The sequence below is a fragment of the Spermophilus citellus genome, assembly GCF_964194105.1.
Source record: "Spermophilus citellus genome assembly, chromosome: 9".
NCBI classification, from domain to species: Eukaryota; Metazoa; Chordata; class Mammalia; order Rodentia; family Sciuridae; genus Spermophilus; species Spermophilus citellus.
In genome coordinates, this window is record NC_138191.1 from 130,525,715 (window position 1) to 130,586,662 (window position 60,948).

A 60,948-nucleotide genomic window follows, 5' to 3' on the forward strand; every position below is an offset into this window, starting at 1 on the left:
TCTGCTTTTCTTAAAGCAATGGAGGTTTTCTAGGTTTTTTTCTGTTTATTTGGTTTACAGTGCTGGGGATCCAATCCAGGCGTGCTCCACCATTGAGCTCTCTATGTCCAGGCTTTAAAAACAAAATTGTTGTTGTGAGACAAGGTCTCCCTAAATAGCCCAGGCTGTCCTCAAACTTGATATCCCCCAGTTGCAGTCCTCTCCCTGGACACCAATCTAATAACAAAGATAAGGTCTTGAGAAAAATGAAAAAGAAGGTTTATGGCTGTGATTTTACCTATTCACAGGAAAGGGGTAGGGGATAGAGGTGATTCAGAGAAAAGGAGATTAAGGAGAGATCAGGAAGAAGAAGGTCAGGGAAAAGTTTAGGGGAAAAAAAAAACATGTAGGTTTCAAAGCCCCAAGGGCTATATAGTCAAAGCATCAAGTGAACCCCTGTTACGCTCCTATATAATTTAATGTGGCTACTTGGTGTCCTTCCCATATTTTCAAATAAATACTGATGCAGTGGTGCACATCTCTAATCCCAGCAAACTGGGAGACCAAGGCAGGAGAATTGCAAATTCAAAGTCAGCAATTTAGGAAAACTCTGTTCAAAAGAAAACAAAAAACAAACAAGAAAAGGGCTGGGGATGTATCTCAGTGGTACAGCACCTGTGGATTATATGCTCAGTATGAAAAATAAAAACAAAAAACAAAAAAGAATGAAAGGAAGGAAGGAAGGGAGGGAGGGAGGGAGGAAGGAAGAAAGGAAGGAAGGGAGGGAGGCAGGGAGAGAGGGAGGGAAGAAGGGAGAAAAGGAGGGAGGGAGGGAGGAAGAGAGGAAGGAAGGAAGGGAGGGAGGGAGGCAGGGAGAGAGGGAGGGAAGAAGGGAGAAAAGGAGGGAGGGAGGGAGGGAGGGAGAAAGGGATGAAGGGGTATAACATTAAGCTGAAGTCAGGCATGGTAGCCCAGTCCTATAATTCGCTCCCCCGAGGCTCAGCAGAAGGATTCCAAGAACACTGCCAGCCTGAGCAACATTGTGAGGCCCTATCTCAAAACAAATTAAACTTAATAATAATTGAATTATTTAAATGTGTCCGTACACATGTGCACCATTTTTAATGATTCTAGACAGATGATTTTTCAGAAATTCTTTTTAATTTTAAATTATCTTTACATCTAGAATCAAGTGAAACACAACTTAAATACCGGACTTAGTTTTATTCCATCTGATAGGGCTTCATGAAACAAGTTGATATAGTTAAAATAAACCTTAAATATTTCTGAGTGAGGAAGACATGGTAAAAAGAGTAGTTTGTTGGTCAGGCACAGTGGCACATACCTATTATCCTAGTGACTTGGGAGGCTGGGGCAGGAGGATGGCAGGTTTGAGGCCAGTCTGGACAAGTTAGACTGTCTCAAAATAAAAAATAAAAAAGGCTATGAATGTAGCTTAGTGGTAGAGCACCCCTAGATTAAACTCTAATAAAACACACCCACACAAACTCACACACACACACACACACACACACACACAGAGAATGATTTCTTTATCCATGTTCTTCAGTTATTCCCCTGCAATAGGTAATCTGTACATAAATGGGGTAGGAGACTAAATGTTCCCAGGAAACTGTATTCCAAAATGAGTGTGGAGGACCAGAGGGCTGCTGCTCTCTGAGTCTGGGCAACACAAGAGTGGTCATCAGTTTTTAAGAGTAGCCCTCACAATCCACAGAATTATATCACAGAATATATCATAAAGTTATGTGGCTTTGGGGGAGGTACGGGAGATCAAAACCAGGACAGCACACAAGCTAAGCACGTGCTCTACCACTGAGCTATACCCACAGCTCAAAATACTCATGATGTTGGTCAAAACTAATGAGACAAAGCCAGTCATGATATCACACACCTATAATCCCAGCTTCTTAGAAGACTGAGGCAGGAGGATCATAGGTTCAAGGCCAGCCCCAGCAATTTAGCAAGACCCTAAGCAACTTTCTGAGACCCTGTCTCAAAATAAAAAATAAAAATAACTGGCAACATGGCTCATTGGTAAAGCACCCCTGGATTCAATCCCCAGGATACATTAAAAAAAAAAAAAAAGATAGTAATTTTGGTAGCATGTTTTTTTGTTTTTGTTTTTGTTTTGTTTTGTTTTTGTTGTTGTTGTTGTTGTTTTGTTTTGTTTTGTTTTTGGTACCAGGATTGAACCCAGGGTTTTACACACGCTGGGCTAGCACTGTTCCACTGAGCTTCTTCCCTATCCCTGTTATTGATTTTTTAAATTTATTTTTTGGTACTGGGGATTGAACTCAGGGGCACTTGACCACTGAGCCACATCCCCAGCACTATTTTGGTATATTATTTAGAGGTATGGTCCCACTGATTGCTAAGAGTGCCTCACTATTGCTGAGGCTGGCTTTGAACTCAAGATCCTCCTGTCTCAGCCTCCTGATCCACTGAGATCATAGGCATGCGCCACTGTGCCTGGCTTCCCCAGTCCTTTTCATTTTTAAACACGAACTTGATATGCTGCCGATGGTCTTACTAAATTCAAGTGCTGAGGCAGGCTCAAACTTGCAATCCTCCTGCCTCAGCTTCCCCACTTTCTCAGACTACAGGCCTGTACCACCATGCCTCTCTATTATCAAACACTCTTTAAAATGTCATTGTTCCTTAGACTTTGCTTTTCTAGGATAAAGGACCCTGACACTGTGTGGGGCTCAGCATTGCCTGGGAAATGCCCCTGTAGGAAGAACCCTGACACTGAAAGGCTCCAGGTGGTGGCTGCCAAGATGAGAGGGACCCACACTTTGACCTCCTTTTCTTGCTCCGCAACATCCTGAGAGGTACCCACAGCTTCCACCCTCAGTGGCTTCAGACATGGAAAAGTGGCTTCCCAGGGCTGGTAGTCGAAGCTGCTCTCTGGTCTCAGGTCCCAGCTCATATTTGGTGACAATATTCTCAAGCCAGTTTGCTGAGCTGATCCCCCTGAAACACCCTTTACCTTGTAAGGGAACAAAAGACTGCTTCTCCCTCCCTGTCCTCGAGGGTAGCGAGAGGTTTAGGAGTCTCTGTTGTGTCTCTAGCAACTCCTTTCCAATTTCTTTTCTGAGCCACTTTTTGTATTTTATTTTGAGACAGGGTCTTGTTGAGTTGCTCAGGGCCTCGCTAAATTGCTGAGGCCAGCCTTGAACTTGCAATCCTCCTGCCTCAGCCTCCAGAGCTACTGGGATTAGAGGTGTGTGCTGCCACGCCTGGCTTCGTAAAGCATTTTTGTTTTTGTTTTTGAGATGGGTTCTCACCCTGCTGACCAGGCTAGCCTGGAGCTCCTTGCTTTAGGGATTGCCCTCCTTCAGCCTCTGGGGCTGCTGGCATAGATGGGATTAAAGAAGTGAGCCATCACACCTAAGAGGTTTTAACTCTAGAACATGTTCTCAATATCAGTGTGGCCACGGACCCCTGAACAATGAGCTTTCAGGGGTTTCTCTGTGTCCAATATCAGATTAAGTCCTTTGGTGTCTCATGCTCAGAACTGAGAGTGACCCTGTGAATGAAGCTTCTTCCTTCAGGTGGGAATTCAGGGGGCAGGGTAGGCAACAGTCTCTCTAGCCTCAGTTGAGGAAGAGCCTCCACTCCCAATATCAGCAGGCTGAACTTGTGGCCCTCATCAGAGCCTTCACTTTGGCAAAGGGAGCTTCCCTCAATGTCTACTGCCCCTTGAATTACATTTAGACTGAACTAAACTCCTTCCTTGGCTCTTCCTCTGTCACAGGCCCTCCCAAAGAAGCCACTAGACACCTCCCCTTTGAGCTTGTATAGGGAGAGCTCACCTCCCTTCTCAGCCCACCACCCTCTGATTGTCCTTGCTCCTCATCTTTTCTGGCCCCTTCTTGCATACACTAGGAACCTTCTTTGGCAACACAGGGATGTTGTTCTGGCAATGCCAATTCTGCCTCTTCTCTTTCTCCCACTCTGTTTCCTGGTGACCTGGTACTTTTACCACCCCCAATAAGCTCCCCTCCTCCTCTCAATTCTCTGAAAAATGGACTGGACCCTATCAGGTCATTCTTACCACTTGTTTGGTGGCCCACCTTGAGGGCATCCCATATCGAGTTCCTAACCCCGATTTAAAACAGTGAGACCCACAGGCCCTCTCAAACTGCATCTCTCCAAGGTTGAAACCCCAATCTTCCTTTGGTCTCTGAGGACCATGGGGGCACTGCAGATCCATGAGTGCCATCCTTCCCTTTTTCTTTTTTGTTCTCCTCCCTCACTCTGCACTCACCTCCCAGGGGTGCCACCACCAGGGATTACCATTCCAGTGTCCAGGAGACTTACACCAACTTGCTCAAACCATACTAGCCATACAATGGCAGCTTGATTCTTTAGCTGCTGTGGCTCTGCAGAATCCAAGGGGCCTTGACCTTTTTAGGGCCAAGAAAAGTGGATTTGTCTGAACCTACAGGAGAAATGCTACTAACATGGCAATCAATCTGGTAAGTAAAGGACAAGATAAAACAACTCCAACAAGACCTTGAACATAGGAAAACACAGCCCTCCTCTGCTGAAGGAATACCAATCCCTCACCAAACCTGGGCCACCTGGACAGCATTCCACCACCACTCAACCTCCATCATTGTCCCAATGATTCAAACCCTGCCCCTTCCCAGCAGGAAGCAGTTAGAGAAGATTGACCTACATCCCTGTTCCCTATGGGGCCCAACAAAAAACAAAAAAGAGGGAATATAAGGTCCTTCCTTAGCACCTCCATGGCCATCTTAACTGCCAGCTGCCATTTCAGGAAAAAGCTTCACTTTCCCACCCAAGGGTGTTTCTGAGAAAGGCTCACCACCCCCTCACACCAACCCAACCCTTAACCACCAGCATTGGGACCTGCTCAGCTCTGATTTCCTGAGCCTCCCCCATAAAGGACCCAGAACTCAAGGCTGTTTTGCCCTCTCTCCATAGAGAGATGGCCTTTCCTTGTCACGTCTGAAAAGTAAACTCCCTTATGTATCTCTGCCTGGTCTCCGTGTTTCACTTCAATCGCTTCCATTAGGTTGTATTTCCTGAATTGAAAAAGACTAGAAATATGGTTCAGTGGATAACTGTCCCTGGGGTCACCCCTGGTACCAAAAAAAAAAAAAAAAGAAAAAAAAGAAAGAAAATAGTGACTTGTGGGCTAGGGATGTGGCTCAAGTGGTAGCACACTTACCTGGCATACATAGGGCACTGGGTTCGATCCTCAGCACCACATAAAAATAAAATAGATGTTGTCACCGAAAACTAAAAAATAAATATTCAAAAATTCCCTCTCTCTCTCTCTCTCTCTCTCTCTCTCTCTCTCTCTCTCTCTCTCTCTTTAAAAAACAGTGACTTGTGTCATATTCTTTTACTGAATAAAATTGGGGGGTGGGTGTTTAAAAACAAGTGGTTGTAGTGGACACAGTGGCACACACCTGTAATTCCACCAACTCAGGAGTTGGGGCAGGAGGATTGCGATTTAAGGACAGCTTGGGCAAGTTAGTGAGACTTTGTCTCATAATAAAAAACATAAAGAACTGGGGATGTGCTCAGAGATCAAACAACCCTGCATTCAATCCCCAGTTCCTCCAAAAAAGAAGGGGTTGGGAATGTGTAACAGAGGTTCCCTTGATGCTCTTTTACTATTGATATGCTCAAGTTTGGGACCCCCAAAAGACCACCAGAGACTGAGATCGATGTAAGCAGCATAAAAGTGTTTATTGTGAGCTAGCTCGGTCCTCCATCACACAGCAATCCGTGACTCTGAGAGGCCCCAATCCAAGGGTTTACAGCAGTTTTATATACTCTTTGGGGAAGGCAGGAACTTCACATATATCATAGCATCTCTTAGCAAATCATCACACACCAAAGAAAATCATAAAACAACTCTAAAATATGATTAGCACATTCACTGGTGGGCACAAGTTGAGTAGGCGTGATTGGTGAGTATAAGAGGGGGATTCCTTTGAAACAATTGGTTTAAGCCACCAGGAGAGTAAGTGCTGAACTACATGGTTTCCCAACATGTTACCAACCACCATAAACTACTGGGGGGTCATCTGGCATCCCAAGTATTTTTTCTGTCTCATGCTGATTGGTGGTTGCTAGGGGGTTGCTAGGGGTCCTCACCTAGCCTAACTGAGTCAGGGACACCTGGTGCCTCAGATCTCTCCTGTTATTTGTAGATAAGCAACACAGCAGGTGGGTATGTGCCTAGGAGTGCTCTGTGGGTGTTTCCAATGACATGGGTCATGCCCCCTTCCTTGGACAGGCTTTGCTCTGAGGTAGAGGCTGGTTTCTCAAAATTGGAGTCACATCAGTTTCTCACTATATCCTTGTGGCTTTGAATCTTACAATTTTCCCCAAAAAATTTCTCCCTAACCTTCTCCTCCCTCAACTTCCTTTCCCTGGTCTTCTCCTTCTCTAATCTCATTTTCTCTGAAGCACCTCTTTAAAAACAACCTGTTCCTGCTGATGGGCAGAATCACAGCCTTTGGGACAGGAGTCCCCTGGATTCCTCCTTTGCTAGCAAAGTAATAAACATTCTTCTTCCTTTTTCTGAAAACTGTGTCCTGGTTATTGGATTGACATCAGGGAGACCAACCTTTTACTTACCCTTGTATAGTGCCCCTGGGTTCAATCTTCAATACAAAAAATAAATAAATAATCAGGCAAGCAAGCAGGATGAGCATACCTATCTCTCCGTCATTGGCGATTATTCCTTTTATAGTCCCCATGCTTGCCTTCCTGGCTTTAAAGGGTTTTAAACACTTTCCTACAACCACAAGCACTCCAAACTGTTGCCATCAATTTCAGACAACTCAAGGAAACTGGTTGTGTCCTTGCTGAGGATGTCTATCAGCCGTGAACTCCTGTGCACTTACAGGTGGAGCTAATGGTGAAAGTTTTCCATCAAAATGACACCATTCCATGTCAAACTGACAAAACAGGGCTGAGGGAGGTGCTAGGGAGAGGGCATGTTGAACTACCCAAGTAGCTGGGATTACAGGGGCAGGTCACCAAACCTGGTACTACACAATATTTTTAATAGGCTGGACTCTTCTGATTTATTTCTTTCCCTGGATTTCACTCCACAGTGGCACACTGCCATGTGTACAAGACACACAATACAATCGAGCCTCATGTCAGAATTAGCATTTTCCATCTCTTATTTCCAAATGCTCTCAAATACTATCTGTGGCTTTTAGCATTGTTTACATTTAAACTGAGCATGGTGGTACCTGTCTATAATCCAGCTATTCAAGAGGCTGAGCAGGAGGATCATGAGGTTGAGGCTAGTCTGGAAAACTTAGCAAGATCCTGGCTCAAAATAAAATATGGCTGGGAGCCAAATATGGTGGCAAGTGTCTGTAATCCCAGTGGCTTGAGAGGCTATGGCAGAAGGATAGTGAGTTCAAAGCCAGGCTCAGCAACTTACCATGGTCCTAAGCAGCTTAGTGAGAACCTGCCTCAATAAAAAATAAAAAGAGCTGGGGATGAAGCATCCCTGAGTTCAATGCCCAGTATGAAGAAAGAAGGAGATGAAGAAGGGAGAGGAGAAAGGGTGGCAAAAAGATGATAAGGAGGAGGAGGAAGAGAAGAAGGGAAAGAACAATAAAGCTAAGGGCAAATGGACAACCCAGACCCGAGGCAGAGTCACCCTCCAGCTGACCATTCCCTCTACTGGGCACAATGAAATCTGGCTCTAGAACCCAGCAGTAGAAAATTGCTTGGGGGAGATGGGACACACTGGAACAAGCCTGCCCCCTAGTGGCTGATTTACAGGTGGCTCTGGCTTCAGATCTCATTTTTCTGTGTTTGGTGCTCACTCTGGAGAGCAGACTTGAAAATTAATTCAAAGAAGGAGGAGACTCAACATGGCAGCGGGCGGGGAGGCAGCGCTTTCAGTACCTCCTCAACCATGGGGACAGAGAGACACATTACAACGTTCAGATTCTACCTGCTGAGAAACTCCTAGCAAAATTCCACTGAAGTGAGACCTGCTGGGGAATTTGGGGATTATTGGAGGTGACAGTTTGCCCCAGATGGGTGAATCTCTGCCACATGGCCCAGAGGTCCAGGCCTGCCCGCCGCTGCCTGGTGACCAGCACAGTAGGAGGCAGTTCGGCAAGGCGGGCATAGAGACCCTATGAAGAGGTTGCTAACCAACCCTTCATGAAACAGCGAACCAGAACTGAAATCAACTGAGACTGGGTCAGACCAGAGACAGGCCAGACCCACCCCTCCCATTGGACACTCTGGCAAGGAGCCTGGGGCCCACCATAGCAGAGAGCTGACATCAGATTTCCGCGGACGGGATCCCTTCCCAGCAGAATCGGCTTTAGCAGGTGTGTGATTCCCACCTCCACCAGATACATACAGCTGGGAAACCTCAAAAATCTCACCCCAGAGCTCCGTGGGCGTGACTGTAGGGGCCAAGGGAAGCAGAGGGGGACACCCGACCCCAACTCCCTCTACCGCCAGCGGCGTGGGCGTGACCGTAGGGGCCAAGGGAAGCAGAGGGGATTCCCGATCCCCAACTCCCCCTACCACCAGCAGCGACACCCAAGGTCTTAGCCACCAGTTCCTGGGGGCGTGCCCACCAAAGGGGTCCGGACAAATTAAACTGTCAGTTCCCAGATCTCGGCCCTGGGGTTTGGATGAATGACAGAGAGTGCTCAGTCGTTCAGGAAATAGGTCATGCAGTGGGGCTGCAAGTGTAACCAGATCCTTGGAGATCAAGAGCTATGTAATGTTTTGAACAACTAATAAAAAAAGAAAGAAAATTAATTCAAAACTAGATCTCCCCCACCCCAGAAAGTGATTTTCTGTTTGTTTCTTTTTGTTATTAGACACAGTGGTGGGGGAAGAAGCACTGTTGGTGCACCTGGGTAGTGTCCTGATGCTTGGAGAGATTGAACTTGAATGCAATTTAATGTTGGCCTTCGAGTCTTTTAGGGCTCACTTGAGGTCTCTGTGAGCTAGATATGAAGGTGCTGGCCCCAAGGCCTTGGTTTCTGCACCTGAGATATGGGGCATCTTGGAGGTTGCTGGGTAGATGAAGCTAGAAAACTGGATCCTAGTTGCTGGTGAATCTAGCTTTCCTGCTGGGTTTTGCTTTTCCTGGACAAGAGATCCTGTGACTCCTGCTGTAGTCAGAGCCTGGCCTCATGTCATCTCTGAGAATCAAGGGCCTCAACTCCCCATCTGCCTGCATGGCCAGTCTTGCTACCCTTGTCACTACAGAAATATCCCTGACCCAAGAGAAGCTTTACTCCTCTGTGGAGTGCAAATCATCAGCCTCCAGTCAAGTTGCCCAGGGTGCCAAGCTTCCCAAGGTCACTCAAGGGCAAGCCAGTCTTTCCCACCTGGTGCCACTGAGTCCTCTGATAGTGTCCCTATTTCTTGTTAATTCACTCTGGGGAACTTGGTCCTCTCAACAGCCTTCTGGAAATGAAAATGACCTCAGGCCATGTTGCAACATTATGCAAGCCTGCCAACTGGCTCTTGGCAAGCCCTGCCCTGGGGGCACCTCTCCAGGCCCACCTCCCTGCTCTTCCCCGATTCAAGGTGATGAGTTGCCATTACCCCAGCTAAAACTAGTCTTTTCAGAGGACCTTAGCAGGCAGAGTCCAGTCTCTATAATCCACTGAGGGTGGAAGCTGTAAACTCTTATAGAGAAGTTGGGGAGAAGTGGACATGGGTCAAAGGCGTGTGTCCCAGTCATGGTTTGGATATGAGGGAGGTGTCCTTCAAAAGCTGCTGTATTAAGAAGGGTTACTCTCCCTTTTACGTGGGAAGGATGAGGTCACTGAGAAAGCCCAGAGGCCCTGTTAAGTCACCAACCCCCGGGGCAACTTCAGTGTTTAGTAGGGGAGGATTCCTCTCCCTGCCTGGGCGGAGGATTTAGGAGCTTGTAGGTGCTTTCTAAGACTCATCCCTTGGCGAGAAGCCTTGGTCCCCTAAACTTTAGCATGCCTGAAAAGCCACCAAGGAAATTGTTCAACAAAGATTCCTGGGTCCCATTCTCACAGACTCCGGGTCAGAGACGAGAATTCGTGTCTCCAGCAGGTCCTAGGTGCTGGGATCTGTCAGCATTGATGGCTCCCCCTATGGCACTGCCCTGTCTGCTCCTGGGGCCCCACTTCCTTCGAGGTGGACAATGCAGGAGCCGCCTCATCACAAGCTCTTTTTGTGCGTTGTGATTTCTGGAACAAGACCTTAGAAGGGCCCTGGATCCCTGGGACTAGGGCAGCTGGAAAAAGTTGGAGAAGCTGGTGGGGAGGGGGGGGGTCGGAGCAAACCAGGTGGAGAGCCAGGAAGTGCCCTTCTGTCCAGATGGGGAAGCTGTCTGTCCTTGCAGGAGGCACAGACTTCCTCAGCTGCCCCAGAAAGCCACCTCTGACTTCCAAATGCCCAGGTCTGCAGGGAGAGCTGGTGGGGAACCCAAGGGCACACCACAGAGAGCGCCCCTGGGAGGAAAGCTACCTGCAAGGACTGGCATCTGCTCCCACTGTGCTTTGGGTGTTCCCCTCAAGTCCTTGCTCACTTTGCTCCATTGGAAAAAATTTACATGAAATTTACTTACAATTTTAGGGGCCATTAGCAAAAAGCCTGATTCCATCTTAAGATTGAGAACCATCTCATCACAAAGCCATGAAAAGTTCATTTCTGTTTTACTATAAATTACTGTAATTTCTAAACTTGTTTGCAATTCATGCCTATGACTTGAACCCACCCATGCCTGGCTTTCCCTAACCAGACAACAACCTTCTCTGAAACCTCAGTGACACCTCATAAATTCTAATATTGGGGTTTAAATTTACACCCTACTTTGAAATATCACACCCTGTAGAACATTAACCTAATATCCGCCTTTGTATTATACTTGTCAAAATCCTGTTAGCTGTAAGTTCTCAAGACATCCCCTTTGCAACTTTCTGTGCTATAAGACTTTGTTCCTGGATGCTGATGGGCTGGTCTTAAGCCTGTGTTGGGAGAGACAGCCGCTGATCAGTCTCATCATATACACAAACACAAGCTTGCTTTAATTTAATTTAAAATTGGAGTTGGTGGTCTTTTTTTGTGTCAGTGTTCAATAATAGATGCTCAGGGTATATTTGTAGAGGAACTCAATTATGCTTAGTTGGAGATAATATATGGAGTTTACTTCATCAAATTCATAGAAATGCTTTTGTTTGTATCTAACTTAAACTGCACACTCCTCCTGTCAATGTGCAGAGGCAGATGTGGTAAAGGACTGTGACATCATACCACCACCAAGGGTTGGATAATGGGATTCACTTTGACCCTTTCTCTCATGAAAGCTAGATGATTCACCTTGTGTGTAACAACAACAACAAAAATTAAAAATAAAATAAAAGTTTCCACCTACTTGGGTCCAGCCCAGTAGTTCAGCCTGTCTCCTACCTGAAAAGGCCAGAGATGCTGAAAGGGTGAGGTTTCTAAGCTGCAAAGCCTGAGTTAAAATGTAAAGGACCAGGCATTGTAAACCTGCTTCTAAACTGCAAAGCCTGGGTTAAATTCCTGAGGCAGTTAAGACAATGCCCTACTGGCCATTTAGTTGATTTATAGCCTAAGATCCTGTGCAGCTTGTCACTTAGACATTCAGGGCCTAAACCAATCAGTTTAAATGTAACCCCCTCCTTAGGAATGACCTATCACTCCAGCCTGCCCTTTTCCCGCCATTGAATGCACTAATCAAGTCTAAGAGTTATTGTTTGATTTTCCCGTGGTGTATGGTGATTTGTTAAAGGAGACTGTGATGTATGTAAAGTCCCCGCCCTCCCCAAAAAGTGTACTTAAGCATTGTTCAACCCCTGCTCTGGGCTCTGGGCTGCTCCCCTTTCTTGAGTGGGCACGGAGCCCCAGCATGCTGGAATCTCAATAAATCCCCTTCTGCCAATTGCATGAGTGGTCACTTGGTGGTCTCTTCCTCCGACGTTTCGCCGGTCCCTTACAATGCCTCTTAAAAAGCTGGTGACATCCCTAACTGAAGGTCCTACATAAATTGACCTCTGATTAATTAGTCTGTCATGTGTTCCCAAGCCCAACTGTTTTGTGCTTCAGAGAAATGTGGCCCTGTACTACACTCCAGGATGCTTGTGGCCCTTGATAATTGTCTCAAAGCAATTTATGTAACCTTCCCAAGGAAGGTGGGTCAATGAGACAATGCTAAGGACAGATAGACCCAGGATTGCATCTGGTGCTATTTATTGGAGTCTAAAGGACAGAAGCATGTCTCAGGCAGCAGCAAGACGCTGGACTTCCACTGGGATGATACCTGGACATTCTCAAAAGCAATAATGCGTCTGACACATCAGTGGATATTAAGAAACAGGTCAGGCCAGGCCTGGTGGGGGCACACCTGTAATCCCAGCAGCAAGGGAGGCTGAGGCAGGAGGATGGCAAGTTCAAGGCCATCCGGGGAACTCGGAAAGATCTTCAGCAACTTAGAGAGATCCTGTCTTAAAATAAAAAATATAAAGTAATGGTGAGTAAAACATCCTTGGGTTACATCCCCAGTACAAAAGAAATGGTGAAAGAAAAGTAAAGGTCTGGGAATCAGAGACTGGGACAACATATTTGTGTGATTGTTAACAACTTTGTTGGCCTCTAGGGCTTGGGATGTGTGTCAGGATCAACTGGTGGGTAAAATGGTGGTTATGACTGAGATGGCTCTGGTCACATCAAGCTGTATCCCTATGCTATGGTTTGGTGCAATTTCATGTATTAGAAAGCTTCATGTATAGGAAAGATAAACCTCATTGTGGTGATTTTAGGAGGCAGAATCTCCTGGGAGGTCGTTGGGTGTGTATTCTTAGAAAGGAATGGCTCTCCTGGGATGCTGCGCCAGTCCTTTTGAGAGCTGTTTAGAAGCCTGAGCCTGAGCCTCTGGGTCTCTTGCCTGTCATCCACCTAGGTAGTCTGTCCTCAGTTAAACTAGTGGTGCCCATTGAAGGTATCCAAATTACCTTTCAGCAAAATAGTAGAATCATTTGGGTGGATAACACTTGCAAATATTTCAAAATGAAACTGAATAAATTACAAGATCTGGTGGCGGGGCTTGCACATAACTGACAGACCTTCCCCTAACACTTCCCTCAGCTGAGGACTGGGCTGATGGGGTTGTGCAGTGACCTTAGCCTTACCTTCCCAACCAAGGATGAGAACGAGGTCCATCCAGTCTTCATTTGAGGTGTTCTAAAGCTACCTGTGAACGCGTTTTAATTATGGCTTGAATAACTCTCCACACATAGTGAACTGGAACCCACTTGGATGTGTAAGCAGACTGCAGCTCACTCTTGGAACTGGTAGCAGAGTCTGGGCCATGCACACCAGCTCATCTGTCCCCCAAACAGTGAACTATGTGCCTCACCCCCTCTTCATGGAAGTTCCTTTTCTGTGGCTCTAAGTCTAACTTGCACACGTGGCGGGAGGAAGGTTCTGAGCGGCATTTGTTCTGCACTGCTGCTGGACTCTAGGTTCAAATAAAGCCAAAGATCTGCAAAATGAGATCTGTCATCATTTGTCCTTTTAAGAATTATCATGACTAAAAAGGGACTTGAAGATATCCTGGTGCCTCCAGACCCCTTGAACACTGGAAGGGCTGTGAGGGCTCTTAGTCTTCCCAGAGCCCTGGGGATAAAGCACTCACCTCTCTTTGAGCTGCTCATTTTTGACTCTAGGTTTATTTGTGCTGTGAGACAGCACACAAATGTAGGATGTCATGACGAACAGGACCGGGTGTGTAAGGGTGGCTGGGTCAGGCAGATGGGACTGGGTTCCACTCCTTGTGTGATAGTGCAGCCAAAGTGACTCCATATTGTTTTGTGACTCCATCTTGTAAAACAACCATGCCAAGTAGAAGGCTCATGACAAGGGCAAGATGTTCTTTTCCTTTTGCTATAGAAACCGTTAAGAACACAGAACTACCCAATGGGGCATTGTTTCTGTAACTAGGGGAATGGGGCTCTGTTTCTGTAACTGGGGTGACTGGGCTAACTGTGATTGGTTGAGCGTCCCTCCACCTGACTGCATTCTCCTGCTTCTGTAACTTGGCTTGCTTGCATTGGCTGGACCCCCAAACACCCCTTTTGTGGTTTTCAGGCTTATAAGGAGCACCCTTGCAATTGTTCAGGGCTGATCAGGGGAACAGCTTTATGTTGTGATCAGTTGCCAACTGTGTGCTTCCATAAAGGCTTGATTCAATCACATGTCAGTGGTCTAGAAGTCAATCTGTGAAACCCCGGGAAGATGCTTTAACTATAACACTTGGAGCAGCTACTGAAAGATGCAGAGTCCTTTGTGCACCTGCATCAAAACAGTGTAGAACCCCTTCTGGAACACTGACCAATTTCACCTATACAGTCTAGGAACCCAGAACCCATGCTTTTCTGAGAAATGAGTGAACTTCATCAAAACTAACTCAGGGAGCTGGGGAGTCACTCAGTGGTAGAGCACTTGCTAGCATGTGGAAGGGCCTGGGTTCCATCCAAGGCATCACAGAAATAAGTAAAGAAATAAATAAATCCAAAAATGAAGTGACCACATTGGGAAGGTTTAATTGGAATAGAGATGTCCATCTGTTAGCAATATTTGAAAAGAAAGAACCAGAACCCACATGAAAACAATGGAATGCATTCTTTAATTGGTCTGGACAGGTGGGACAAATTGATGTACTGAAAGATTCTCTTCCAAAAACGACTGCAAAAGATGGCTTGGTGGTGTTCAGCTGTAGTCCCCGCAGCCCAGGAGGCTGAGGCAGGAGGATGGTGAGTTCAAAGCCAGCCTCATCAATTTAGGGAGGCTGTAAGCAAGGTTACAAGACCCTGTCTCAAAATCCCCCCTGAGGGTGTGGCTCAGTGGCGAAGCACCCTTGGGTGCAATGCCTGGTCCCCAAGACAATAACAAGTAGGAAAAGCTGGTTGGAGTGGCACATGTCTGGAATCCAGCTACTTGTAAAGTTAATTAACTCATATCTTCTCCCAATTTTACTATTTGGGGGCATAGTCTGTGCTTATATTTTCCAGTCCCTTGTCATGCAGTACTGGGCCATTTATTTGAGATTTTTTCCTAATGTAGGTATTTCTTGCTGGGAACTTCCCACTTAGAATTACTTTTGTTGTGTCCACAGGTTTGAATATCTTGTGTGGCCCTGTTCATTGGTCTGCAGGCATTTTACACTGTCATTTTGATTTCCTCAATGACCCATTGTTTGTTGGGGAGCACGCTGAAGAATCCCCATGCTTTGTAACTGCCCGGGGGTTCCTCCTGCTATGGACCTCTCATGGTATTCTGTTATGATCAGGGGAGAGACTAGGAATGATTCCATTCCTCTGAAATTCATTGAGATTTATTTTGAGAATAAATGGAGAATGTGTCGTGTGCTGTTGAGAAGGCTGTTTGCTCTGCAGTGTTGGGTGGGATGGTCTGTAAATGTCTACTGTGTGCAGAGATGGTCTGTCCAGTGGTAAAAAGGGGTGTTGAAGCCCCACTGTTCTTACTGTGTTGTCGTCGACTTCTTCTTTTACATTCCAGTAATATCTGTTTTGCACATGTGGGTGCTCGGGTGTCGGGTACATGTATGTGTACAATTGCTGTCTCATGTTGCTGAATTGACCCTTGATCATCGTGTGATTTAATCTCTAGTCTATTGTGTTTTAATCTCTAGTCTATTTTATCTGACAGGAGTCTAGCCATTCCTGCTCCAGGTTGGTTCCTTCGTGTGGAATATCTTTTCCATCCCTTCACTGTCACTCTGTGTGTGTCCTGAGGTGAAGTGACTTTCTTGTAGACAGCAGGTGACTGAGTCCATTGAAACAGAAAATCTATTCAGTCACTTTATGTCTTGTGATTGGGGAGTTTTATCCATTTACATTCAACATTTATGTTGAGAGATGCAGGATTATTTCTGACTGGTCTTATTTGGTTTGTTTTTCTGATTGCTCTTTAGGTCTCTTTCTCTCTTTTCCTCTCTCACTCTCTCTTCTGTCTCTGTGGGTTGGTGTTTTCTTCTGGGATCAGCTTTGATTTCCTTCTTTGTCATTTGGGAACATGCTGTCATTTTTTTTCTTGGTGGTTACTCTGAGCTTTAGAAATATTTTATAGTTTTAAAGACTCTTTTGAGCTGAACACAGCCTAATTCTGTGCACACACAAGTGCTCTGGATATGGGCCTTTTCCCTGCAATCTGTGCTCTGGTTTCCTTGATTTCCTTCTTCTGTTTTTGTGCATTCGTCATCTTCTTACTGTGGCTCTGCTTAACACTCACCGTTTTGCCTTTAATTATCCTATTAGTGATTTGAAAGTCTAAATAACATTGTTATGTAAGCCAGGCACAGTGCTGTATGCATGAAACCCCTCAGGAAGCTGAGGCAGGAGGACCCTGAGTTCAAAGCCAGCCTCAGCAATGGTGGGGTGCTAAGCAACTCAGTGAGACCCTGTCTGTAAATAAAATACAAAATAGGGTGGGGATGTGGCTCTGTGGTTGGGTGCCCCTGAGTTCAATCCCTGGTACCCCTCTAAAAATAACCATGGTTGCTGGGTGGAAACATGGAGGGCTTCAGCTCCCCAGAGGTGAAACCCATAAGTGGAAAGTATAATCCATAGCCCTAACACGCCCCAAGGCCAGTCTTGAGACCCTTGCCGATGCAGCAATTTTCTCCTCCCAGGAGAAGCTTTACTCCTCTGTGTGGTGCAAAACACCTGAGAAACTGCTGTGACTCCATTTCTGAAAACAGCTTCTACTCAAAGCCTGTCCAGAGGAAGTGGCCATGACCCTTGTCCTTGGAAAACCCACAGAGCACTCCTAAGCACATACCCACTCTGCTGAGTTGTTTGTCTGCAAATAACAAGAGAGATCTTTGTTGCCAGGTGGCCCTGACTCAGTTAGGCTAGGTGGGGACCCATAGCAACCCCCGAGCAACCACCAATCAGCATGAGACAGGGAAAATACCTGGGATGCCAGGTGACCCTCCAGTAGTGTATGGTTGTTGATAGCATGTTGGGAAACCATGTAGTTCAGCACGTACTCCTCTCGTGGCCTAAACCAATCAGTTCAAAAGAATCCCTCTTTTGTATTAACCAATCATCCCTACCCAACTTATTCCTGCCAGTGAATGTGCTAATCAATGTTAAGAGTTGTTGTTTGATTTTTTGAGGTATGGAATGATTTGCTGTGTGATGTTGTGATGCATAGAGTAATCCCCCCAAAACCTATAAATCCTCACTGAACTAAGGGCCGGGACTCACTCCCTGGGACTGCTGCACTGGGAATGGTTGTGAGTCCAGGCTCCAGCTTGCAATGAAGATTCTTGTGTGGTTGCATTAGATTCAGCTCCTGGAGGTCTATTGGGGTCCCAGGAATCTGGCATTACACACCAGCCTCGGGTAACATTGCCTAGGCCTACCTCCTGGGTGTGTCAAGCTACCCAGGGTCATTCAAGTGCAAGCCAGCCTTTTCCACCTCAGTGGCAGAGTCCTCTGATGGTGTTCTTGTTAATTTCTTATAGTGAACATGGTCCTCTCCACAGCCTTCTGGAAATGGAAACAGGTCTCAGGCTGTGTTCCAACACTACCCAAGCCTGCCAGTGTTTTCTTAGCAAGCCCTGCCAGGGGGCACCTCTACAGCCCCACCTCCCTGCTCTCTCTCCTCTAGATCAAGGGGATGAGTTGTCTCCCACCTCCCTTCTGTGGAAACCTCCCAGCAGAAAATTCTGAACATCTCCCCACACCCCTTCCCACTCTAGTGGCTTACTCATAAGATTATTCCGAGAGACCTGACCAAAATGTCAGACTGAAAGACTGTAGGACAGAAAGGACAGGACTCTTTGAATTTGGAAAAGCCCTTGAAAAAGGAAGACCCTTGAGGAGGAAAGTTGAACTGCATCCTGGTTGGGATGGCACCTCCCTGGGTTATGGAAACCCAGCTAAAACCAGTCATTGTCAGAAGACCTTTACAGCCAGAGAGGGCTTCTGAAACTGCATTTTGTCAATGGTTATCTAGGATTGAGGAAATGCTAATTATCAGAATATACTTGGGAAATACTTGAGTATGGGGAAAAGGGCTAATTAATCCATTGGATGGATTAATCCACTGATGAGATTACAGCTCTCATGATCTGATCATTTCACATCTTGCATTAATACAGGAGCTTTTGGGGGACACCTCATATCCAAACTATGACATGCCTTGGACCCATGTCTACTTCCCCCAACTTCCCCAAGAGCCCATAGCTCCCACCCTCAGTGGATTATGGAGACTAGACTCTGGCTACTAAGGTCCTCTGACAAGACTGGTTTTAGCTGGATGGGAGGCAACTCATCACCTTGAACTAGGGGAGAGCAGGGAGCTGGGCTGGAGAGGTGCCCCCTGGCAGGGCTTGCTAGAGAATTGATGGGCTTGGGAAGTATTGGAACATGGCCTGAGCTCTGTTTCCATTTCCAGAAGGCTGTTGAGAGGACCATGTTCCCCAGAGGGAATCAACAAGAAGCTGGGATGCCACCAGAGGACTTGTTGCCACTGAGGTGGGAAAGACTGGCTTGCACTTGAGTGACCTTGGGCAGCTTGGCAGACCCTGGAGGTGGCCCTGGGCAACTTGACCCGAGGTTGCTCTCTTGCACCACACAGAGGAGTAAAGCTTCTCCGGGGCAGGGAAGAAACCTGCAGTGGCAAGGGTAGGAAGACTGGCCTTGGGGGAGTTGGGGAGTTGAGGCCCTGGGTTCCCAGGAGCCACAGGCAGCCAGGCTCTGCCTGCACCAGGGGTCACAGGAGCTCTAGTCCAGGAAGAAACAACACCCAGCAGGAAAGCTAGATTCACACACAGCCGGGGTCCAGTTTTCTAGTTTCTTCTCCCCAGGGCCCTCCAAGATGCCTCATTTCTCAGATGGAGAAACCGAGGTCCAGAGGCATGGTGAAGTGTGCCAGCACCTTCATATCTGGCTGAGACAGACCTCAAAGTGAGCCCCACAAGAGTCAAGGCTAACAATGGTTTGCCTTCAAGTTCAAGCTCTCCAAGCATCAGGACACTGCCCAAGTGCACCACCGGCACCTACATGCTGTCCAACAACAAAAACAAACAAAATCACTTTCGGGGGGGGGGGGGGGTTGGCGAGGTCTGGTTTTGAATTAACTTTCATGTCTGCTTTCCAGAGTCAGGGCCAGTCACAGAAACCAAATCTGAAGTCAGAGCCACCTGTAAATCAGTGTCAAATGAGCCACTAGGGGGCAGGCTTGTCTCAGGGTGTCCCCTCTCCCCCAAGCAATTTTCTACTGCTGGGTTCCAGTCTAGAGCCAGGTGTCATTGTGCCCCTAGAGGGAATGGTCAGCTCGTGAGTGGACTCTGCCTCAGGTCTGGGTTGTCCACTTGCCCTTAGCTGTTTTCTTTTTCTTTCTCTTCTTCTTCTCCTCCTCATTCTCGTTCTGCCCCCGCTTTCTCCACCCCACCCCCTTTTTTTTGGTACTGGGGAATGAACTCAGGGGTGCTTAACCACTGAGCCACATCCCCAGTCCTTTTTATTTTTTATTTTGGACAGGGTCTCCCTAAATTGCTTGGGACCTTGCTAAGTTATTAACACTGGCCTTGAAATTGCAATCCTCGTGCCTCGGCCTCCCAAGCCCTTGACTGCTCTCATGCCCACTCTGTTGTCTTTGAATGCCAAACAATAGCAGTCACCACGCACGGAGGATATATTATGCATAAAGTTTGGGCTCATTATTTTTATCTGAATTTGACATTACCACATTACCATTGTACCCATTTGATAAGAGGAAGAGACAGATTCAGAGATGGGCAGTGACTCCTTCAAGGCCACACAGCCTAGGAGGAGTGGGACTGAAATTCCCACGTCTGTCAACACTCTTGGCTGTTACATTATACTGTCCCCATCCTCAGCGAGGTCCAGCAGCAGCATCTCCTCTGGGAACTTGTTAGAGAAACCGTTTCTCTGCCCACCTCAGACCTGCTGATCCACTCGGGTGGGCCAGTGACCCTGGGTTAACAGGCCCCCCGGGGGAATCTGGTGCTGACGGAGGCTGAGTGAGGCGGGGCGTAGGAAAAGCCGCCTCCTGGGGGAGATGGAAAACCCTCTCCTCACTCAAATGGAGCTGCTGCTGCTACTAGTTGTGCACCCAGATTTGTTGATAGATGGCCATGTCGACTTTTGGACATTTGCTACTCCAGCTCAAGTACTTCTGCTGCCTTGGTGTTCAGGGTCCCTTGTAGCATGTGGGTTGAGTGTAAGACCCAGGAGAGCTGACCACGTACAGAAAGACACAGTCCTTGGGCTCCACTCATGGCCTTCCCACTGCCCATGACCATCCCAGCTGCCCAGAATGGACAGAGTGTAATGGAGGCTAGCAGACCCACAATGTCAAGTGCAGAGAACCCCCACCTTGTCCCTTCTATGATGTCCACATCCTCATCCCTAGAACCTGTGAATATGAGCTTATGTTCAAAAGGGATGTGCAGGTGTGAATCACTGAGGGATTGTGGGTGCACGGGAGGATTTTCCTGGACTGTCCAGTGGGCCCAGGGGGGTCCTTTTGAGGGGAGGCAGAGGGAGAGGAGAGACGCCCCTGCTGACCTCAGAGGTGGATCAGCCATGAGCCATGGGAGGTAGGTGTCCCCTAGGGGCTGGGAAGGCAAAGGAAGAGTCAGCCAAGACCCTCCAGAAGGCAGGCAGTCCACAGACCCCTTGCAGACTTTTGGCCCTCCGGACCATACAAGAACAGACCAGTGCTGCTTTAAGGTGCCGGGACTGTGGCATTTTGTCACAGCAGCCATAGCAAACTAATACACACTCTTGCTGGGCTTCTAGCATCTGCCACGTGACTCAGAGCCCCACATGTGCTATTCCAGGGACCTGAGCCATCCTCTCGCCTTCTGCCTGTCCCTTCAGTTTTCTGGCCTTGGCCAGAAGTCTTTTCCCAGGTAGGCCCCCCAGCCCCTCCTGGCTGGACCAGGCCTCCCCGCCTCCACTGTGGCTCTTTAAACTGAAGAACCACCCGACCTGATCTCCCTCATTCCCTCCTTGACTGGCCCTAAGGTCTCTAGTCCCCTATGCCTGTCCCCAACGCCTCTGTCCTATATTTATTGACTGTTTCTCTGTATCATTCCAATTTTAGTATATGTGCTGCCGAAGCGAGCACATATTGACCGTTTCTCTCCTCCTGCTGGGCTGAGGCTCCATGAAATCAGGCCCAGCCTAATCAGCACCACAGCTGTGTGGAGCCACTGGATGGGGTTGGCCAGGTGAGGAAGGCCAGGGCCACTCTATGCTCAGCTGTTTCCTGGAGCTCTTCTGGCACAACCTTCCCGCACACCCCACTTCTTCCTGCCATTCAGTCAGTCAACAGACATTTATTGAACACCTAGTATGTACCCACCTCTTTCTTCCAGTCCCAGGGGACAACAGTGTCCTAAACAGATGAGGACACTCAAAGGAATAAGGAAGGAAGTGGAGTAGGTGCTGAACTAACCTTAGAGCCTGAGGCCAGCAGGTGGCCTGTGAGCAGATGACACAAACCCAGGCTTCCCAGCTCTGAGTCATATTATTGTCTATAGCGCAAAATCATGGCTGAGACACGCTCATGCCCACGAGCCAAGCACACAGGGGGCCAAGGGCTTCTGCCGGCTTGTCTGCCGTGAGGCACGAGGTACAAGGGTGAAGTACGCACACCAGTGACCACAGCTCCTGGACCCAAATCCCGGCCCTGGGCCTCAGTAGCTGCGCAACCTCAAGCCACTCAATCTTTATGAGCCCATTTCCGCATCTGGAGACAGAGGTGACCCAGTAACCTTGGTTCTACCTTAGATAATGGGATCTGATGAAGGATCAGCCCCTGCGGGCCCAGACCCTGGCTCCAGTGCGTGCTCAACCTGCAATAAATGCCAATCTTGGCTTTTTTTTCTTTTTTTCTGCTTATGTTCCTTCTTCTTTTGGTCATTTGCTAGAACGCAGTAGCAGGTGCCAAGAAGGTAGGAAAGACATTCACGGAAGAATAGTTCTCTCCATGATCTATTTGTTGTTTTGTTTGGGCGGCAGAACACATCAGCTGAGCTCCTCGTCAGGTCTGCTTCTCCCATTAGACCAGAGGCTCCCTGAGGGTCTGGGACCTGACTTACACGGACACAGGACCCAAGTTACACGGACGCGCTGGGGTGGGGGGGTGGGTGCTAAGGACGGGAAGGCGGACAGCTGACTTCCTCTCTGACTCCCACAGGAGGAGTCCACGGGAGGCACTTTGCTCTGAGTCTGGAGGGCGAGACCCTGAGTCCTGGGAAGAACAAGGATCTTCCGGAACCAGACTGGCTGGGCCTGGACATGAAGGTCCAGTGGAGTGGAGGCTTATGGGGCACAGTGAGACAGAGACTCAAGGGCGTGGAGTGAGGGTCCAGAGAGGAGCCCTTGGAGAGACCGTAGGCCTTTCACACACGCAGCCGATGATCCACGTGGGGTGGACTCCTGGCCTGGGAGAGGGCAGCGCCTGAGTTCTTCTGCAGTAGATCCCCCTAATGCCCTGACCTCCTACCAGAAGGCTCCCCCTTCCCCAAATCCCTAAAAAGACTGGAGAGCACAGAGGCACAGGGGGAATGGTCCGTGTCTTCCCTTGCTGGGAGCCAGCGAGGCCCTGCACAGCCTGGGCAGCGGTGGAAGGCCGAGCTGGACTCCAGCCTCACTGCCAGCTCTCAGGGTGGGCTGCCTTCCTCTTGGCCACATCAGCTGCTCCCGGGGTCTTCGTGGTGGGCTCATCATCAGTTCTGCTTCTCCCCCTGGACCAGACGCTCCCTGAGGGTGGGAGCAAGCTGTGAGAGCCTCGGGGAATCCCTCCCTCTCTGGACCTCAGGTTGCCCCTGTCCTTGTGAAACGAGGAGTAGAGCTTAAGGGCCCCCCTGGCCTTCTCTGACAGCGGAAGCCTGTTTCCTGCATGAACCCAGCCCTGCAACCACATCAAAGAGCTTTAATTGTGGGATGGAGAAGACAGAACCATGGGTTGGGGGACATGCCTGATTCTAGGAGCTGCTCCATGGGCGAGCTCCAACACTCCACGCTGGCCCGTCCAGGGCTGCCCGGGCTCTCCAGGTGGCTCATGCGAGCTGCTGGTGGGGCGGCAGTTCTCAGAAGTATGGCTTCAGGTGAGGGGGAGGCACAGGGATGGCATGCTCCCGCCTGGACATAGCGCTCAAGGGCGGTCTGGGGTAGGAGGAAGTGTAGACGCTCTCCCTCCAGCCAGTCTTGGGGAGCATCCACTGCTGCTTCAGCCGCTCATAGAGTCCGTAGTTTGTGGGCGGAGCTGCCAGAGAAAGCGAGTCTGGGTGACACGGTTTGGAGCAGTCTGGTACAGACTGACCATGGAGACACTGGAGGCTTACTCAGGCTGTTGTACCAGGGGCAGAAGCTGGCAGGGCAACCAGAGGGTAGGGCTTCCTACCCGTGGCCCATTTTCTTTTACCCTCTCTGAAATTATCTTATTTACCTGATCATCAGCTGTTTGGGTCATTAATGGTGTATCATCTTTCTCCCCACTGGAACGTCACCTCCCCAGGGGCAGAAATCCTCTGTGCTTGTCACCACTGTGTCCCCAGGTGCCACTACAAGATAATGCCAGTGGGGAAATAGTCCCTGCTTGCTGAGAGAATGACTGTGGGAAGGCTCCCTGCCACCTGGCTCCAGGTAAATGCCTCCTGGGCTGCCCAGGTGAGTGTCATTAGGAGCATGTCCCCAGGTTCAAGAACAGTGAGCAGGTGGAGGCCCTGAGCGGATGATAGGACTCCTCCTGCTGCTTGCTTTGAGCCAGAGGCCTCAGGTAATCCTCCTACACCAGCCCTGTGCATCTGTGACCCTTTCTAGGCCAACACAGGGGCAGGGGGGCGGGATTCTGAATTTTGAAAGTACCAAGAAGGGGGAAGTCGACCTTCTCTGGGAGCCACAGCAACTTCTGTCTACTCCAGGTGTGGACAGCGGGCAAGGCCGGATTGTAATTATGCCTGTTGTAATGGTCGTCATAAGAGCTGATCAGGTAGCGGTGGGAGGGCTCCTGGTGGTGGGTGATCAGGTGTTTGTACGGGATCCCCTGGAAGGACAGACAGAGCAGAAACATTAGCCATCAGAGCAAGGTGTCCACCTGACCACGGACGGAGGTAGGAGCAGCCCTTCATGAAGCTGTGGCCTTGATGGAGAGGAGCCCCCCACCCCGGTTGGCAGTAAGTCGCAGAGGCCCCCAAAATGGGAAATACAAGTGTGTGTCCTCCTCTGATGCGGCCTTCCTTCCAACACATGTCCCAGCTAGCCACAGGCAGCCTATGCCAAGCCCCTTCATCCCTGGAATGAGCGATGGTGGCAGATTAAAGTCAGGACCCTGGGTGAGCGGGAAGACTCAGCCGCTCACTGTGCTCCCTCGTGATCCAAAATTACACCCTTTGATTTGTCTCAAGTTCACCCACCGCAGTGCCTATTTCCAAGGCCAGTGGCAGATGCTGGGTGCCAGCCTGGCGGCCGCGCCTCACATTTCAATCAATTATACCGTGGGAAGAACCCGAGGGGATCCGTAAATCGCCTTCTCTCGAGAAGGATTTACGGCTCCCTCGGCTAGGAAGCAGGGGCTCCGACTCTTTGATGGGGAGTTATTTACGGGGAGAAAAAGTCCAAATTCGTACAGAGATGGAAAGTTTGACTGAGTCAGTGGATTTCTTGAAAGAGTCCCCTCGGTCCGGAAGGGAACCCTGGGGAACTGGGATGATTTACGGGGGGGTGATAATGTGGATTTCCATGTCTGTCCTCTTGTTTGGAGCAGACAGGGAGGTCTGAGTCGCCCACAGTTGGCTACACCCAAGAGTTCAAGGGGTGGCTCCATAAATAAGCCAGATCACAATACCAGAGGGGACAAATGACAGTGGGCACAGACACTAAGCAAGGTTCCCAAGATCTACACCATCAGGTGCCCGGGAGTATTTCCAGTGCCAGGACAGTGAGCCGAGGGTGTCCCCCCAACAGAGTGAGTGCAGAGGAGGCCCCAGAGCAGAGTAAGGAGAGGCCACAGTGGGGGTTCTGGACACTTCGTTTGTTTCTGATGTGGGGCCTGCTGGCTTCACTGTGGCTTGTTTTAATCAGGTATGATAAGGAGGCAGACATGGAAACAAGCACCTCTGAATGAAGAATCCAGTTCTCATGTGGAGGGAACATGCCATAACCATGCAGGGCCACTGGGGGCAGCACCGGGCAAGGCAGCAGGTAAGTGTGGGGAACCCCAGCTGCCTCAGGGGTTCCTGTGGGAGGGAGGCAGCTAGGCAGGGTAGGCACATTCAAGTAAGTTTGGGATTGGATAGTTTAAGTTCAGAGAGCTCTGGGACACAGGGGTGGTCTCTAGTTTTCCAACCCTGGGTCGAATTAGAGCAGAGGAAATATTGACCTGGTGTGCAAGAATTAGATAAGTAGGGGAGGTGGGGATGCGGGCGTGGGGTGGTTGGTGTCCACAGGAGAGGTGTACGAGAGGTGAACTCATAAGCAAGTGGCTTGTTAGGGTTAGGAATTAGCTAACCTGGGGCCTCTCTCCAGGATTCAAAAGGCCCCTGAGATGTCAAACCAGCATCAAATACAGGCAATTTAAAATGTGATTAGTACACCTGCTGGGGTGTGGGTGGGGTCAGGGAGAGGGCCCTCCCTGGGCAATGACTCCACAGTCTATGGTCATTTTGGAGACCATAGAATTTGCCTAAAAAGGGAGAAAAGTAAGGTGGGGGTGGCAGAGGAGAAAGAGGCTGTCCTGGGAGGAGGGATCTAAATGAAGCTTGGAAATGAAGGAGCTGCTTGGGGCAGTGCGTGGACACCCAGGGCCCTGGCACACAGACAGGCGATCACACACTTAGAAATGAGTGGACGATTTTTTTTCTATTAATGTGTGTTGGGTTCAGGGGGCTTTTTAATTTTAACCAGACTTCCTTAAGCTCTTGAGTCTAGGTTTGTGTGGGTCCAAAGGTCTTTAGGAAAGGCTTCCCGGTGCTCTGTGTTGAGAGAAAATTGACCCCACACGTGGGCAGAGGGGACTGGGAGCCCCAGATGGTGGGTTTTGAGAGTGATCCGCTGAGGTTAAGGGGCACTCCTGTCTTCCGTGTACACTAATGGTGACAGCCAGCGGCCGCAGAGTGTCAGCACGGCTTGGAGATGCCAGCATCCTCAGCTAGAGATGCCAGGTGATTCAGGGGTGCCCACAGGGCCTGGGGGTGTCAGTGTGGCCCAGGGATGCCTGCAGAGAGCTGAAAACCTGACACTATTTATCCTGACATGGGTCCCCAGGTGCAGAAGACACATGGTTGCTTTGTCCAATTTACAGAGCAGCCACCTGCTTGTCCTCTAACCAACAAGCCTCCCCGCTTTGGTAGATACCACCACCTCTGTGTACTGAGCGGAACCATCTCTTGGTCCCTGTGAGCTCTAAAAGGTGCTGATTGTGACAGACTTCCACCACCGTGCTCCAGGCCTCCCCATCCAGGTTTAAGCAGGTCAAGGTTCGGGGAGTGGGAGACTAAGATGACCTCCAAGCGGAGAGGGGGGCCAAAGAAGCCACTTGGGATTCTGAGCATGATAGAGCTGGTGGGTGAACGGGGTATGCCTGGCAGGGACGCCCACAGCGGTTGATAGAGGAGGCTCCCTGCTGTTCCTGGAGAAGCCAGGATCTCTGTGCCCTGAGGCGTCTCAGATGCCCCCTGTGTTGGCCTGTGTTCTGAGGTTGCTTCCTGCTCCCAGAGCACAACGATAGCCCCCCGAGCTTTGTAGGGGGCACTCCTAAATGTGGGGTGTGTTCCCTCTTACCTCATTTTTCCTCTCCCTATACCACCTGGAGATCCGATCAGGCTTGTGGCCGGGGAAGGGGACGTACTCCTTTCTATGAAGGCTCTGGGGTGTCTTCTCAGTGGCTTTGATGAACTAGAAAAGACAAAATATTCAAGAAAATAAATATGATGTGGCTTCTCAACCTTCTGCTGAGTTCCCTCACATCCTGGGCCATCAGAAGATGGGCCGAGGAAGACAAAGTTCAAAGTCAGGACATTCCACGTGACACAGGAAAGACATGCTCGGGGACTGAGCACACCCTCAACACCCCTGGAGAGCAGCTGCTGGTCCCCGGCCGCCTCTCAGCCTCACTCTGTCCTTTCCCACCTCCTCTCCTCTCTCCTCCTCCTCTCCTGTGGCACCTCTGTCCTCCTCTCTCCTCCTCTCTTTCTCCTTTTTTCTTCTTTGTTCCTCACTCTTCCCAACTCCACTGTCTCTCTTTTTGTTGTATCATGTTTTTTAATTAGTTTTCTTAAAATTTAATGTGGCCAGATATTGAACATTTACAACTTTGGGCCATTTGATGGCATTTCAATGGCATTATGTGTGTTACCATTGCTGTGTAACCATCACTGCCCTCCAACTCCAGAACTTTCCATCCCAAACTGAGCCTCTGCCCCTGTCAAATACCCCCCTCCCCATCCTCCTTCCCCAGCCATTCTACTTCCTGTCTCTATGAAATTGCCTGTTATGGGCACCTCAAGTAAGCAGAATCTTACAATATTATCCTCTGTGTCCAATTTATTCACTTAGATGCTATTAGATTGGTTGGCTGGTTGGTTGGTTGGTTGGTACCATGATTGAACCCAGGAGTGCTCAAACACTAAGCCCCATCCCTGGCACTTTTTGTTTTTTTTTTTTTATTTTGAGACAGGGTCTCACTACGTTGCTTAGGTGCTCACCAAGTTGCTGAGGCTGGCCTCTAACCTGTGATACTCCTGTCTTACCCTCTGGAGTCGCTGGGATTATAGGCATGCTGTCTTCAAGATCCATTCATCTTGTTGCATATTTCAGAGTTTTCTTCCTCTTAAAGGCTGAATAACATTTTCTTGTGTATATATGCCATATTTTGTTTTTCTGTGCACCCATTAATGGGTACCTGGACTGTGCCCACTTTTGGCTGCTATGAATAACATTGCTATGAACATGGAGTCCCTGCTCACCATCTTCTACAGATCCAGAGAATTCCCGGATCATATGGTAATCCTGTGCTTAATTTTTGCTACACCCTTTCACATTCCCACCAACAATGCACTAGAGTTCCCATGTATACATGTCCTCTCACCAACACTTGTTCTTGTCCTTTCTTTCTTCCATCTTGTGTGTGTGTGTGTGTGTGTGTGTGTGTGTGTGTGTGTGTATGCACATGCACCCATGCTGCTGGGGGTGGGACCCAGGGCCTCGCCCTTGCTCTACCACTGAGCCACTCCCAGCCCCATTATTTGTCAGTGAGTATGGAGTGGTAATTTCATTGTGGTTTTGTGTTATTCTGATGATACTGGTGTTCAACAGTTTTCATGTGCTTATTTCATAGCCATATGTCTATCTTCTTTGAAGCAATGACTATTCAAGTCCAATGCCAATGTTTAACTTGGGTTGTTTGGATTTTTGTTGTTGAGTTGTAGGTAGCCCTGCCTGTATCTTGGATGTGTAATTGGCAGATGTGTTCTCCATCCTGCAGGCTGCCATTTGTCTCTGCTATTAGTGTCCTCTGATACTGGCTTTTTTTTTTTTTAATTTTGATGACGTCCAACTTAACTGTTTTTGGTTCTGTTGCCTGTGCTTTTGGTGTTATACTCAACCACTGCCAAATCCTATCTCATGAAACTTTCCCCCTATATTTTCTTCCAGGAGTTTTATAGTTTGAAGTCTCCTCTGGGTCTTTACTCCACTTTGAATTAATTCTTATCTGGTGTTAGGTAAGGGTCCCACCCCACTGTGCTGCCTGTGGACGTCCAGTTTTCCCAGGTCCCCGTGGTGAAGAATCCTTTCTCCAGTGAACAGAGTTGGCAACCTCATTTGACCATAAATAAAACGGTTTATTTCCAGGCTCTGTCTTGTGTTCCATTGCTCTGTGTACCCATCTTTTTGCCAGTAAATCATTGTCTCGATCACTGTAGATTCATAGAAACCAGGAAATGTGAGTTCTTGAGTTTTGTTCCTCTTTTTCAAATTGTTTGGGCTATTTGAGATTCCATGAGTTTTAGGATGGATTTTTTTTCCCCTATTTCTGCATCTACTGTGATTTTCATAGGGAATGCAGTGAATCTATCTAGATTCTTTGTATAGTATTGGTAATTTTTTTTTTCAGTGCTGGGGATCAAACCCAGGGCCTCACACATGCCAGACAAGTGCTCTGCCACTGAGTCACATCCCCAGCCCAATACTGGCATCTTAAGTATTCTGTTCTTTTCAGTGTTCCATTATATGGAATTGTTTTCTTGATTTCCTTTTCCGATTTCTCATTGTTCGTATATAGAAATGCAACTTGACTTTTGTGTGTTGATTTTGTATCTTGCAACTTTGCTCAATTAGTTGATTTCACTGTGTGTTGATTTCACATGAGAGAGAGGGAGAGAGGACAAGGGGATCTTTAGGGTTTCTACATATAAAAATCACATCATCTGCAAAAACAGATAACTCTACTCCTTCTTTTCCAATTCAAATGCTTTTCTTTACATTTCCTAATGGCTCTTGTTAGAACTTCCAGGACAGTGTTGATTAGAAATCTTTGTCTTATTCCTGATCTTGCAGGAAAAGTTTGCAGTATTTCCCCACTGGTATCAGGCTAGCTTGCTTTTCACGTAAAGTCTTTTTATGTTGAGTACTTTTCTTCTGGCCCTAGTTGGTTGAGTGAAAGTGACTTGAAATGTGCCAAATGCTTTTTCTGCACCAACTGAGACGATCATGTGGTTTTTTCTTCATTATAATGATTGATTTTTTATGTGTTGAGCCCTCCTTGAATTCCAGAAATTCCAGAAAATTCCCCACTTGGTCATGAATAATGAACAATCCTTTCACTATTTGATCGATTTCAGCTTGGTAGTGTCTTCTTGAGGATTTTTGCATTAATATTCTTAAGAAGGACTGCCTGTACTTTCTTTCCTTGTGATGTCTTTGGCTTAGCATCAGGGTAATTCTGGCCTCATAAAATGATTTAGGAAGTGTTTTCTCCTCTTCAGTTTCTTGGAAATGTTGGAGAAGCATTGGTATTAATTCTTTATTTAAATGTTTGATAAAATTCACCAGTGAGGTCATCTAGTTCTCAGTTTTTCTTTCATTTTTAAAAAATTGGTTCTATTTACTTATTTATGATAGAATTTAATTTGCTATAATTGTACCAGCATAGAGTATGTCTTATTCTAGTTAGGACCCCATTCTTATGAATGTACATGATGGTGGGATTCACTATGGTGTATTCACATAGAAAAATGTGATTATTAATTTAATCTCTCCACTAATTATAGATCTGTTTATATTTTCTGTTTCTTCACAATTCAGTCTTGGTAGATTGTATATTTCTAGATCTGTCCATTTCACTACCCAATTTTTTTGCACACAGGTGTTCATGGTACTCTCTTATAATCCTTTTATTTAGGAAAACTGATAACGATCCCCTGATTTAATTTCCAATTTGAGTTATTGAGTCTTTTCTCCCCTTTTTTTTCTTAGTCAATATAGCTAACAGTTTGTCAATTTTGTTGATTTTTTTTTCAAAGAACCAGCTCTTGCTTTCACCGTAAATTTTCTTTTCTTATTCTCTATTCTATTTATCTCTTCTCTAATGTTAATTATTTCCTTCTTTGCTCTGAGATACTTCTTTTTAAAATGAATTTGCAGCTAAAAATTTCCCTCAACACTGTTTACACTGTATCCCATAAATTTTGGTATGCTGTATTTTCACTATCATTTGTCTCAAGATTTTCTTTCTACTTTTCCTGTGATTTGTTTATATACATATATATATATATATTTACATATATATTTATATATATATTCATATATATTTATTTTACATATATATTTTATTTTACATATATATTTTATTTTACATATATATTTTATTTTACATATATTTATTATATAAATATATATACATTTACATTTACATATATTTATTTTACACACACACACACACACACACACACACACACACATATATATATATATACATACATTACAAATGGTCTATAGTGTTATTCATGTCCCCTGTTTCCATATTGGCTTTCTGCTTGGTTGTTCCATCCAACATTGAAAATGGGGTCTCAGGTCTGGGGTTGTATATCAGCGGTAAAGTGCTCACCTAGCATGTGCAGGGCACTGGGTTCTATCCTCAGCACCACATAAAATTAAAATAAGGTATAGTGTCCAACTACAATTAAAACAAAATATTTTTTAAAAATAAAGGGGCCTGGACATGGTGGCACACATCTGTAATCTCAGCAACTCAGGAGGCTAAGGCAGGAGGATGACAAGTTCAAGGCCAGACTCAGCAACTTAGCTGGCTCTAAGCAACTTAGTAAGACCTTGTCTCAAAATAAAAAATTTAAAAAGTGCTTTGGATGTTGCTCAGTGGTTAAGCACCCCTGGGTGTAATCCCTGCTATTAAAAAAGTGGGGTACTGTCCATCTTACTATTTAAAGCCATCTCTTTTCCCTTCAATTCTGTCCTTTTTGCTTCATATAATCTGGAGTTCTGATATTTGGTGCATATGTATTTATAATTATTACACTTACTGGGTGAGTGGGCCCTCCTGTTAATATTTCATATCCTTTTTTGTCTCATAGCAGTTTTAACTTAGAGTCTGTTTGCCTAACACCATTACAGCCACCTGTTCCCTTTGGCTACTGTTGCACCGACTATATTAACATCCTTTCCCTTTCAACCCATGGTGTCCTTACACTTAAAGTCAGTCTCTTGTGGACAGCATAGAGTTGGATCCTGTTTTTAAAATCCTTTCCTTTATCTTGTGCCTCTTGATTACTGAGTTTTAATTCATTTACATTTAAAGTGAACTGATAGGGGTGGATTCACTTTTGCCATTTTGCTGTTTTTCTGTGTGTCTTGTAGATTTTTATCCTTTATTTCCTCCTCCTTGTTTATTTATTTATTTATTTATTTATTTATTTATTTATTTATTTGCATTGCTGGGGATTGAACCCAGATCCTTGCACACATTAGGCAGGCACTCAGCAACTGAGCTACACCCCCAGCGTTTAGTACCTTTTTTGTGTTAGTTGATTTTTTTTTAAAAAGATATCTTTATTATATTTACTTATTTTTATGTGGTGCCGAGGATCAAACCCAGTGCCTCACATGTGTGAGGCAAGCACTCTGCCACTGAGCCACAACCCGAGCCCTGATTTTTTTTTTTTTTTTTAGTGACATGTTTTTATTCCCTTTTTACTTCCTTTTTTGTACACTCCACAGATATTTTCCTTGTGGCTACCATGGAGATTACACATGGCATCCTAAAATTATGACAATGTAGTTTAAACTGATACCAGCTGAAATTGCATAAATAGATGCTTAAGGGAATTCTAGAAGAAGAAGAAAAACAAAAGTGTAAAGAGATTATTTGAAAAAACAAAGACTGAAAACTGCAAATTTGAGTAAATACATGGCTCTACAAAAGTCTACTTCTTCATAGCTCTGCCTCCCTTTATGCTACTGATGTCACAAATTGCATCTTTCTATATTGCCCTATATTCATTTACATAAGTTTTATAAATTTTTACGTTTGTCTTCTAAATTCTACAGAAGGTAAAAGGTAGAATTACAAATCAAAATTATAATGACACTGGTTTTTATGTTTGTTCATGTATTTACCCTTACTAGAGAATCTTTATATTTTTCTGTGGTTCAAATTTCTAACATTCTTCCATTTCAACTTGAAATATTCCCTAGCATTCCTTGTAAGGCAGGTCTATGGAAGATGAACTCCCTCAACTTTCATTTATCTGGAGATATCTTAATTTCTGCCTAATTTTTGAAGGACAGTTTTGTGGGATATAGAATTCTCAGTTGTTGGTTTTTCTTTCTTTTTTTTTTTTTTGTCTTCCCACTGCCTTCCAGTCTTCAAAGCGTCCCCTGAATAAACCACTGATCATCTTTATTTTTGACAAGTTACTTTTCTTTTGGTGTTCAAGATTCTCTCTGTCTTTAGTTTCCAGTGGCTTGATTATAATGTGGGTCAATGTGGAACTCTTTAAATCTATCCTATTTGGAATTCACTGAGGTTCTTGGATTTGTAGAGACATGTATTTTTTTTTAAAGAGAGAGTGAGAGAGGGGGAGGAGAGAGAGAGAGAGAGAGAGAGAGAGAGAGAGAGAGAGAGAATTTTTAATATTCATTTCTTAGTTCTCGGCGGACACAACATCTTTGTTGGTATGTGGTGCTGAGGATCGAACCCAGGCCACACGCATGCCAGGCGAGTGCACTACCGCTTGAGCTACATCCCCAGCCCAAGACATGTATTTACTCAAATTTGCAGTTTTCAGTCTTTAATTTTTCAATAATCTCTTTATACTTTTGTTTTTCTTCTCCTTCTGGAATTCCTTTGAGGCATATATTTACCTACTTGATAGGGCCCCACAAATCAATGTCCTGGGATCCATTCACTGTCTTCAAGTTTTCTGCTTCTTTTTTCTGTCTTTTCTAGCCTGCTGTTGAAAAAAAATCTATTGATTTTTTTTTCAATTAATTTTTTGTGTGTTTTTCAGATCTAAAATTTATTTCTTTTCTTTTATAATCTCAATGTCTTTTTCAATATTCTCATTTCATTCAAATACTGTTTTCTTAATTTACTTTTATTTTGTTTTACTACTGGTGATTAAAAACAGGGATGCTCTACCACTGAAAACGTGACCACTGAACACATCTTCAGCCCTTTAATCTTTTATTTTGAGACACTGGCCTCAAACTTTTGATTCTTCTGCCTCAGACTTCCAAGTAGCTGAGATTACATCTTTTTGCATATAGGTATGTGCTATCACACCTAACTATCTGTAGTTTATTTTTTGTTTTGTTTTGTTTTATTTTGTTTTCTGTACTGGGGATTGAACCAGGAGTGCTTAACTACTGAGCCTCATCTCTAGCCCTTTCTATTTTTTAATTTTCAGGTAGGGTCTCACTAAGTTGCTGAGGCTGGCCTTGAACTTGCAATCCTTCTGCCTCAGCCTCTTGAGTCCCTGGGATTACAAGCATGTGCCACCACACCCAGCTTGCTTTCATTCTTTGAATATACTTTCCTTTAGCTCTTTAAGCATATTTAATAGAGTCATTTTAAAGCCTTTGACTAGTACTTTGATGCTTGTGTTTCTTCAGAATTTCTTTTTTTTCTTTTTCTTTTTTTTTTTTACAGAGAGAGAGAGAGAGAGAGAGAGAATTTTTTAATATTTCTTATTTTAGTTTTCACCAGACACAACATCTTTGTTTGTATGTGGTGCTGAGGATCGAACCCAGGCCGCATGCATGCTAGGCGAGCGCACTACAGCTTGAGCCACATCCCCATCCCTCTTCAGAATTTCTAATGCTGTATTTTGTTGCTTTAACTGAGCCATGTTTACCTGTTTCTTTGTATGTCTATCAGTTTGTTGTTGTTTGATTATAATGTGACTCAATGTGAAAGTTGAAAAACTGGGCATTTGAAAAAACTGCAAACCCTCTCAATTTTCATAGCCTGGATCTGAGCAAGGGAAGACCTTTTTCAACTAGCAGGTCATGTTCTGAGACTGAGGTCAGCCCTTCATGAAGGAAGTATCTGTGGGAGACCAACCTTACACGTGACTGGGTCACACTCCTGGGCTGGGTGCTGAGTTGCTCAGTCACAGAAATGTGGTCAGTGTCTCTCTTGCATGGGTGTGTCTTGCTAAAGCCTAATGGGTGAAGCTATGGTCACCTGTTCCTTTGTAATATAACCTCTTGCCCTGTTTAGGTTAGAATCTTCCAAGGAAGTGCCTTGTGTGTGTCCCCTCCTCTTACTGTGCCCTTGGGTGCGGCCTACCCAGGTGTCAGTCAACCTGCTGACAGTGGACATCATGAAGATTCTCAGCCCCCTGAAACCTGACCCTTTGCCTCATTTGAACAGCTTTCCTCAATAAAGGGGGTCAGCGCGTGCTCTCACTCTCTCTCTTTCTGGGGACCCTTAAGGTCAGAGAAACCATCACAGCGACCCCAAAGACAAAGGTATTTGTGTCTCTTTGTGGTTATTTCGTGCAGCCCAGTTAGCCCAGTTTAACTGGAGTGACCCCTGAGCCTTTTAGTCGCAAACAGAAACCCGGCAAGTATCCTCAGGCCTTTTATTGGCACACAACTTGCAGGGGTCTGTACATACTTTTCAGATCCCCCAAATGCATTTCTCCTTTTAGATGTTTTAATTTCCCAAAGAGTCTCACCCTTCCCTGCTTCTTCTTGGGGCCTTGTGTGTTCTACTCTACCCACAATCTCTTGCCCCAGGCTTATCCAGGTTTGTAGCCCCCTGGCAGTTCACTAGCTATGCCTGCTACTACTTTCCCTGGCTTTTCCTAGCCTGGGCTGTGAATGAGGCTACTCTTTGCCATCTGGGCTCTAAGTTCAGTGAAACAGAGGCCAATCTCCCAGGCAGGTTAGAACATTGCTCCCCTCCTTCAGATATGAGGGCAGGAAGGGTAAACTGGGTTCTAGACCCCCAAGATTACAGACTGCCCCATGCCATGCTGGGAAGGGGGTAGGAAAAGGGCAAGTAAAAACCTCACAGAAATTCTTTTCATTTGAATGTCTCTTTTTCTTGATTCAGTAATCAATTTGTTGCTGTAGACCTTTGATTGTTTTCAAGAGCTCCTATAACATTTTGACCAATTTAAAAAATGTTTCCATGAGAAATGAGGCCTTGAGTCCTCCTAGTCCACCATCTTCCTGACATAACCCCAACTCTGCTTCCTATTTAATATCCTCTAGGTATAAAAGCAGACCACACTATCACTGAGTGCTGCATCCCCCACACATACCTAAGTTTATTGCTCAGTCTGTCCTTCTTGCTCTTGCTTTTATACATACCTGCTTTCCCAAGAAAGCCATGTGCCATTGAAATATGATGGCCACAGTCCTTGTGTCTGGCCAGAGGGATGGTGACTGCTAATGTTCTCCATGAAAACAGCCCTTTCTGGTACTCCGATGTCACTGTCAAACTTCCTTGCACCAAAGCTGCCAATTCTATCTTATCCTCTGTTATGATTTGGATACAAGGTATCCCCTGAACACTAATGTTAGTCAATGCAAGACTGTTCAGAGGTGAAATGGTTAGATTATGAGAGCTGTAACTTGATCAGTGGATTAATCCATTTGATGGATCAATAATATGAATGGACTTCTGGGTGGTAACTGGGTGGGGCCTGGCTGGAGGAAGTAGGTCACTGGGGGTATGATTTTGAGGATTATATTTTGCCTTTGCTTCTAATGAGTTTTCTTCCACCATGATGTTCTGCCTCACCTCAGGCCCACAGCAGTGGAGTCAACTGACCACACTAAACCTCTGAAGCCATGAGCCCAAACAAACTTTTCCTACTCTAAGGTTGCTCTTGACCCATAGTTAGGTCACAGTAATGAAAAGCAGACTAATGCATCCTCTTTTCCTTGCCCATCTCCCAAGAAGATTTGAGAATGTTTAGATTTCTCTGGAAGAAAAAAAAAAAAGGTAAGTAACTTTTTTTCCTCTAGGGAAAAAAAAATTAAAATGTGGTGGCCACAAATGAAGATATTCAGCTCCAATTTATTTCCCAGTGGCCTTGAAAGCACAAAGGATAACAAGAGCCCATTTGTTCTGTTTTGAAAGTAAAAAACTGAAATAGACACATAGGGCAAGATTGTGGCTCAAGTGCCGGAAAGTAGGAGCACCCAACCTTGGATGTCCCTGCAGGGTGGGCCAGGCCTGCCGTGGAAGAGGCCACATTCAGGAGGAGTGGACTTTCTTCCAACAAAAGTGCAGAGGAAATTGGGACTATCCAGACACCTAGAAACACTCAACTGAGAGAAGTAACCATGTTGGCACCTCTGCTGTGGTGTTTTCAAGCCGTAAAGGGGCCTTGTTGACTGTTGGAATGAAATTCCTTATGGAGAGCACAAAGACCCTATTGACAGTTTCTTCAGATGCAAACACCTGCTGCCTTTGATTTGAAAATAACAATGAACATTCCTCCTACCTCTCCCTACCCATCCCTCCCGAGCCTTTCCCGCCCTCCCTCCCTCCTTACCTTCCCCCTCTCTTCCAGCCAGTTTCCAGTGAGCACTCTGGTCGAATACTGTTTCTCAATCTGCCAGCTTGGAGTAGAGAACGACTGTGGAGCCACCCCCAAAAATACCATGGTAAGGATCTCTCCCAGCCTCCTTGGATTTGATGGGTTTAGGGGGAGGCAGAGGAATTACAGAGTTGCACTATCTTCCCAGTCACCCTCCTGAGTGGAATTTAAAAAAAAAAAAAAAAAAAAAAAAACAACTCTGAGAGTTCACTTTCAGCCTCCAGGGAGAAGGACTGGATCTGGGTTCTCTATTGTTTACTGTCTCCGTGGGGACAGACTCTAAGTATAAATACTCTCCTTCAGGGAACAGCTGATTCTGCAGGCGCAAAATTGACCCCATAAAAATAAACCAAACCAACAAGTCTCACCACAGAAACAGTAGTGGAAAGACCTGGTTTCTGACTTAACACCCCAAAATGGGCATCAGCCTTGCCACATTTCTCCAATGGGGTAAGTTGAATTCTGATACTTAATGAGTGTCAATCAATGAGCTAGACCCAGTCTGAGATATTGACATGTCTTCTGTCTCAGTAGCTTCTGAGGCAGGTGCAACTATTGTACCCATTTTCCAAGTGAGAACACTGAAGCAGAGAGAGATAAAGCAGTTATCTGAAGTCACACAGCCACCACATTAAGCTTAAACCCCTGGATTCCATTCACTACCTGTCTGCAGCTTTGCTCAGGGGCTTCAGTGAAGAATCTTGTATTTGTGTTTGTAACCGATACAACATGGTTCACTCAGTCTTCATTCACTCACTCCACAGTCGTTTCACATTGTATGTTTGGTGTGGAGCTGCAGCTTCCATGTATTAGTGACTAGACCTCACCCAAGCCCCCAGGTCTAGTCACGAATACATCTCTAACTGAGCTCAGTTCAGCAGGAAAAAGTCCACTCTCTTGCCAGTTTGTTAGACAAAAAAGGACAAGACCCACCTAGATGTGTATTGACTGAGGGCTGGTTCAATAACCTGTGCTCCACCCATATAATTAAATTCTCTGCAGCTATTAAGAAGACTGATGCAGGAAGATGCCTGTAACGTGCTGGTTAAGTTGAAGAACCAGAACCCTGCTGCTATGGGCTTGCTTGCTATAAATGGAAACACTAGATTTCAGTAAGTGATTCGGAGAAAGTGTTTTCCAACTGCCTTTGACTAAAAGCAGGAGAACTCCTAGAAACTGCTGGTTTCATCTTGATGCCAAATCTGAAGACCAGGAAGATGTGTCACTGAGCAGAGCAAGCCTCTGTCAGGGGCCACAGTGTGGGCATGGCTGGTGTGAGGTAGACAGGGTCCCATCTTTTTAATGAAAGTTCCAGGGGATCATGTATTCTGTGTAATTCCACTGGTAAAACCTTTCATTGTAAAATGTGACTTAAACATGAACAGTTTCAGTAAAAATAAATCTACAGATACATATGCTGGAAAAGCAAAATCTCACAAAACCACTCAGTAGGTCAAGGAAACATTGCCCACACCCCACAGTGTTCCACACGCTTCCTGCCACTCAAACCCATGCCACCCCCCAAGAAAACTACCGTCCTGGCTTTATGACAATAGCTTCCCTGTTTATTGCTGTATGCCCAGCACCAAAGTCTATCTTCCTAAATGCTAATGTAAAGCTGGGGGGTGGGGTGTAGCTCAGTGGTAAAGTGTGTGCTTAGCATACAGGAGGCCCTGGGTTCCATCCCCAGCACCAAAAAAATCAAATCAAACTCAACTAGCATTTAGTTTTGCATGTTTATTGGTTTCATATAAATATAATCTCATGCTATGTATTTATTTGAGTCTAGGTTCTCTTTTCTTCAATGTAGTTAGTGCTTTTAAGTTTCAATCATGTTGCAGGTAGCTATTGACCTCAAATAATAACAGAAAGGGCTATCTTTGATACTACACCAAAAGCTAAATTCTTTTTTCCTCTTGGGAGTTCAGTAATTTTTTTGTTGGTGCATTATAATCATGCATAATAATGTAATGCAAAACTCAATCTGTGATGTGCATGCTGTGATCAATCAGGCACATCCAGGGAGGTTGGGGCAGTGGGCAAAAAGGAGACAGAGGTGCTGCAGGTCGTTTGGAAACAGAAGTTCGCTGGTTATGGGGGTCGATCGTGGGGAGTGACATGTCCTGGCCACAGCTGAGAGGGTCTTCCCAGAAGCAACCGGACTGCAGGCCTGTGGATTGTTGAGGGTGCTTGCAAGGGTGCGTTAGAGCTGGCTGTGTCTGGAAAGAAGAGCTCACAGAAGTGGCCTTAACTCCAGGTTGTGTCTGGCCATCTCTTGTGATATTCTTGTTTTGGACAGATGTGTGGGAGAGTTTCTGTGGGCAAGGATGATGCCCATCTTGGGGCGTCAACTTCTTTTTATTAGGGTTTGACAAGTGACTCGGTCTTGATCCTCCCAACTTGCACCTAGTTGCGGTTGCTTTGGCAGCATAATATGCTTCTCCCGGTGACCAGATGTAGCCCCTTCTCTAGAGCAGAGGTTGTCAAACATTTGGGTCTCAGGACCTCTTCAGTCTTGTAAAAAGACTGGAGAACTCCTAGAAACTGCTTCCCCCAGCCCCATATTGGGAGCTGAACCCAGGGCTGCTCTACCACTAAGCCCCATCCCCAGTCTTTTATTTTTTTTTAATTTTGAGGCTGGATTTCTCAAAGTTGTCCAGGCTGGTCTGGAATTTACAATCCTCCTGCCTCGGCCTCCTGAGTCACTGGGATTGTAGGTATGTGCCACTGCACCTGACTCAGAGGGCGCTTTTTTTTTTTTTTTTAATGTGGATTAAATTTAATGGTGGGGCTGGGGATGTGGCTCAAGCGGTAGCGCGCTCGCCTGGCATGCGTGCGGCCCGGGTTCAATCCTCAGCACCACATACCAACAAAGATGTTGTGTCCGCCGAGAACTAAAAAAAAAATAAATATATATAAATTTAATGGTGCTGGAGCCATGTCCTATCAGGTCATGTGAACCAATTGTCATGGTGGGGATATTTACACCATGGAATTGGCTACTGCTGTATACATATCAGGGTGTTTCCCTTTGCTTGTTTGTTTTATTCAGACAGCCAGTTTACCTTCAGGACACCAATTAGTTCCATCAATATTCACCGTATTAGAAATTCAAACAAATCCAAAGTGTGTTTATTGATTCCAAAATTGCAAAACTCGTTGCATGTTAACATAGTTAATTTTTTAATGAAAAATAACTCTGTTTTCTGAAACAAAAATTTGGTGAAAAGAATGGCATGTTTTATGTTTTTGCAAATATGTTTCATGTCTAAACTGATAAAGACAGATTCATACATCTGACTGCCTTCACTCTGTTGATTATATTGCTCTTTTACTTTGTGTGTCTGTGTATGTGTCTATGTGTATGTGTGTGTGTGCATCTGTGTGTGTGTCTGTGTGTGTGTGTGTGTGTGTGTGTCTGTGATGCTGAGGATCAAACTTGGGGCCTATTGCTTGCTAGGCAAAAGCTCCACCATTGAAGCTACACCCCCAGTTCTGTTGTTTTATTTAAAGGAGAAAAATCCTGCCTCATATATATCTGTAGTTAAAAAAAGAAGGGAATATTTAAATAGTTCTTGATGTGAACTGTGGATATTCTGTTGTTATGTTGTAACATAACAGGAAATACATATTTGAGCTACATTACCAGTTCCTGGCACAGAGCTTATAAATTACTTTAATATCCTGAGTAATAGGTGACAAAGGAGCACTTTTTGTTAATTGTTAACAAGTCCCTTTTAACCATAAGGGAATCTCTGCTAATCAGGTGACTATTGGTGACTCCTGGGTAGCTTCAGGATGGGGCTACTTGTCAAAGGAACTCCATTCTCTGACCTCCATGTAGGGGAGAGGGACTGTGGCTGAAGTTAGCCTCCAATAGCCAATGACTTAATCAATCATGCCTATGGAGTAGAGTCTTTATAAAACCTAAATGAAGGGGTTCAGAGAGCCTCTGTGTTGGCAAAAGTATCCAGCACACCCCAAAGATCACAGACACTACAGCTCCTGTGCGTGGGTCTTCTGGACCCCACTCCATGTACTCCTCATCAGAATGTCATTGGTATCCTTTGTAACATCCTTTATAACAAACAGGTAGTAGTTTCCTTGGCTTCTGTGAACCATTATAGTAAATTATTGAACATAAGGAGGGGCCATGGGAATCTCTGATTTATAGATTTATAGCAAAGGCAGGCAGAAGTATGGGTAACTTGAGACCCCCAACTTGGTTGGCATCCAATGAGGGGGCAGTCTTACGGGCCTGAGTCCCTAACCTGAAGGTCTGCATGACTTAGCGTCAGAACTCAGTTAGATTGTCAGACACCCAGTCGGTACCTGAAGAGGACTGGAGACTTGCTTGGTGTGGTGGGGAAAATCCAATACTTCTAGTGTCAGAAATATTACAAGGAGAAGTCAGATCACAGAGGTTGTGCCTTTGATCCTACATCAAATCTCTTAAAGAGTTGTATTGTGCCATTAAAATCCACTGGCTCATTTTGCGCTCTGAGTAAATCTTTTACCTTTTCATCATTTTGTCACACTGCAGAGGTCATTTAGAAAATATTAGTTTCCTGAGCTGTGTGGATCTTTCAAGCATTGATGTTATTTAAAAATCATATTTGTTAGTATCAATGCGAATCTCATCAGAAAAAGCATGTGTTTAGGAAGTTGTTATCCGCAGTTCCCCGTTTGGTAGGTAATAGTTTTCCAAAGTCCTAGTTTTACCTTTGAAAAAACAAAATTTTGTCACTGGAAACTATTCTAAGTGTTTTTTTTTTTTGTTTTTCCTGAAAGTGATAAACTTACTTCATTTCAAGAAAACATCTGACAAGCCTGCACGGTGGTACACGCCTGTGATTCCAGCAACTCAGGCGGCTGAGGCGGGAGAATCACAAGTTTCAGGCCAGACTGAGCAATTTAGGAAATGATGAAGGAGCATCGAGTCAGTGCAGAGGGAACTGGGTGGTTGTGGGATGATGCATTTGGAACACAGACCTACTGGAAATTCCAGTTCTACCACTTACTAGCCATTTAACTTTGACCAAGTTCCCTGGCCAAAGCAATGCTGGTTTCCTAACGTGTAAACTGGGACTAAATACTATGTACTTCATAAGATGGTGAGAACGTCATGAGCTGTCACCTCTGCAGTGCCTGGGAAAGTGCTGGTCACATCTAGAAGGTCGATGGGTGTTTGGTTCTTTCTTCCCTTTGTGCCTAAATCAAGTTTATCTTAGTAATAAAATGTATTCTTTTCCCTACAGTTAGAGGCATATATTTGGGAAATTGGGACAGAAAAGCCCCAAGAGGAATAATTCTCAATTCTCTTTGAACAGAGGATTTTTTACATATGAGAACAGCTTGCTCATCCCACCAGGGAGTTTGCTGTGACTGATAAACAGCACCCCTGTGATGGTGAAAAACGTGTACTCACCCCTGTTCTGCGTTCTTTACAGGGATAACTGAAGGCATTAGGCATGCTTCTAGAAAAGAAAACATTAGCCTTGCTTCTAGAAAAGAAAACAGAGGGACTAGGAGGTTAAGTAAATGCCGGGCCTCTGGTTTGCTCTGGACTGTGTGTTCATCACTGCCTCAGGGAAGGCTTTGCAAAAACAGAGGCAGGAGCCCAGAGTGCGTCTCTTCAACTTGCAATTTATGTCCTTTAGGGATGACACAGGCAGAGAGGTGTTTCATCTTAGTGGAAATGGATCCTTAAGGGTTTTTCTATGAAAAGAAATCTTTGAAACTAAACTGCAAGCACCACTTTTCCTGATTCAACCTGGGGCAGCATTGGCAAGCCTGCCAGCTGGGATGTTGGTGTTCTGGCCTGAGGACAGAGCAAGCCTGACAGCTTGTGAATCAGGAGCCAGTTTGCTGACTCTGGCATCCTTTGCTTTGTAAGACAGAGGCAAAAATATCAGACAAAAACCCAATAATGGCTTCTTTGAGGGTAGGATCTTTCCTTTTAAAATACAGACATGGCATACCCTCTCTGTCCCCCCCTACCAATTGTCAAAACAACCATTTTTCTTTTTGTATTTGGGGGTTGGATGCTACAGTCCTCTTCCCTACAAATTGAGATCTGCTGGAATACAGTAGGCATTTCGGTTGTATCCATCAACACTTAAAATGTGCCCAGCCAGGTGTGGTAGCACTTGCCTGTAATCCCAGCAACTTGGGAGGCTGAGGCAGGAGAACCACAAGTTTTAAGGCTGGCCTCAGAAACTTAGCAAGACCCTGTCTCAAAATTTTTTTAAAAGGGGGGGGCAGGGCTAGGGGATGGAACTCAGTGGTAGAAATGTCCTGGATTCGATCCCCGGCAAATAAATAAATAAATAGATAAATAAATAAATAAATAAATTTAAAAATGAATTAATTAAGAAATAAAATGTGCCCAGTCAACAGCTCTCCTTTTTGAATCTATCCCTGAAGCAGAAGAGAAGAGGGTAAAGAAATGTCCGTTATGAATTTGTCACAGTGAAAACCTTGGAACAGACCAAATGTGCCCACCAATAAAGAGAATACCTGAAAAGTGTCATGTAACCACACCAAGGAACACTGTTACCAGAGTCCTCCACCAAAGGCCTGACTCTGGGGGTGCCCAATAAATGAGGTTGAGACACTTGCCCCAAAAAAACAAATGAAAAAAGTATTGGTGGAAGGTAAAAAAATAAAACAGGGGCTGGGGTGGTGGCTCAGCGGTAGAGCGCTTGCCTAGCACGTGTGAGGCACTGGGTTCAATCCTCAGTACCACATGTAGATAAAATAAAGATCCATTGACAACTAAAAAAATATTAAATAAAAAAAAATAAAGCAGGAAAAGAACGAGAATCAACCTGGCCTCCGTGGAAGCAAGTAGCTCAGCATCTCAGCCCTGTCTTAGGGCTTCTGACGTGAGACTTAGCTTCACACAGAGGAAGAATTGGGGCAGGGAACGAGGGGTTTGCATAATTAAACAGTTTTAGTCAAACTGCTCCCTGGTTCATCTTTATCCCAGTTCTAGTTCTGCAAGGTTGTTCCAGAAAAGTCCTTATCACTTGAATGGTAATCTCCATTTGCCTCACAGGATATTTATCTATCCGCCATGTAATCCTGGGAGGGGGCGATTTGGATCCTGGGAGATCACTGACTGATCTGCTTAGGGGTGCAGGACAGTCTGGTGATGGGGTGATCTGCCTACAAGGCTCTGCTATTCCTGGGAGGTGTCAGACAGTGACTGGAGACTTCTAGGCTCTATTCCAGGGGTCTGGAAACAGGGTATTATAAAAATCTAGCAATTCATTGTCCCTGAAGATCTTGAAAATACCTTAGTTATTCCTATCTTGCTGTTTCCATCCTTGAAGGGGGGAACTAGGAGCTTTAGATGAATACTCCTTAAATGATCAACATGTCTATGTGCAGAGTTGAGCAGCGATTGGGCCCAAAGTTTAAGGTAACAAAGGAAACAGAGACAAAATGAAGGCATAGATGCCACATTCTTCTGCTCTCAGTGACCCAGTGGGTGCCTGCAAGGCCAAGTGAAGACTCAGTGCTTTTGAGAAAAGCAGGCTCTAAAGCCCTGTTCTAATATCATGCTGCAGCTACAAAGAATACAATAAACCTACTTTATAGGCTAGATTCCTCTGGTATATTACTGAGTGAAAAAACTCAAGATGCACAACATTGTCATGCGCACACTGTGACACATTTGCTTCTCTCCACCATGTCAGAGTTTACTGAATAACAACACGTTCACAGGCTACACCACTTTCACTGGTGGCAGTTCATGGATTACTTATGGGTCACCTGATAGTCATAAGCCAGATTCTTTTATTCCAATCTTCACTACTAATATCAGTAGCACTCAAGTCTCCAATCACACAAAACACACACACACACACACACGTTACAGAAAGGCTAAGGGTTAAGGTAGCCACTGGGCTCAGGGGCCCAAGCTGAGAACAAAGGCAGGGAGAAGCTATGATGGCAGAAGTCACAGAAGGTGGCCAGAGAAGATGAGGAAATAACCCAAAGACTTTGTTCAGAGTGCAGAGCTGTCAAAGCGCAGGAACTTATTCTAGGCCAAGGTCCAGAAGGGTGGCAATTTCAGAGAGTCAGCTTGGAGTGGGCCACGCGTGGTTGTCACAGGCAGGAGAAACCGCACTCAGCTGAAGCCTGATGGCATAGGAAACCAGAAGCTCATCACTGTGCCCATTTTCCTGGGCAAAGCCCATGACAAGTAACCAGGTGACAGGGTCAGTGTGCCACCGCATCCAGTCTCAGGGTGCTTCTGCTTTTGTGGGCCTCAGGTGAGGGGCTGCTTCATTTGGTGGTCTGCTGTGTTCCGTCTGCTCATGGGCCTGGGGTTCCCAAAATGAGTTTAATACCCCCATGGATCCACATGCTTCAGATCAATTCAGTAATCCCCTGATGGTCAATTTTATTAGCACGATAATTTTATTTATCAGTTTGTGCCTCACGACGGGGCTAGGCAGATGGTGGTTGTTTACTTGTGTAAATAAGATATAGAGTCATTCCACTTTAGCACTTGAATTCAAAATGGAGTAAGTCATGGCAGGCTACTGCTTAGGCATAGCCTGAAAGCCCCGACATCATGGAGCAGCTCAGAGCAGGGCACAGCCTGCTGTCCACAGACATGTGAAGAATAATACAATATTTGGCAAAGTCATCCCCCAAATAATACTCTATGTTTTCTGTGGGTATATATCTGTGTATGTAAATGCAAAGAAACAGGCTTGAAAGGAGTAGAACATCACACTCAAAAAACAAACTAAAAAAAAAGGTAATGGTGGATACATCTTGATAAAAGGGAATGGATTTGAGAGGAGAGTAGTCCAAAATGACTTTAGCCTTACTGCTAATGTTTTCTGGTTTTCTATTTGGGTACCATTGACGCAATTTAATTTTTAAAAAGACAGAATGGAAGTGGAAATATGATTGAGAGTGGAGTGAACTATAAAATTATCCAAAAATAGTCACTGCCCCTCTCAGAAGAAGACTATGCTTCTCGGTCCCATCAATGTGAGGCTTAACAGTGTGACTGCTCCAATTAGGGAAAGGCAAACAGAACTCTCCAGCCATGAAAGGTGAACAGAAGTGACGAGCTTCTTCTGAGACATTGAGAGAGACAGTGTGTTGTTTGCCATGTTATATTTCCCTCTGCCACAAGCCTGGAGATATTTCAGATACAGCCTGCTCCATTGGCCTGGTCCCAGGAAATAGACCTTTGCTGTCGTTAACCACTGGGATGGTGGGGCCATTTGTCATTGCAGCGAAGCTTGACCTCTACTAGCCTGTGCTAGCTCAGGGATAAGACAAGGGAGCAAGTGGTCCCTCTGGGGAAAAAATGTAGGGAAATGTGGATTAGGCTTAGAAGGGCAGGGAGGTTCTTCATGGGGGTGAAGTGTTTCTGAGGCATACACTGACAGGAAGCGGGGCTGGAGAATAGTTAGATAGATTTTGCTAATATTTCAACTTTAACCTAGACAATTGTCCTCAATTGTCTGTTGATCCAAGAAAGCAATTTGAGATGCAAAGCCACTGTCCTTTATCATATTGCACTAGCCCTGAGCTAACTGGCAGATCGTTCTAGGGAAGTCCTGGGGTCTTCCATCCCTGACTCTGGGCTTAAAGGTCAGCTGAGTACCTCTCTCTCCCCTGAGCAGAGTCAGCTGTGTACCTCAGCAGTACATTCAAAGAGGGGCCTAGAGTAACTAATTCTAAAGCAACTCAGACTTAGAGAGAGAGCTGCAGTCAAGAACATAAAGGCTGCTCTGAGCCCGGAATCTGGGCAACAGCAAGAAAAGGGACCTTGTGCCCCCAGAACTCAGAGCTCCACTGGAAAAGCCCAGTGAGACTTCAGATGGTGCCCTTGAGCCTTCCCTGGGTATGGCCAACCAGGCCCCACTGTCACACAGTCCAGATTGGCCTAGACAGTCTGAACTTTAGCCAAGGAGGACATGAGAAACCTTGGTTTGCAGATTCACTCTTGCAAATGGCCACTAAAGATGGTCATCTCCAACTTTCCCAGTAGTGAACGTGAACACAGAGCCCCAAACCTACCTCTGCCTTGCACTATTTGATTGTAGAATCCAGAGCAGGAAGGAGACAATCACTTATCCCTACCCAATATCACCTAAGGTAGCCACAGAGAGCCCTGTGGGGGGACACTCCAGCAGGAAGGAAGCAGGGTCACAGTCCTTTGATGAAGTGGGTTATCACGTTGAGAATTCTTGCAGAGCATGGGAAGTGCAAACAGCCAAGGTCAAGGGTGTTGAGCACGCCATGAAAACCATCCTCCATGTGGTGCCACGTCACCTGCACCCCCAGGTCTTCCAGCCTCTTCTTGTACAGGAGCGAGTGGTCCCGGAGAAGATCATACTCGCAGCTCACGATGCAAGCCTCTGGGAGCTGAGACACCACGTCATCTCCTGCGATCAGGGGTGAGCACGCCGGATGCAGAAGGACGTTTGTCTCCAAGAAAGCAGCTTCGTCCAAGGGCGCAGGGGCCACAGGGTGGTAGCCTCTCTTCTTAAACCTCTCTGGGATGTTTTCTGAGTCCAACCACTTTTTATACTTCTCCCAGACTTCTGGAGGCAAATGGGCACCTTTCTTCATGGTGCTTTGCCAGGAAGGGTTGATATCCAGGTAACAGCACAAACAGTAGAAGGCAAATGTCCAGGTGAGCAGAGGGACATTCTTGTTCTGCTGATAGGAAGGAGACTGGAAATCCAGGCCTTGGAGAGCTGCGTAGATCATAATTTGAGCGCGGATCCGGGGGAGACCCCGACAGCTGGCCAAGGTTTGACAAATGATGGTGGCCACGCCCCCTCCCACACTGTCACCACAGACCACAACCCGAGCGGGGTCCACCCCATAGGCATCCAGGGACTGCAGGAAGTGGATGGTGGCCACAATGCAGTCTTTGACCATCACCGGAAACTTATACTTGGGTGACTTGCGGTACCTGAAAAGAAATCAAGGAACACAGTTTATGCTCATCACCCCAGGAAAGCTGTGTCTATAGCATCTTTTAGCCCAAATTTCTCCTGTTAATGTCCCTTTCTGAAAGCTTGGCAGCTGGAGGTAAGTGTGAGGCTTAAACAATATGGTAGACAGAAAGTACTTGTTACCAAGCTCACAAGCTCAGGAGCCAGCAGCTGCCGTTCCCAAGGGCTCACTGCCCTCAGGGACCAGTGCCTCCACACGAGCCCTGCCATCCACCCACTGGACAACCACTGGGTAGCCCAGCACTAGCCCCTACTTCCACTCCTGCCTGGTACTGGTCCCCGGGCCCACAGCTGCCGCTGCCTCCTGTCTTATAATTCAGGCGTCTCCTGGCTCACTTGGGTTTTCATTGTAATTCCTTCTTCCCCTCCCACAGGTTTTGTGGGGAGACCAGGTAGACTTCAATCCCACCCAAGGCCAGCAGATCACAGGAGGAGTTCAAATCCACTATGTCCACTTTAGACCAAGGCTGTGTCACACAGGGCCATGCACCTGGCACTCTTGGACTTCCCCCTTGTTCAAGAGATTCTGGAAATCTGGATTCTTGTCAGAAATGTCACCATTTTTTAAATGCTTTTCACAATTTTTTTTTTTTTTTTTTTTTTTAGCAACAAACACTCTGCCAGCCATTTCCACTCCCATATCCTCATTCCAGGCTGCCGGGAATTGGGGCTGGGACAGAACCTAATGTTCGGGTGGAGATTTGCTGGAATATTCTCCTGATTATGTCTGGGTTTGGCACAACCAGAACAGTAAGGTGTAGAGGGCCCACAGCAGAGCTATCACTTGGAGCTGAGGGCTATAGGGTGAAGCGTTTGTCCTGGTGTTTCTGTCTGTCCCTCTCTCTCATTTCTTATTCTCCTCAACTACCTTTGCCAAAGGAGAGCTAGGACATGTGTCCCATGAGACATCTTGGCAGTCATATTTCTTCACTATGTGTGCATTTAGGTGAAAGTCACAGGAAAAGCCTTGGTAGATGACCGGACGGCAGGATGGGAGGCCCAGGGAGGGGCTGGCCCATGTCTCCCCTGCCCAGTGCCTGCCACCCCCTTAGAGATTCCAGGTTGTGTGAGCTAGGAGAGGGAGTGGGTTTTGTTTCTTTGCTTATTTGTTAATTTCCTCTCCCTTCCTTGGGGGTCCTCTCTCAGAGAGCACTTGGAAATGGATGTGGCAGTGTTGGGGTCATCTGGGAGACGACATGGGCACTACTGCTGGTGTTTAGCAGAGGAGGTCTGACCTGTTTGGAATGTTCCAGGTTCTTCTCTCAAAGAAGAGCTCCTCCACCAAAGTGTGCCCCTGGGGAAGCCCCACCCCTGATCTGCACTGAAAAGGCCACTTCCCACCAGCTTCCAGAAGATGGGCTGCAGCTGGACCCCGTCTCCACACCGAGGAGGGCTGCAGGCATGGGAAGGCGGTCCTGACCTCCGTCCCTCCGTCTGGCGCTCTCTCTTCCCCTCTCCTCCTCTTTGGCTCCTCACTGCCCCAGCCCCACCCCTGGACTTCCCCACACTCCCGTCTGCCCCCCATTCTACCTGCCCCCTGCATCGCTCCAAATCAGAGCCGGCTGCCCTCACCACCCCCCATCCTCCCCTTCACTCACCCAACTGCCACAACCACTGAGCCACTGTCCTTGGACAGACGCAAGCACACACCATGGTGGGTCTCTGGAAGACAAAAGGTTTGTCACATTCACTAGGAAGACGCGCTTTGCTAGCTGTCTGCTGCTTGCTGACAGAGCACCACCGGGGTGGGCTCTATGTTTTGCAAATTTGCTTCCAGTTCTGGAGTAGCCTTCCTCCCAGCTTCCTCTCTGCTCCTCCTCCTCCTCTGGACGACTATCTCCAGAATGGACAGACCCGGTCCCTCCAACCATTCCTGAAAAACGTCTGAGAAGCTGTTTTGGTCATAGGGCACAGAAGTTTAGGGTGTGATCTAGGGATTCCCCCAAACCAGATTCAAAACCCAATTTGGACTCCTTTTTCCTTTTTAGCTTGAGCTAAAATACTACCCAGAGAGTTGCTTGAGTTCTCTGAGGCTTGATTTCCCCATCTGTAAAATGGGGATATTGATACTATCTAGCTTCCAAAAAAGTCTAAGGACTTCAGTGAGATATTGCACATGTAGGGTTTCCACAGTATCCATGACATAAATGTTCTTATTAATAAATACTGTTGTTATCATTCATAATACAAACCAAACCTAAGCCCTCATTGACTAAACCTCTTATTCTCAAAGGCCACCATGAGAGGTCCGGCATCCCACAGATTATGAAGCCCAGCTGAAATCAAATAAAGGCATCCTTTCTCTGATTTACAGGTCAGGAATTAAGATAATAAAACTGTCTCCACTTGGAGTCTTTCCTCTTATTAGTTTTCCTTAAATCTTTGATCTTCCTGTTTCCATAGCAGAATTTTTGTCAGACAATACCTCATGGGAAACAAAATGATGTGTTTTACTTGTTTTCATTCAAAATATTCTTCTTTCCAACTAAATGTAGGTGGCAGTTGCATAGCGCAAGCTACATAACACAGACAGCTACTTCAGAATGGTTCATTTTCTGTGGTATGAATTTCATCTCAAAAAATGCTTTCACTTTGATAAGTATATACAGTGGGCCTTCCATATAGGATGTTATGCCTCCACAGAGCCAACCAACACTGGATCGAAAAGACTTAGTAAAAAAATGTGTCCAAGCCAGGCACAGTAGTGCACACTTGTCATCCCAGCAACTCAGGAGGCTGAGGCAGGCGGATTACAAATTTGAAGCCAGCCTGGGGCAACTTAGTTAGACCCTGTCTCAAAACAAAATACAAAGGGCTGAAGATGGAACTCAGTGGTAGGGATAAAACATCCCCGGATTCAATGCCTAGTACCACCTATAGATAGACCAATATATAAATATAAATATACATATATATAAATAAATATATTTAAAACATTTATATTTTTTAAATGTACCCATACTGAACATATACAAGCTTTTTTCTTGTTATTTCCTAAATAATAGTATGACATCTATTCACCTAGCACTGACATTGTATTAGGTTTTAAAAGTAACATAGAGATAATTTAAAGTAGGATATGAGTAATTTACATGAGTATCTGTAGATCTTGGGATCAGTGAAGATTCTTAGAGACAACCCCCATGGATACCTAAGGAAGATGATGTGCACATACATTGGCTGTGTGTATACATGTATATATATATATATGCATACGCACATAGATACACAGACAATTTTTAAAATATTTTCAACATGTGGTTAAATCTGTGAATGCATGTGTGCGTGTGCATGTGTGCACACTTATTTCCACTCCTTTACTTCCTAAATGGTCTGGGATCCATGAACTGTCCTAGTGTCCCGGGTCACAACAGTGGACTGTAATCTCAGAAGATGACCCTTCTTTGGCGCTCCCTTAGCAGGTTGCCAATCCTTTGGGAGCTCTGGGGAAGATCTCTTACTCAAGCTCCCCAGGACAACTCCACCGCCGTGATAGAAGACAACACCAGGCCTTGGGGTGCAGGAGGGCGCCTTGGGCTGGTACAGTTTCACAGGGATTGTTCCAAAGCGGAGGTCTTTGACCGTGACCTCCGGATCCTTCTTCAGTGGCTGCAGATCGTGCACAAAACTGACAAATTGGGGTAAAGAACAGATCCTCAATTTCTCAAAAACCGCACCCTGTTGGAGAGAAGAGGAAAAGGTGGGTAGAAAAGGTGTTCTGCATGGGCCATCTCGCATGCCCCCTGCAGTCTGGCTGCCACACCTGCTCTCTGCAGGTGGTGAGAAAAGGCTCAGGAAAGAGGAGTCTGGGCCCTGCTGGGCCCCTTCAATATCCCCATCACATCTGCAGTAAAATGTATGCCCACCCAGTCCCCTAGGGCCCCAGCCCCAGCCAGCCTCTCTCAACCCACTGTCCCCAGACACCTTGCACTTGGGAGCCAGATTTAAAGATGGGTAGTTTGTGTAGTTAGGTATCGAGTAAGATAAAGAAAAATGGAGACCATTATCAAGAATGGAGTTCAGGAAACCAGAATAGCACCTGGGGAAATTGAAATGTTAATGTCCCCAAGGGCCCAGAACCCATCCTAAAGAACTGTTAATGAAGTAGCTCCCCAGCAAACAGGGAGGTGCTAATCAAACCACCCCAGGCCCTTTCTGCCCAGCTCACTCCTCCCTGGCCAATCAGTCCACCTATCTCCCACCTTTTTGGCCTTCCCACCTGCATTCTATCACTTCAGGACAGAGGGAAATAAAGGACAGGAGTGTGGGAGGACTAAAAGAAGACCTTAGCTAGAAAAAAGGGAAGACCTCCCCCTTCCACGGATTCTACCTTTCAGGTCCCCTTCTTCCTCTGGGGGGAAGCCTTTTCTGCTGTCCTTTAACAAATCCTTCCACTTTCCACTCTACCCTTGCCTTGGCATGCTTCTCTGGTGTTATACTTCAGCATTCGGGGAAGCAAGGAGTGTCACTCATAAACAGCGGTAACAGACTGGAGGTCCCACTGAGATCTACACTGAGGTAAGCTCCTCTCCATGCACCCCACATCTGTCTGAGGTGTATCTTTCTGTATTTCTTTCTAGAGGATGATGTGGACACAATTAGTGCAGCCGCCACTCTTCAAGACTCGGGTGAGAGGTTTCCCGGCCTAGGCAGCTCTCAATCACCTGTTCAATACAGAGCAGGCATGTTGGGCTCTGCCAAAGCCACTTCCCACTTTTCTGTCTGGGCCTGGAAAGCAATTGGCGTGAGTAAACAATGTCCCTAATCCTTAGATGCATGGAGGTGGAGGAAAAAGTTTGGGACAACTGCGGAATTCCAGTCTGAGCTACACTCAGACGTATACGTAAAGTTCCTTTCTCTTGAACCCCCTCCTGACAGCCCTAAGGGGTATCTAGGGTGATCGGTAGATGAATGGCACTGAGGGAAAGCCCCAATTACATTTGCCTCCATGTGGGCTACACAACACTCCCAACCCTGCATCCATTCCCTGCTGGATGCTCCTCTTACTTTGCCGGTCAGAAGCACTAGCAATTCAGATTGTAGGACTGAGAAAGACACGGGATAATTAGTAAAATGCTGCCCAGGTTCCCCTCATGCACATAGGTAACTTTCACTAGCTGTTTGAAAATTTCCCATTTCAATGCTTAAAAATGTGCTGTGTTCTCTTTAAGCTGCCAGAGGGAGGCATTTTATTTTTTTTTCTTTTTTTTTTGGGGGGGGGGGTTATTAACACATTTTAATGTTTCACATTGTTTTTCTTTTTTCCCAGAAGATTTGGAAACAAAAATACATGGAATTCAGTGAGTCACAGTACTTTGGGCCATGAACTCAATCTAACCAAGTCTATAAAATGTATCCTCGCGGGGCGGAGCGCTCGTTCCCCTGGAAGAATCAACATGATTAGGTGCCCTCACCTCACCTGCCTGCTCCTTCATCTCGGGTTGGCAGCCTTGGGGGGATTTAAAAATGTAAATAAATAAAATTGAGCACACACCTCGGCTCCCCTCCCCCTGCTGCCTCCCCATTTTCTTCATACAGAGGCAGGGCCAGAGCCCGGTGTGCTGCTGACCAGATGCTAGGCAGACACAGGGGTCCCTGAGGTGGCCAGAAATGTGCGTGAAGCAACCACTCAGTGCTACAGGTAAGAAGGACAGGCAGGGCTCCGAGGGGATGCAACAGGAGCTACAAGAACTGCCAGCAGGAGCCTTGATGTCCCCAGCACACATCCTCCGCCCACTGTGGAGAAGTGCCGCTAAGCCGCTGCACAGAGCCGGCAGCTCCCAGGACTCGCCAGGTTCAGTTCACAACACAAATCAAAATCACATGGTTTTTAAATGAAATCCTTCACATCCACCTGTGTTCAAAAATTAAATAACTTATGTTATTAACACCTTCCTTAAAAAAAATCAATTATCACAGACTTAAATCCAAAGTGTGGAAAGACCTACTTTCCTGTGAATGTAGTTCTTCCAAAGGGACAGATATGTGCACACTCAACAAACAGCTGTGGGGTTTTGTGTTTTTAGCTAAAAGCTAAACCCATCAGTTTTAAGCAAGTGAAGCCTTTTCCTTGCAGATGACCTCAGCTCACTTAGACCAACACACACAAGCAAAAGCAAGGAAGACAGTGACTGTTCTCTGCAAGGCCTGCGACCGCCCCCACCAAGGACCATGGTGGGAACCACCACCCAGTCAGAGGGAGGCATTTTAAAATCAACCCTCCCAAGAGTCCCTCTGATAGAAAGTGCTCTATGCCTTACAACCGGTAGATACCCCTCACCCTCAGGAGATTCCTTTAGTCCACAGGGCAAAAAGGCAAACAAGAGTGGGCGATTCTCTTTTGCTGTGGGTTTTTAGTGGCAGGGAGGAAAGCAGTAATGCCCTTAAGTCTGAATCCTCCTGGGGTCTGTGGCACAGGGAAAACTGGGACCCTCGCACTTCGCCAAAGGGGACCAGAAACACCCTTGGCAAAGCAAGGTGAGAGACGGGTTTTCTGGTCTGTAAGGAAGCTCAAGCTTAGGGAGACGTCCCTAATAAGAACACTTTTCTCCGGTGCAGGCTCCTGAGTCCTGTCTTTTCTCTTCTCACTCAGATGGGAGCTTCTCTCTCCCATATGTAGGTACACCACTCACCTGCATATGGAAAAACTGGGATAAGTTTGACCCACAGACGCTCAAGAAAAAGTGCCGCATTTTCTTCTGCCGCCAGGCCTGGCCTCAATACAAACTCCCTGATGGAGAATCCTGGCCACCAGAGGGAAGTATCAATTTTAATACAATTTTACAGCTTGATAAACTTTGCAAAAGGGAAGGGAAATGCTGTGAGGTGTCATACGTCTAGGTTTTCTTTGCCCTAAGGGAAAACCCCAAATTATCCCAACAATGTAAAGTAGACTTAGCTATGATATCTGCCATGAAGAGAGAAAATCTTAAGGAATCACCTTCTGTGGAGAAAGAATCAGGAGGACGCACAAAGTCTCCATCCCCTGTTGATGTGCAGCAGCGGCCCTCCTGTCCCCCATGTCCTGGCCTCTCTGCATCTGCCCCAATAGACAGATCAAATATATTACCCCTCCAGGAGCTGCCAGGAGGAGAATTTGGACCAATCAAAGTACATACCCCCTTCTCCCTTCAAGACCTAAGACAGATATAAACAGACTGAGGGAAATTTTCAGAAGATTCAGATAAATACATTAAGCAATTTCAAAACTTAGGCCAAGTATTTGACCTCACCTGGAAAGATATTGTGCTGTTACTCAACCAGACTTCTCCAATGAGGAGGAAGCAGCCCTAAGAGCACTGAACAGTTTGGGGATGACCTACACCTTGCTCAGGCCCCAGCAGCACAGACTGGGAGCAAACCCAATTATCCATCTGGAGCACCAGCAGTTCCCAGAAAGGATCCTGACTGGGACCCAAATGATGAACAGGATGCTTGGAAAATTAGACAAAAAGCAAAAGCCCATTAACTATTCTAAGGTTTCAGAAATTATTCAGGGCCCCCAGGAAAGCCCTGCTATTTTCATAGAGAAACTCAGGGAGGCAATGAGAAAACACACCACCACGGATCCTGAATCCACAGAGGGCCACCTACTTTTAAAGGACAAATGTATTACTCAATCAGCCCCGGACATTCAGAGGAAGTTACAAAAATTGGCATATGGCCCTGATCAATCTTTAGATAACATACTCCAACTTGCTACTTCCATTTTTTATAATAGATCAAGAGGAAAGGAAGGAAAAAGAGCTCAGAGACAGAAAAAGGACTGAAGCGCTGGTATTGGCTCTTAGAGGAGCAAGCTCCCAGGGTGAAAAAGGAGGAAGACGAAGTGCTCCTCAATCCACAAAAGGGACTTGTTTCCATTGCGGAGAGGAAGGACATTTCAAATGGGATTGCCCAATAGCCAAGAGACCACCCCAAAAGCCCTGTCCTAAATGTCAAGGCAATCACTGGAAGAGTGACTGTCCTCAGGGGTGTGGGTCCTTGAAGCCAGACTCCTCCACACAGGCCTGACGGGGCCAGGCTCAACTCTGGCTCCCGTAACTCCTATCACCACACGTAAGCCCCAGGTATGCTTCTCCCTAGGGAGCCGGGAGGTCAACTTCCTCTTAGACACTGGTGCCAGTTATTCTGTGCTCACCTCTTACCCCAGACCTCTTTCTCTAATATTACAACAGTGCAAGGAGTGTCTGGACGGCCGATCACCAGAGAGTTTACTCCCCCACTGAGTTGTGAGTGGGACGGGGTGATGTTTTCTCATGCATTTCTGATTGTCCCATAATGTCCTACCCCTTTATTGGGAAGAGACTTACTTTCAAAACTTCAGACGTCCATTACGATGAATTTGGGACCACGAGGACCATTATGTTTGCCTTTATTAGATTGTGATATAAACCCTGAAGTGTGGGCTACTGAAGGCAAAAATTGGATGGGCAAAAAGTGCAGTTCCAATCAAAATAGTCTTAAAATATCCTTCTGTCTTTCTATCTCAGAGACAATATCCCCTATGCCCAGAGGCAAAAAGGGGCTTATTGAAGATCATTCAGAACCTCAAAAGACAGAAACTTTTAGTGCCCTGCAATACATGTAACACACCCATTTTAGGAATACAAAAACCCAATGGGGAATGGCGACTAGTTCAGGACCTGAGAATAATTAATGAAGCAGTTGTTCCTCTCCACCCTATGGTTCCTAATCCATATACTCTGTTATCTGAGATTCCAGTAGCTGCTGCTGGGTTTACTGTGTTAGATTTAAAGGATGCCTTTTTCTTATATACCCTTAGACTCCCACTCACAATATCTGTTTGTCTTTGAGGAACCAGATAGCAGATCTCAATTAACCAGGACAGTATTGCCCCAAGGGTTCAGAGATAGCCCTCATCTGTTTGACCAAGCCCTAGCTAAGGACTTGACAGAATTCAGAGATAAAACATCTCTGACTGTCCTGCAATATGTAGACGACACACTTTTGTGTGCCTCCACTCAAAAGAAATGTCAAGAAGCCACTAAAGGATTTTTAAACTTCATAGCTGATAAGGGTTATAAAGTCTCAAAGAAAAAAGCGCAATTGTGCCAAAAACAAGTTCAATATTTAGGATTACGGCTATCTCGAGGACCCTGCAAACTAGAACCAGAAAGAATAACCCCTATAGGACAATATCATCTACTTCAAACTATAAGGCAACTTAGAGGCTTCCTAGGGATAACTGGATACTGTAGGCCTTGGATCCCTGGATATGGGGAATTAGCTAAGCCTCTTTTATAGCCTCCTCAGAGAGACACTACGCCAAGGAACAACTTCCCTGATATGGGAACCAGAACAGATTAATGCCTTTAAGGCATTAAAAGCCCTACTCCAAGCCCCTGCCCTCAGCTTACCCACTGAACAAAAACTCAACCTACTTGCCAGAAGAGGAATAGCCCTGGGAGTGGTCACACAAAAGAAGGGACCTGCTCAACAGCCAGTAGCTTATCTCAGCAAGGAGCTTGATCTAGTGTCTCGAGGATGGCCTCACTGTTTGAGAGTAGTAGCAGCAGCCTTACTATTCCCTGAGGCAATTAAAATCACCCTGGGAAGGGACCTTATTGTCTATACCTCCCATGATTTCTCAGGGATTTTAAATACAAAAGGAGAACTATGGCTCTCAGACAATCGCCTTCTAAAATATCAAACCTTACTTTTAGATGAAGCTGTAACTCAAATAAAGACTTGCTCTAATTTAAACCCAGCCACCTTCCTCCTAGAAAACTTAGAAGGAAATCCTGAACATGACTGCCAACAAGCTCCTGGTTCTCTGTCACTTCCTGGTGGAAAACATTGTTAGTCTCTGGTGTTGTCATCATACTCGTTGGCATATTCCTAGGCTGTGGCATTTATTGTGGCATTAATCTAGTTCCAGTACTAATAACTTCTTGCTTCTCTTATAGACTACCATCACTCAAAAGGCCCTCCAGCCTGTTACTTCTCAATCTGACTTCTACCATGGACCACTCCATAGACCTGATTTCTAAAAAAGGGAACTCCAAAACTGTGCACTTCACATCGTCCCCTTCCAGCTTGAAGAAGCCAGAATGAAGAAGTCAGATCGGTCGTCCGTCCCCTTTCTTTACAGCAGTAAGGAGTTCTTAAAATTAGAGGGGGAATGAAGCCAGATTTAATGGTAGGTAGTTCATGTAGTTAGGTAAATCAGGTCTGATATCGAGGAAGATAATGGAGGCCATTGTGGAGAATGGAGTCTAGGAAACCAGAACAACACCTGGGGAAATGTTAATGTCCCTAAGGCCCGGATCCCATCCTAAAGAACTGTTAATGAAGCGGCTCCCAGCAAACAGGGAGGCGCTAATCAAACCACCCCAGGCTCTTCCTGCCCAGATCACTTCTCCAGGCCCCATCCCTCCACCTATCTCCCAACAGAAAAGGCTTCTGGACCCCCTCACTAGTTCTCTGCCTGGAACGCCGCCTTCCCTCATCACTCCTGCTCTGCCTCAGCTGGACATGCCGTCTCCTTCAGGAAGAACTTCCTAGGCCTCCCATGCAGCCATTTCTAACTGTTGTGATGATGTTCAGTTAAAAGGGGGAAGAAGGAATTCTTATCTTTTGATCACATCTACTGGGATATTTTTGAATAAATTAATATGACGTCCTTGATTTTCTTAAGAAACAGGAATGAAGGGAGAAACGTGAAAAAATGAAATGAGATTGACAAGGATGTCAATGCTGGGATGGGTCCATGGGGGCTTCTTTATACTATTCCGCCTCCTTTGGTATGTGTCTAGAAATGCACAAAATAAAGCATGAACACATAAACCGGCTCTCCCTGGGGACTCCTTCCCCATACCCCCTAGCCCTATTCAGTGCCACAACCATTGTGGTCCTTGGTGAGGCCTGTGGACCATGTTTGAATATAAAAAATACATGGAATTATCGAGGCAGGCAGGTCACTAATACATGTTTCCTTACAGACACACTGAGTAGCAAGGCCAGCAAGCTGTCAGATACTGCCCTGATGTCAAGGAACACAGAGACTGCAGGACAAACTCCTCTGGGTGACAAAGTTCCAGCCCTGCTCACCAGCTGGGGTTTGTGGCCTTCCTTCTTAATGGGAGGCTACATTTCAATTCAAGATTAGGAGTGATCACGGGGTGATTTGGACCCTATCCCTTTGCATTCTGTCCCCCTGGGGGCTCAGGGAGCCCCAGTGGGCAAGTCCCTGTGTGCTTTCCTCCTAGCACAGGGTTCTGGGGATGCTGTTTTATTGTGCTGTGTCTCCTTGTTTGGTTGCCCCGAATACTGTGAGACTCCAAGCTCCCTGGGTTCATAGAGACCCTGCCTAGGAATCCATCTTTCATCCATCATTGAACCCAAGTCTGGAGCCAAGACACACAATGGTTGTACAGCATGTCTTTGTACAATAAATAGTGACAATGGCTCACATTTATGGAGGGCTCACTTTATGTCTGGTGTTGCAATAAGGCCAGCAGATGGCTCGCCTCATGGGACCCATGCCATGGGGTGGGGCTGCTATTTCACCCCGTTTTGAAGATTAGGAAATTCAGTCAGCGTAATTGGGAAGCTGGATGACAGACTGAGAGTCAAGGCTGGGGACACCAAGGCACCCAGGTGTGGCATCTCAAAAAAGCAGGCCCAGGAGGTAAGAAGACTCCATCCTGGGTTTCTTATGAGAAGAGCCATTCACAGTCACTTCTTATCGTGTAAGAAATTGAACAACAGATTTCTATATTCAATTCTGTCAACTCTCTGGCAAAGAACTGCAAATCCCCACCAGCAACTTCTGCATGATTCTCACCGGGGTCTATTTGAATGTGTTTAAACAAATCACTTATACTGGAGATGAGGAGCCCCTGCGTGCATTGTTGGGAGGTGGTGGGACCCTTGGGGCTGGGGCCTGGGAGAGGTCTATGGGCCAGTGGGGTGAGCCTCTGAAGGGGATGGTGAGACCCCGCCCCGTCCTCTTCCCTCTGGCTTCTTGGCCATGAGGTGAGCAGTTGCTTTGCTCCATGTGCCCCCTGCCAGGATGTGCTGCCCGGTCACAGGCCCAAGGCAGTGAGGCCAACCAACCATGACCTGAATTCCCAAAACTGTGAGACCAAATAAACTTTTTTTTAAATATAGTTTGATTATCTCAGGTATTTCATTAGAGTAATGAAGAATGGACTCACACCCTGAGAAAGCAACTCATTGTTTGAATTGTGTGGCTCTTAGCCCAGTCCGACTCAGCTTCCCAGGCTGAGAACCAGCGAACAGGAATAATTCAGGTTTGAGAATGAGCCATCAGCTTCAACGGCAGGCCACACGATGCCAGTGTTAATTTGAAGCTTCTGATATGTGATTTTCCCCAACTCCCTCAACCCTTAGAAAAGGGAACAAATAAAGAGCAAGACTTACCCATGTCACCAACACCTGGAAAAGACAACCGAGGAGCCTCAGTTTCACAGGGTGGCCGGTACCTGCAGGGATGTCTGCAGTGTAAAAATGGCTGCAGACTGCCCACAGCACAACCCCCAGCGAGAACATGCAGGCAGCTGCAAGGAGGATCAGTGCCAGGAAGACCATGTTGTGTCCACCGTGGAGAAGGCCACATGAAACCTTGCTCAGCTTAGACCATTAGGACATGGTTTGGGGCTGGGAGACCTCCTCACTTATACACCACCGGCTTCTCTCCCCACCTCCCTGTCTCCTGCAAACATTGGCACAGCCCTCCTGCAAACATTGGCACAGCCCAGGTGAGTCACAGACTCAGGTGAGGATGTGGTTCTAGGTCAGGGCCCACACAGAGGAGAAAGT

General features: G+C 46.2%; 2 protein-coding genes across 2 annotated transcripts; both read right to left on the reverse strand.

The window, feature by feature from the left end:
* Positions 1 to 23,152: 23,152 nt before the first annotated feature.
* Positions 23,153 to 37,204, reverse strand: CFAP107 (cilia and flagella associated protein 107; the record flags this gene model as incomplete). The annotated part of the gene is made up of 4 exons (XM_081308187.1): positions 23,153 to 23,328; positions 23,931 to 24,108; positions 26,844 to 26,957; positions 37,094 to 37,204. 4 exons carry the CDS (start codon positions 37,202 to 37,204, stop codon positions 23,153 to 23,155), a joined length of 579 nt encoding a protein of 192 aa, XP_081164313.1.
* A 10,119-nt stretch (positions 37,205 to 47,323) lies between these two features.
* AADACL3 (arylacetamide deacetylase like 3) lies at positions 47,324 to 60,717 on the reverse strand (the record flags this gene model as incomplete). The annotated part of the gene is made up of 4 exons (XM_081308253.1): positions 47,324 to 48,098; positions 49,740 to 49,803; positions 51,603 to 51,819; positions 60,550 to 60,717. 4 exons carry the CDS (start codon positions 60,715 to 60,717, stop codon positions 47,324 to 47,326), a joined length of 1,224 nt encoding a protein of 407 aa, XP_081164379.1.
* Between the last annotated feature and the right edge of the window lie 231 nt (positions 60,718 to 60,948).